The sequence below is a fragment of the Schistocerca cancellata genome, chromosome 2 (assembly GCF_023864275.1).
Source record: "Schistocerca cancellata isolate TAMUIC-IGC-003103 chromosome 2, iqSchCanc2.1, whole genome shotgun sequence".
Taxonomy (NCBI): Eukaryota; Metazoa; Arthropoda; class Insecta; order Orthoptera; family Acrididae; genus Schistocerca; species Schistocerca cancellata.
In genome coordinates, this window is record NC_064627.1 from 1,115,925,443 (window position 1) to 1,115,997,531 (window position 72,089).

Sequence of the window (72,089 nt, forward strand, 5' to 3'; positions counted from 1 at the left end):
ATTTTTTTCTTTTGTTGCTTCTTCTGCTAGTTCCTCCGTTCCAAGATCCATTCTTTCCACCTTTACTTTCGTTGAACTCTACTCTGTAATACCAGAGTGGAGCCCTTACAGGATGCTTTCACCTGGGCTAGGTGTGCCCTGGTATTCTTACGAGGTTGTTACTCCTCCCTGTTCTTCTTCATCACAAGCCCCAGGCTTGGGACTGTCATAGCGGAGTTAAAATACTGTAATATAATAAGAGAATCATTGAAATACATACAGAAATTAAAAATATAGATAATAATTTAAAACTGTGTGGGAAGTTGCCTAATAGGAGACACGACAACCATCCAGTATACAAAATGCTGTTACAGTTAAACTAAACGATAATGTTGTGACTCATAATTTACAAGTTGTGAGTGCTGTTAACATTCAATTTCTATATGTAGCATCAAAAATAAGATTAAAAGGTTCAATTTGAAATAGCAAAAGACTACATAAAAATGTCATTTCACAAAACTTGAAACAAGTAAAAGTGGTACCAACACCATTCACTAAAATTAAAAGACCTATAAATATTCTGAAAAACAGAAGCTCATAATTATGATGTTGATGGAATTTCAGACGTAATTCTGAAAAGTTTTTCTAACTAGTGAGTAACTTCCTTAGTGACATATGTAATACATCACTGGCACATGGAATTTGTCCATACATTAAAATATGCAATTATTAAACTTCTTTATAAGAAAGTCTTAAATACTTATTATCCAGTTTACTTATTGATATCGTTTTGCAAAATAATAGAAAAAGTAGTGTACCCAAGAGCAGTTTCATATTCCAGTAGAAACAATTTACATAGCACTTCGCAGTTTGGCTTCCAGAAGGACTGCTTGACTGAAAATGTTATTTAAACTTTCACTCACCAAATGTTACAAGCTTTAAATAACAAAATATCGTCAATTGGTATTTTACCTGACCTGTCCAAGGTGTCTGCTTATGTGCACCATGTTAGTTTCCAAGAAAAAATTAAGTTCTATAGAATTGCCGGCTTTACACACAACTTAAGAAACAGGATGCAAAAAGTTGTGCTGAATATGACATGTAGAGAAAATTTTAGTGGCTGGGGAGAAATGACAAAGTAAGTCCCTCAGGGTTCAGTTTTGAGACCATTCCTATTCCTTATGTATACGAATGACCTTCCACTTAACATTCAACAAGTAGAATTGGTACTTCTTGCAAACAATGCTAGTTGTATAATAAATCCCATTAGAGAGAAAGCAACAGAAGAGAACGTTAATAATATTTTTCAAAGAATTATGAAATGGTTCTCTGAAAATAATAGCTCCATAAATTTTGAGAAAAGCGATATATGCTTTCCATACAACAGTTGGAGTCATACCTAAACCTAATGTAGTACAAGAACAGGAGTCAGCGAACAGTGTAGAATTCTCGAAATTTCTGTGTGTGCATATTGATGAAAGACTGAACTGGAAGAAGCATGTTAGTGAGCTTCCCAAACAAGTTCAGTTACTTTCGCTCTTCATATAATTGCTATTCTTGGAATCGATCAAATCAGCCTCAAACATATCTTCCACTCAAGAACGTTTTATGGAATATTTTTTGGGGTAGCGCTCTACTTAAAAACAAAATATTGATAGCACGAAAGTGAGCAGTAAAAATACTCTGTAGTGTTCATGCAGAGTCATCTCATAGGTACCTCTTCAAAGGATTCTGTATTTTAATTGCACCATCACAATACATATACTCATTAATGAATTTCATCAAAAATAAAACATAACACTTTGAGAACAGAGATGCCCATGTCTACATCACTGGACGAAAAAGTGACTTTATTACCCTTGATTAAAGCTATCAGTAGCTCATAAATGAGTTCAGTATTCAGAAACAAAAAATTTTGATTGTTTGCTCAGTAACTCAAAATGTCGGACAGGTATCAAAGCAAGTTTTAAAACCAAGTGTAGTTGCATGAGAAATACTAGAAAAGAATATATATATTAATGTATTTATTAAGACAATATTATAAATAAATACGTTTGTTTCTAGTGTTCCTCATGCAACTACAATAAAAACAAGGGTTTTAAAACTTTGCTTTGCTACCTGTCGGGATTTATATATACAGGATGAGACAGTTAAGTCGTAACACCCCTTGCATCTCCCCAACCGTAATAGATACAAAGATGCCGTTTGAACAGTGAATTGTAGGGACATGGGCTACTTGAATACATCACATTTCATGTCTGTGCTATTTTTTATTACAGAGATATGAGGCCATCTTCGTTTTTTTTTAAATGGGACCCTATGTTAAATTTTAGCGTAACATGATGGGCTTAAGAAGACGGTTTCAAATTACCATGTACTCTACACAACAGGAAAGGTCGCATTGGAGAACGTCGCTTCGAAGGACGAATACGATACCAGAACATATCTGTGTCTCAAAAACTTTTCGCCTAAATATTATGATATACACATATTTGAAGCCGCCTTTTTAAGCCCATCATGTTACGCTAAAATTTAACATACGGTTCCATTTTAAAAAACCAAGGATGGCCTCATATCTCTGTGATAAAAAATAGCACAAACATGAAATGTGATGTATTCAATTGTTTGGAAGCTGTTTTTCTGAAGTCCAGCTGATCATCTTAGTGGTACATTAAACTATCCATCTTCTACTCTTTGGATCTTCTGCTTCTTAACAATTTTGAAATATCCAGTCGTCCTTTGCATTGTCCACTTCTTTCTTAAGAAGGTTATTTTACCTTCCATCCATCCATTGATCGATAACCTCTTTCTTCTGTTCTTAACTTTCAAACTAACTGTTTCTTTTGCTGTTTTTATATGTAGTTTTTAAAGTTAACCCATCTGTCGTTAGACTAGTTTCATGAAATGTAATTTGGCCTGTTTTGGTTCAGAATGGTTCAAATGTCTCTCAGGACTATGGGACTTAACATATGAGGTCATCAGTCCCCTAGAGCTTAGAACTACTTAAACCTAACTAATCTAAGGACATCACACACAACCATGCCCGAGGCAGGATTCGAACCTGCGACCGTAGCAGTCACGCGGTTCCGGACTGAAGCGCCTAGAATCGCACGGCCACCGCCGCCGGTCCGGCCTGTTTTGCCTGGAAATTTACTTGGTAGACTTGCTGGTTTTTATGTTTTAAATTTTTTTGCATTAAATATTTTTATTACCTACATTGTGAATATGTTTGTAAGTTTTTTCATCTCTTACAGTGCTCGTACACTGTACTCCAAATTATAACACTAAAATGAATCAAAATCGTTGAATATCTTGATATCTAGTGCTCTTTCTGAGATAAAGGAAATACGGCGATTCATAATACGTCTCCATAAACGCCATTCTTGAGGTGTTCGATACGCATAACATTGTATCAAGGGGAACGACACACAGACAATAGTTCCACTAGAGTACTTTTGTAATGAATATTTGGCAAGTTACTCAGAAGAGTCCAACAGTAGACCAACATCGCTGCACTGGATCGTCTCTGGCAGCTTTACTCCTTCATCGAGACGTCCTGATGAAAACTTTCACCAATTCATCACTAACTGAACCTAGGTTCTCAAGGAAGAACGAATTTTGGGAGATCTGTTGCACCCTAACTGTCTGTATAGAGTAATACACTTATGCACAACTTTTATGTAGTCAACGGATTTGCAATTTCCGAGAAAGTTACGATTGTCATGAATGCCACGTATGCATGTCTTTCATCACCACTCACTTACTGTAAGTCATGGAAATGGAGAGCAGCAGAGATTTTCTTGTAGACAAAAGAACACACCTTGTTTCATTTCCTCATCACTCAATAATCGTGGGTGTGTGCCAATTCTAGCCTAAAGGGGGGCGTTGTTCTCTCTTAGGCAAACAAACCAGCCAGTGCCCTAGCTCCTCTTATGTAAACAAACCTCTCAGTTGTGCCCATGTTTTGTTGATTTAGGACGCAATAAATTGGCAATAACTGACATAATTACAATTAATGGTCAATAACTGTCATGATAATTACCATAATTTATGGTCAAGATGGCGTCTGAGTAGCGCAATTGCTTTGATGTTTTCGCAGGTGTCAGTTAATGGTCATTTGCTTGGTCAAGATGGCGTCTGAGTAGCGCAATTGCTTTGATGTTTTCGCAGGTGTCAGTTAATGGTCATTTGCTTTTAGCATAAAGTGATAACTGTCAGTTTAATGATGGTAATTTATGACCCAAAAATGGCGTCTCCCCAACTCCATGGTTTCAGTGTGCACCTTCCCCCGCAATCGGTCACATCCATCATGATGTAACTGGCATTCGTAGTATGGCCCAGCCCTCACTCAAGTAAAGCAGCAGCATCAGTAAACTCAGGTGGTATTGAAAATTTCCTGCGTAGTATAGCACTCAGCAGTACTGGCTTAGATTTCACAAATGTTCAGCAGAATATCGCGATCACGCTATTTTCTGCAACATACGTCATTATTTACAATTTTGTGGCGAATTATTCTATTTTTTAAAAGGAGATGCTCATTTCTTAGCTATTTTATTGACTTCCCCCACATTAATAAGACACACATGAATACGGGCTTCGTTGCCGTTTTATTAATTTTCAAGAAACAATGTAAGATAGGTGGGTTTAAGTATTTAATAACTGTCACCGCCAACATATGAGAGTATTTACAGTTTTTAGGCAATTCGTTAAAATTTTATGGTTTTTTACTCCAGTATTCTGGACATAGCTGCTTTTTCAAAAAGATGCAGTTAAATACAGAGCTTCAATTGTATAACAACTAACATCACAGTTTATTTAGAATCTTTAAGTAATTCGTTAAAATTTTATTGTTTTTCTCCAGCATTCCGCAAATAGTCACTTTTCTGAAGAAGACGCACCACAACAAGAAATACGCAGCATGCCTACGTTTTACTTAAAACGAACTTATCACCCGCACCTTTAGTGTTATATAATATCAGCCTCCCGAATATTATATGATTATACTGCACTTGTAGAATATAATGATGGGAATGTTTCTACACAGAAGGTTGTACGGTTATACTTCTCTAATTGGTCCACACATGTGCCGCTACCACCGCAATAAGAATAGGACAAAGAGACCACTACGCACATTATTGAAGAACAAACAAAACAAACATAGCTTATGCACTCCGAGCAGTGCATTCCTATTGCACCGTATTACACGTTCGAGAGTGGTTTTGTTGACAGCAAGGAGGCCATGGAAGGAGAAAGTTGGCTAGTTCTTCATTTAAAACTGAAAAAAGGTGACAGGACCTCTCTAGCGACGTGTTCAAAGTGTATTCATCCATACTGTTCCTGCTACAGCTGATGACTGGAGCTCCCGCTGTTGCAGCGATCTGGTTGGCCAGCTCCAGCATGCACTGGGGGCTGTATAGTGAACGCGGTAGGTCTAGCACTGCCCTGACCGGTGGTGGGGCTCTCCACCCCCCTCACCTATCCCACCATCACCTGCCCAGTGCCCACGGGGCAGATAAGCGAGGTGTCTGACTCTAAAGCCAGCATCTGTGGGCCAGGTCTCTTCATACACATCTCGACTGAGAAACCAGTAATGATGGATTCAATCACCTTCTTTCACGAGCCCAACATGTTTGAGCAGACAGCATCTGAGAATTTGCATTCCTTGTGTACTAGTGCGATTCTTACCAAGGGTAAAGATTTTGTGAATAATACTTGTCAGAAAAGAGATGCGATAATTACTTCAAAGGATGCAGCAAATATTAAACACACATCAAATCTTCTGAAAGCAGTATAGAACACCATGTGACTGTGAGAACTTCTGACAATACTTGCCTGTGAAAATATGATTCCAGGAATAAATGGGAGTACTATTTCTTCCATGCAGACATACTGCTGCTTATGTGAAATGTGAACCTCCCCTTTCCTCGTGTGGTGTATGTCAGAGACATGTTTCAGCTACAGTAAGGGTAATTTTTATGAAAATAGCGATTTTGTAGAAAATACTGTTCTTTTTGTATTATTTTTTATACATTGTTAATATGTATTGTGAAAAACAACGCATTATCTTTAAAAACATTATTTTCTTGTTTTTCTGTACATCAATCACACTTAGGTATGTTCTTCATATGACAGCTATGATTACACTGTGATCTTAACACCTCCTGATCTGTGTTGAAGAATCGTGATTTTTACTGTTTAAACATAGAATTGACAGATGATACCACTCTGTCGAAGTATGAAATCTTCCATGGGGTTAAAGGAACTTCATTTTGTCCCCCAACAGGGTACTATTGTTAAGATCTATGCTTCACAGTTTCATATGATCTGATAACAAGTGCTTTGCCACATGTACACACCACTAAGCTTGTAGTGACTAGATTTTATATTGGGGTGTATTGCATAAAGAAAAAGAAAATCTTGTTCTGTCACCACACAAAACCATCTATAACGTATAAAATGCTGCCTACAGTCATACATCATATTACATTAGTTTGGATGATGTCACATATCAGCACTTTAATAGGGGAGGAATTCTATACATTCTAGGGACATTGTACCACTTCCCATATATGGAAGCGTTGGTGAGGTATTGAGAGGTTTATTAGGATAAATTGGAGTGGTGCAGCAAAAATACAAGAATCCCTATAAAGCAGAACTGACTGACTTTAAAATGGACCATCAGCTTGGACAACTGCAAAGCTTTGTGTGTAGATGACTCTTAATTTATGGATTCGGATAAAATGTATTTTTTAACAGAATGGATATGTGTGATTATATAACATCTGGCAGAACCCAAGATGGACATTATCCTAGCTGTAGACAGGCAGGACTACATACACACTTAATTTGACATATATAAAAACAATTATTTGATAAATATTTTCATGTGGCTAACAGTTTTGGGGGATGAAAAATGAGCCTGTATTAGAACTCAAATGAAAAAATGTAATAAATTGTTATTGTTTTTAAAGTTGCAATACGTGTATAATTCCTCATCATGGGGAATGGACGTTGGTGCTGCATATGCCATAGAAGTTTGTAGTTTTAACAGAACATTTGTTAACGGCAGGAGTGAGTGGATAACTGACTATTCTTCACAAACAAATTACATTTCATAAATCAGCATGTGACATATATTGCATGTATATGTTGTGGAAAACTGTAGTTTTAATGGAATGTCTGTTAGTGATGTCAGGGAGCACCCTACGCAGCATCACTAACAAACATTTGCAACATCTGCAAAATTGTGTTGTACACAAACATGTGATTCCCTTTCTCTGCTTTATCAGTGAGTATTACCTTTGTAAGAAAATTAAGTTTCAAAATCAAGAGGGAGTCTATACACCTCAGAAGACTGGGAGTGAGTGGATAACTGATTAGCCGCCACAAGCAAATTAAATTTCAGAAATCACTATGGGTTGTATATGGTGTGATGGAGTACAAACATACACACACACAGTACTGCTGTACTGAAATAGGACTGACAGAGATTGGAAATCGTTACACACAAATGATTCCATTGCTCTTCTGGATGACTGAGTATTTCTAAGTCACAGATAATCCAGCTTTTTAAAAAATTTAAAAATATCAAATTATTACACTTTTTTAGTTCCTCTACTGTATTACGTACAAAATGCTCTGACATAGCTACAAAACTGATCGTACATATAGCAATTCAAAAAAATCATAGTCTTCATCTTCATTTCACTTCAACCACCCATTCATAATGAGACAATATTTCGCAAATAACTGTTTTCCGTATGCTTTGAATTCCACATGTATTGCATCCAAAACCTGTTGTAGTAGGTATACCAACTTGCACTGAACTTTTGATGCATGCACTTACACAGTTACCTAATGCAATATCATCATCATCATGAACTTTACATTCCAATAAACATGTTACAATATCATCAGAAAGTGGTTTAACACCGGCTTGGAAATGACTTAATGAATTAACTGTGGCACGTAGCACATCCTGCAAACCATATTCATGACACTTTGATGCTTTAGAAATACACTTTGCGATGATTCTTGAGCTGTTAATTTTAATGTAGCAACACTAAACACAATGAGCACTGATGCCCTGACACAGTTGCTGCTGAAGGAAGGAGTGTTGAGACACAGTGTGCTGTGATGAACTGTCAACTGATACTCGATATAAATATCAGTTTTCTGCACAGCTTCTCCCACGCTATTTGAACAAGTGTCACCTTCATACCTTGCCATAAATTCTCAGTTTCCACTATAACTTTGAGGTCATTGTCAGGTGCTGTCCCAATATTAACTGGCGAAGACAAGTTTGTGGTTAAATGGTACATACAGGTGAACAGTAGCATCGATTCGGCAGCTCAATACTAAGTACATGGATGGACTGCTGAGTTTAGTTATACACCCCACCGAAGAGAGTTGCTGTCTACCAACCATGAGAGCCCACATCTGTTCGTGCTACATGGGCAATGGGCACACCATGTGGGTGGTGCTACGATTGTATAGCTTGCTATACTACATTCAAATACGCAACAGAAAAAAAACCTCTGGGAAAGACGTATTTCTGCCAAAAACATAAGGGTGGATTATAAAATGAATGGAGGTATACAGGCAATCATTTTTCACTTGATCAGTGTGTAAGGGTGTGATGGATGAGTAATCGATAATACACGTACATTAACGGGACTCTTTTCGAGACACAACGGATTGCAAAGTTATAATTCCAATGTTTCGATAGCCTCTTACGGTGAAGTAACATACCATAGAGAAATACGAGAACAGTGGTTGTAAAAAGACAGGAGTACCCAGCGACTGATTTCAATATTGAACTACGTGCCATAGACAAAAACTATGACGTTCGAACAACAGTTGCAAGCGCTCATTACATGCAATGACGTGGTCCAGTACGAATTACATTTTGTTCTGCGTCGTCAGCCGCCAGCGCGTCGACGAGGCAAGGAGAAGGTACACAGTTTTACTGTGTCTTCAAACATTAACTTCCAGGAGTAAAGCTACAGCGGTATTATTTAACAAGGCTTGCAACTACTGTGATATGTTTGTAGGACGGCTCACCGGTTCTCACAGCTGTTTCTTTCGCCGAATATTACAATTGTTAGGGAACTCTTAGGTGTGTCTGTATTGCATGGATTGTTCTACTTATTATTCACTTCACATACTTGACTACCTGTAAAGATATGAATTATTCCATTTTTGGTTCCAATGCACATTAAAAAGGAAATGTCCTCACTGATTCACTGACTCATCATCGCCTAGCCTAGGACGGAAACTTCAAATTCGGAGAGGGTGTTGATGTTATACTGTAGGCTTCGTTTAAGAACGGATTTTTCGAAATTCCACCCCTAATAGGGTGAAGTAGGGGATGAAGCGTTTTTTTGAAAATATGTCGCTATTAAGATAATTTTGAAGTTAGAATTACGAGGAAAATTGGTATTTGGTTTCTCGGCCAGAAATAAAAAAAAGGTGTTTTAGAAGTTTTTGAAATTCGACGCTTAATCACGGCGAGTATCGACTGCATTTCGGTATGCTGGTGTGAGAAACACTCGAAAAATCAGACCTTTACTTATGTTTTCAATGGATCACTTAGAAACGACCGCACTATTATAATTCTACAACATGAAAAGAGGACAGATAGGCGCTACTGCGCAGACAGATGGAAGAATACAAGATCCCGCAAAAATATAGCTATATTTCAAAAAACCACGAGTTTAGTCATCTCCTACGATTATACACGATTGATTGATAAACACAAGAGAGCATTCTATCTCACCATTGATACCACGGATGCCTGCATATTGTGTGAAAGACACTTGGCCGTTCTTTTCACTATCACAAAGAAACCGACTACAGTTTCGATGCAAAATGTGTAATAAATCATAGTGTATGCATAACGTGAATAACCGAATTCTCTAGTAATAATTTATCCTCACTCAGTACAATTCGCACTGCAGCACACATTAGCAAGTGATCGTAGAAAGGTGCAAAGACACTTAACTTCAGAAGGGAATTTGAATTGAGAACAAGTGTGAAGGATTTTAGTTCATATTAATTATTCCCAGGAACTGAGAGTGGATTTCTTATGATAAACGTTAAACAAGTATCCACTTCTTTTGTGTGTTCGCTACACGTTGTCAATGGTCCAACATACAAAGTAATCTCACAAAAAAAAGTTTATGATGAGTTATTGATAGCTGAGCATTGAAACCTCGGCTATTATTTTAACACTGATGGCAAAATGATTTGGTAATGTAATCTGTGATGTATATAAAGCAGAGTGTATGTGTGTATGTTCGAGATCTCCTGCCAAACCCCTGGATGGATTTCAACCAGGCCAGAAATAGCAGGCCTCGCGATTAACACCACTATGGGATTTATAACCTCTTAGCTCCAAGAGGAGGAAATATACAGATAAAACGTGTTTTTCCCAGCTCCTGGCATATACATTGCCTTGCATGGCGCATATGTTGTGTGGGAATGTTATTAGCCTTTTAGATCAACCTGCCTGGAAGGCTAGCATACATGTCAGGTGCAAGATACTGCTTTCTGGGCCCTGACATGTAGGCTGCTCTGCATCACACGCATGTTGTGTTGGAAAAGTACCGGGCTGCATAATGGCCAGTACATCATATGCAAATAAATAATTTTCATAGCGAGGAAGAGTTGGACACACAGACGGGGAGGAAGAGGTGTGTTCAGTATATGTGTCAAAGGCATACACAGGCAAAGCTGTCGAGAAAAGACTAGTAACACACTAAAGTAAACATTCGAATATCTTCATCATACCAAATACAGAGTGAAGCATATCTGTGTCTGTCTTACTCAATCCCCAAGCCGCAAGTGCTATTTTAAATAATTTCCATTTCCTGCTTGTGAACGACCATGGAGTGGGAATAGCTCTTCAGAGAAGTTGAGCTCGCCCTGACTAATGCAGCAGAAACACCAACAGACTGCTACACATAAGGAGTTGCGCAGTTACTCTCTCTCTCCATGCACTAGTATCCTAAGATTTTCAAATGACATGCTTCCTTTCATCAAAAGAAAACACACTCAAACACATTCTACCTCCACAGACACACAGGAGGTGGAAAACAGGAATGAAGATACATTCATTCACTCTTTCGTACACTTGTATTCACATATGCACAGGATAGGGAGAGTAGGAACAGTGCTGATACTTTTTATATGAGTGGAATGAACAAACAGACACGCTCCTCCTTTGTCTGCTACTGCCACAGCTGAGAAGCGAGGGGCTGAAACGACAACACAGTCTGGTTAAATGTTATGAAAGATGTCTAAGGGATTTCTTCCAGGTTATCCTGTTGGAAGGTGCAGTCACAGTCAGGGAAGTTATCAAGCTTGAAGGGATGCATGTGGTCCGCAATAGTGTTCACCAAGTCCAAAGATGTTAGAGTGCCTTCAGTTATCACAACAGGTACCATGGAAGCTCAAGTAAATGTCTCGTACAGCATAATACTGCCCCCATTGGCCTGCGTCCTGTTTCGAGTAGCCGTTCGCCTAGATGAAAGCATATCGGGACACGACCATCAACCTGATGTAACAAGAAACTTGATTCATCCAGTGAGGTGAGATGCTTCCATCGATCAACTGACAAACTTCGATAATCTCCCTTCCACTAAAATCGTAATTGACTATGTCGTTGGATCAACATAGGAATACGCAGAGGTCTTCTGCTTCAGAGCCCCAAGGTCAACAACATGCACTCAACAGTGTCTTCCGAAACACTTGTGCCTGCCTTGGCTGTTAGATCTGCCATAGATCGCCACCTATCCCACTTTACAGAGCGGGTCACCCTCCAACCTCTACGTTCCGTGATGAGGTGTGGATGTCCACTGGCCTACTCGCAGTTTAAGCGTTCTTCAGCCACTTTCTACAGACGATCGCGACAGTAACACGCGACCAACTGACCAGCTTAGCTTTTCCATGTGCCGGGCCCTAAAATTAAGCGTTTTGTCAGCGTCTCTTACGTCAGCAAATATCCCCATTTGCGTGCCGAATCAGAGGAATGATTTCCCACTCGTTCGTACTCTGGTTATACACTTCAATTATAGCATCACGTGCCGGAACTCCAACTTGCGCCATACAGTCTCGCGAAGGGCACTGATCATAATGTTTTGACTCATCCGTGTATACTTGGCACTTACCTTCATACTTACACTTTGTTTCACGGTCCTTCATTCCCTGACCTTGGCGCAGAACTGACATTCCTAGTTACATCAGAGAAGGGGCTGCTAGATTCTCGTGTAGGCCATTTCCTTACAGTCTTAATCGTTAACCTGAGATTTAATTCATATTTGCCATTTTTCCAGTCTTTTGTAATATTTCACAAACGTTAGTAGATTCAGGTAATAAACAAAAAAAATATGGTCTGACTTTCAGGATGCATTCATTTACATCTAAATCTACATGACTAATCTGCAATTCACTCTTAGCGCATGGCGAAGGTTCTGTCCCACCGTCAGACTATTTCTCTACCGTCCCATTCTCGAACAGCGTGTGGGCAAAACGAGCACTTAAATCTTTCCGTACGAGCATCTGATTTTTCTTATTTTATTATGGTGTTCATTTCTTGCTATACGAGTTGGTGTCAATAAAATATTTTCACATTCAGAGGAGAAAGTTGGTGACTGAAGTTTCGTGAGATCTCGCCGCAATGAGGAACGCCTTTGTTTTATTGATTGCTATTCCAACTCGGCAACCACATCCGTGACCCTTTCTTCCGTATTTCCCGATAATGCAAAATGAGCTCACCTTTTTGGGACGTTTTCTATGTTCTCCGTCAATCCAGTCTGATAATTTCCCAAACAGCACAACAGCACTCTAGCAGAGGACAGGTAAGCGTAGTGTAGGCAATCTCCTTACTAGATCTGTTGCACCTACTAAGTGTCCTCTCAATAAAACGCAATTTTTGGTACGCTTTTCCCCACAACACTATCTATGTGATCGATTGAATTTAAACTGTTCGTAATTACTATCCTTAGGTATTTTGTTGAACTGACAACCTTTAGATTCGTGTGTATTATCACAAAACCGAAGTTTGACGGATTTATTTTAGTACCTATCTGGATGGCCTCACGTTTCATTTTTTAGGGTATTTTCGCACCATTCTTCACACACTGAACAAGAAAATATATGTAAAATTCAGCGTTACCACGCCAGAGCTCGTCGGCGCACTCAGTCCAGAGTATTTTGCTGCATCGCAGGAGTACCGTGTATAGTTTCAAACCGTTCCACTGTAGGGCAAGAAGTCTGTCTCAGTTTTGCACTGCGGTTCTATGCACAGATGCTTCACAAAAAAGGTCTAGTGCGTTCATGTCCTGAGAACGTGGAGCGCAGGAAACTGGTCCTTCTCTTCCTGTCCATAACTCGTGGAATTTGTTATTTCGAAGCTGACAGGTCTTCAAAATCATATGAGGAGCTCCGTCGTGCATGAAGAACAAGTTTTATCGCTCTGTTAACGACACATCTACTACAGTGGGTAGAGTATTCTCTAAGGCCCGTTGCACACTTAGGCGGATGTTCCGCGCTCCGCGTTCCGCAAGCGGTTGCCGAACCCGCGTGATGGTTCACACAGTCGGGCGGACGCGCGCGGTTCCGTGCAGCCGAGTGAACGCGGTCTTCCCTGCACTGTGCTGGGTCTCATCTGTGGTGTAGCACATCGTTCTGTTTGGTCGCATGTATAGAGATGAGCTCGCTGCAAGTAAAAGTCATTTCAGCCTATATGATATACGAAGAGAGAAATACCACGCGCGAGAGGCGGTTTTGGGTGCATCCTATGGTGGAACAAAGATGTACGAAAGGAGCGTTCGTTACACTTATACCGAATTGCGCAAAGACGAAGACAAATTTAATATATACACTCCTGGAAATGGAAAAAAGAACACATTGACACCGGTGTGTCAGACCCACCATACTTGCTCCGGACACTGCGAGAGGGCTGTACAAGCAATGATCACACGCACGGCACAGCGGACACACCAGGATCCGCGGTGTTGGCCGTCGAATGGCGCTAGCTGCGCAGCATTTGTGCACCGCCGCCGTCAGTGTCAGCCAGTTTGCCGTGGCATACGGAGCTCCATTGCAGTCTTTAACACTGGTAGCATGCCGCGACAGCGTGGACGTGAACCGTATGTGCAGTTGACGGACTTTGAGCGAGGGCGTATAGTGGGCATGCGGGAGGCCGGGTGGACGTACCGCCGAATTGCTCAACACGTGGGGCGTGAGGTCTCCACAGTACATCGATGTTGTCGCCAGTGGTCGGCGGAAGGTGCACGTGCCCGTCGACCTGGGACCGGACCGCAGCGACGCACGGATGCACGCCAAGACCGTAGGATCCTACGCAGTGCCGTAGGGGACCGCACCGCCACTTCCCAGCAAATTAGGGACACTGTTGCTCCTGGGGTATCGGCGAGGACCATTCGCAACCGTCTCCATGAAGCTGGGCTACGGTCCCGCACACCGTTAGGCCGTCTTCCGCTCACGCCCCAACATCGTGCAGCCCGCCTCCAGTGGTGTCGCGACAGGCGTGAATGGAGGGACGAATGGAGACGTCTCGTCTTCGGCGATGAGAGTCGCTTCTGCCTTGGTGCCAATGATGGTGGTATGCGTGTTTGGCGCCGTGCAGGTGAGCGCCACAATCAGGACTGCATACGACCGAGGCACACAGGGCCAACACCCGGCATCATGGTGTGGGGAGCGATCTCCTACACTGGCCGTACACCACTGGTGATCGTCGAGGGGACACTGAATAGTGCACGGTACATCCAAACCGTCATCGAACCCATCGTTCTACCATTCCTAGACCGGCAAGGGAACTTGCTGTTCCAACAGGACAATGCACGTCCGCATGTATCCCGTGCCACCCAACGTGCTCTAGAAGGTGTAAGTCAACTACCCTGGCCAGCAAGATCTCCGGATCTGTCCCCCATTGAGCATGTTTGGGACTGGATGAAGCGTCGTCTCACGCGGTCTGCACGTCCAGCACGAACGCTGGTCCAACTGAGGCGCCAGTGGAAATGGCATGGCAAGCCGTTCCACAGGACTACATCCAGCATCTCTACGATCGTCTCCATGGGAGAATAGCAGCCTGCATTGCTGCGAAAGGTGGATATACACTGTACTAGTGCCGACATTGTGCATGCTCTGTTGCCTGTGTCTATGTGCCTGTGGTTCTGTCAGTGTGATCATGTGACGTATCTGACCCCAGGAATGTGTCAATAAAGTTTCCCCTTCCTGGGACAATGAATTCACGGTGTTCTTATTTCAATTTCCAGGAGTGTATTTTCGTATGTCTATTCGTTGCTTTGACGAGCTTGTCGGTAAAATACAAGACAACCTCTTGAAAATCTCAAAAGGATACCTATTACTCTGACAGAACGAGCAGCAGTAACCTTAAGGTAAGAATATGAATATGTGTACGGATGGCGATTAATTGTAATAATATATTTAATCATTAAATGCTTTGCTACAACTATGTATTACATTCGTTTGGCAATAGACAGTTTTACATTTTTATTGTATTACTACTGAATTCCTATAATTTTTATAACATCTCCCAAGATGACGATGACGTTGATTGGGCTGCAGAGGGATGGGGAGTCGCAACTTGTGTCTGTGCGGACGGATCCTCGCGGTACTGCATTGATTGGCTAGGATGCTGTTGGGATATTGAAGGTGGAGCGTAGGTAAAAGAGGTCGGTGGATAGTGGAAAGAGCTGATGGGAGCTGGGGGGTGTACGTTTAAATTAGCCTGATTTGTTTGCTTAATCGAAATAAGCAGTTGAAGTACGAAATAATAGCTTCTGATCAACATTTAATGTCTTAACAGAGGGCAACAGCGAAACAAAGAATCCTCGGTCATCGTCTTCCTCCTTTTCCTTACCATCTTTTAATATTGTAAGTAAGTTATCTTCAAATGTCGTGCTCTTGATAGGCCTCTTCCTCTTGAAGGACTGTTTTTCGGTGTTGACATTCAGTCGGACATCATCTGTTTGTTCTTCAGAGGGTTCGTCTCGACTGCTTTGCATTGTTGTTATACAGATTATCTTGCACGACCGATACTGAGTCAAAGTTATTCTCTGTTGGTGCATCTCGGAGACGGTCAAGAAAGTGTAACTGCTCATGGTAGATGTGTTTTGGTCTCTCAGCTGTTGCTGATCCGGACCTCGTTTGATTTATTCTAGTGAGGTTTTTAAAATAGGCATCCCGTGCACTTTTACATCTCGTCTGGACCTTGTCAACTGAAATAACAAGGCCGACAAGTCTTTTATTGCTGAGGACGCGTACATATATTATTTTAAGAAGGAATACATCTAAGGTTTTATTGCAGCGTAGCCGACTTAATACCTAGAATTAAGTCTACTTTCCTCTGTGAATGTACATAAGTATCAAATATATGCTTTACACGTTACAGGTATCTTGGAAGCCGACTTAATACCTAGAATTAAGTCTACTTTCCTCTGTGAATGTACATAAGTATCAAATATATGCTTTACACGTTACAGGTATCTTGGAAGCGGAAACACATTTACAAATCTGCATTACTCTTATTTAATGGGTGCATCAACAATTGGACAGATTACGAGGCAGGTGAGCTCCACTATTTGGACTATGTTAAGAGAAGAATGCATGCCTGAGCCCTCAACAGGCAAATGAAACGAAATTAGGTATGGTTTCCAAAATGTCGCTAATTTTCCTCGTTGCATCAGAGCCCTGGACGGAAAACATATTCGTCTAGTAAAACCTATCAAAAGTGAATCACTTTTCTTCAGTTACAAGAATTATTTCTCCATTATTCTTATCGCCATCTGTGACACTAACTATTGTTTCACGCTCATTGAAGTCGGAGGATACGGAAGGAACTGCGATTCAAATATATTTAAAAACTGCGTCTTTTGGGGGAAAATGGAAAAAGGAAAATTAGCGTTACCCCCACCAAAGACACTGCCAGGTACACACGACTCTCCAGTGCCATATGTTCTTGTGGCAGACGAAGGCTTCGCATTAACACAACATGTGTTAAGGCCGTATGCGCGAAAAAACATGACTCACAAAAAGAAGATTTTCAATTACCGACTTACCCGAGCCCGAAGATTTATTGAATGTACTTTCAGAATATTAAGTCACAAGTGGAGGGTTTTTCACCGGCCCTTGAATGTCAGTCTTGATCTAGCAGTATCTGTAGTCAAAACGTGCTGCATTTTATATAATTTTGTTCGAGTAAGAGACGGATACAACTTTGAAGACACCCTGTATGTTACCGGCTTCGAAGATGTGGCAAAAACTACGCCTGTCAGTAAATCAGGTAAGGCCGGCCGGAGTGGCCGTGCGGTTCTGGGCACTACAGTCTGGAGCCGAGCGACCGCTACGGTCGCAGGTTCGAATCCTGCCTCGGGCATGGATGTGTGTGATGTCCTTAGGTTAGTTAGGTTTCATTAGTTCTAAGTTCTAGGCGACTGATGACCTCAGAAGTTAAGTCGCATAGTGCTCAGAGCCATTTGAACCACTTTTTTAGTAAATCAGGTAATGCTGTACGAGATAAATTTGCGGAATATTTTGTCGGTAGTGGACCTGTGGCCTCGCTGGTATCAAAAATTCACTGAACACAGGTCACTTATCTCAATGACAGAAATTTGCGGTTGTGTACAATTTTTCTAAAAATGGTTCAAATGGCTCTGAGCACTATGGGACTTAACATCTATGGTCATCAGTCCCCTAGAACTTAGAACTACTTAAACCTAACTAAACTAAGGACATCACACAATTTTTCTACATAATCAGTGATTGTACTGTGCATAAACTGAACTTGTGAATGTCTATAATTGTATAATTGTAAATCATTCAAAAATGGTTCAAATGGCTCTGAGCAATATGGGACTCAACTGCTGTGGTCATAAGTCCCCTAGAACTTAGAACTACTTAAAAGCTAACTAACCTAAGGACATCACACACATCCATGCTCGAGGCAGGATTCGAACCTGCGACCATAGCGGTCGTGCGGTTCCAGACTGTAGCGCCTTTAACCGCTCGGCCACTCCGGCCGGCGATGTAAATCATTGTATTTTGTATAGAACTACAATAAAAACATAAGGAAAATATGCGTCTACTTACCACACTTTTTCTGATTTGCCTCGTTCAAACCTTCAAAGCAGAGTATTATATTTGCACAGACGTCTAGCCACGCCTTCAATCGCATTTCACGGTTCTTGTAGTCCCCATGCGATGGATCCCGTATGTGAGGCCTTCCTTCAGCTTCGGCTATTAATATGTCTGTAGCGATTTCACAAGATGTTGTGGAAACTTCTTAAATCACACCCATATTTACCACACTCGTCGAATGCTACGGCTGAAATGAGGTACACTGCTTCTACCGCGCGCGCTGTATCCGCAGGACTGTGCACGCACCAACTTGTTTCTAGACACAAGGATTCAAGTCTCTAACAAATGCACACCATGCCAATGTCCTTATTACATAATATTGCCCATTCTGCACTCGCCTCAACTGCAATGCAGTCGGCATTAAACATAATGCGATCGTGATATTAAAGTGGTAGTTAATCGTTGCGCGTTTTTCGCAAGTTGGTGAGAGCTTCCGTTGTTCGTAATGAAGAGTGGCCCATTCTACACTTGAAATTTACGGAGATCTTTGCGGACCGGTAACACGTGTTTGGTGTCCTGCGCTAGTCTGCAGTTTTTCTCGAAGATACTCTTCCTAGGCGCAAGAGAGCACTCATGGAATCGATACACACCAGGATTCTGTCGACTTGTAGCTCTGTCGCATACAGTATAGTATGGCCTGTGAGACAGAAAATATCTCTGGTGTGTGGGTATATCAGTCATGTCCAGTTACCTGATTGCATAATGTACACTCATGCTCGTAAATTAAGGATAATTGCAGAATGTGGTGCCACACAACGTGGTACTACACAAAACTGGCGCTAATAGCATAGGCACATAGGGAACACACACGACACAGATCTGTAAGTCCACAGTATTGGTGAGAAGTTGAGAAAACCGTCCCGAAACGCATGTGCTACAAATCGCACTGTTTCCTGCGCATGTACCCCGACATCAGTATGGGATATGATCACCATGCACACGTACACAGACCGCACAACGGCTTGGCAAAATCACAGGTGGTCGAGCAGCTGCTGAGTTATAGCCTCCCATTCTTGCACCAGCGCCTGTCGGACCTCCTGAAGTGTCAAAGGGGTTTGAAGACGTGCAGCGACACGTCGACCGAGAGCATCCCACACGTGCTCGATGGGGTTTAGATCTGGAGAACATGGAGGCCACTCTATTCGCCTGACACCATCCGTTTCAAGGTACTCCTCCACGATGGCAGCTCGGTGGGGCCGTGCTTTATCATCCATCAAGAGTAAGGTGGGACCCACTGCATCTCTGAAAAGGCAGACATACTGGCGCAAAATAACGTCCCGATACACCTGACCTGTTACAGATCCTCTGCCAAAGACATGTAGGGGTGTACGTGCAGTAATCATAATCCTACTCCACACCATCAAACAACGACCTCCATACAGGTCCCTTTCAAGGACATTAAGGGGTTGGTATCTGGTTCCTGGTTCACGCCAGATGAAAAGCCAGCGAGAATCACTGTTCAGACTATACCTGCACTTGTCCGTGAACATAACCTGGAACCACTGTTCCAGTGACCATGTACTGTGTTCTTGACACTGCCGGCCTGTGTGGTCGAGAGGCTCTAGGCGCTTCAGTCTGGAACTGCGCGACCGCTACGGTCGCAGGTTTGGATCCTGCCTCGGGCATCATGGATGTATGTGATGTCCCTAGGTTAGTTAGGTTTAAGTAGTTCTATGTTCTACGGGACTAATGACCTCAGATTAAGTCCCATAGTGCTCAGAGCCATTTGAACCATTTTTTTTTTTTGACACCAGGCTTTACGGGCTCTCCCGTGACCAGGGGTCAGTGGAATGCACCTTGCAGGTCTCCAGGCGAATAAGCCATGTCTGTTCAGTCGCCTGTAGACTGTGTGTCTGGAGACAACTGCTCCAGTGGCTGCGGTAAGGTCCGAGCAAGGCTACCTGCAGTACTCCGTCGCCGTCTGCGGGCACCGATGGTGAGATATCGGTCTTCTTGTGGTGTTGTACACTTTGGACGTTACGTACTGTAGCGCCTGGACACGTTTCGTGTCTGCTAGAATCGTTGCCATAATCTTGAGATGACACTTTGTGGCACACGGAGGGCCCATGCTACGACCTGCTGTGTTTGACCAGCCTCCAGTCGCCCTAGTATTCTACCCCTCATAACGTCATCAATATGTGTTCATTGAGCCATTTTCAACACACAGTCACCATTGGCATGTCTGAAAACGGCTGCACACTTACTCGCTGCACCGTACTCCGACATGCACTGTCACACCTCTGCGTATGTGGACTGCTGCCAGCGCCACCGTGCGACGACCGCAGGTCAAATACACCGCATGGTGATACCCCAAGGTGATTTAAATCGCAAACAGCCCACCAGAGTGTTGTTTCACGATGTATCAGCATTATCCATAATTTATGACCATGAGTGTAGTTTCCTAAAAGATGTCATCTGTAAAAACTTTGTAGCAGCCGTTCCGAAAGCACGATTTGGGCAGTAAAACAATGGCGGCCCAAAAAACGGCAGAAAATCTTTTTGACTGCGAATGAGTATTCACGCACCTCATAAGTGCAGATCACGAGAATTTACATTACCATCTCGTTAAACAGTTGCGCAAAAATAACAGTTGATGCGTTGTTGAATAAACCATTCGCACGAGTGTACCTGTTCAGGAAAATCAGCTGCTTATGGTCCCTATACACGCTATAAATGGCACGAATACAGAATATTGTCACGTAACACTGGTTACATTAATTGTTGCAGTTACTTGTTACACTGACGCTAGGGTCTATGTCAATCGCAGAACGTACGTATCTGAAAAACAAGGCGCGGTTCCTCGATGTTTGTTTCAGTGCGAAAGCGCACACACACACACACACACACACACACACACACACACACACACACACACATCGTCCGAGCTGCTATGGGAATCAGGATTTGCGAGTGGTGCGTTTAATGGAGGAGGGACGCTGCATTGCAGCGTGCGCTAAGCTGGAAATCTGACCAGGGAAACTGCACGTCGCACCCCTCTCACATTTGGTGGTAAGAGTGCCCGTCAAAAATTGAACACAAAAAAATGGTTCAAATGGCTCTGAGCACTATGGGACTTAACATCTGATGTCATCAGTCCCCTAGAACTTAGAACTACTTAAACCTAACTAACCTAAGCACATCACACACATCCATGCCCGAGGCAGGATTCGAACCTGCGACCGTAGCAGTCGCGCGGTTCCCGACTGCGCGCCTAGAACCGCTAGACAAACTGAACACAGATCAAGCACGAAAACAAGAAGAAGATGTACTGGACTGTGAAAAAAAGTAGCAAAACAGAACTAGTGAAGGGTCCAAAACAAGAAGTGCGATATAGAGGGGTGAGGTACACGTTCGACGGGCGTTTCATAGGACGTGGAGGACGTATAAATTGGCAAGCCCGTTCTCCTGATCTTACACCTCTGGACGTCTTTCTGTGAGGAACGTTGATGGAGAATGTGTACCGTGATGTGCCTACAACCCCAGAGGATATGAAACAACGTATTGTGGCAGCCTTCGGCGACATTACACCAGATGTACTGCGGCGTGTACGACATTCATTACGCCAGAGATTGCAATTGTGTGCAGCAAATGATGGCCACCACATTGAACATCTATTGGCCTGACATGTCGGGACACACTCTATTCCACCCCGTAATTGGAAACGGAAACCACGTGTGTACGTGTACCTCGCCCCTCATGGTAATGTACATGTGCGTCAGTGAAAAAGACCAATAAAAAGGTGTTAGCATGTGGACGTAATGTGCTGTTCCAGTCTCTTCTGTACCTAAGGTCCATCACCGTTCCCTTTGGATCCCTACGTAATTCGGTGCTCTCCGATATACACGATCGAACAGCGGAGGAGTGGTACTCAAGCGTCAACTTTAGGTTACAATATCTCCAGATGTAATTAACATTTTACATTGCAACAAACGGCACTGATTACGAATTTGTTTATATGCTCAGATGTGCTAACAAAACTAACGGGGTTCGATTTAAAAAAACGTAGGTCTGTGTTAAAAAACATACTTCCGTGCATTTTTTTATGCTTTCTATTAACCACTTGCACTAGCCCCTCTCCTCACGTTCGGTCTGTGGAATCGATTCGTCAGTATTTGATGTGGTTTACGTAATATATCCAGCGGTAACGTTAGATGTCTCACCCTATATATATATATATATATATATATATATATATATATATATATATATATAGGGTGAGACTTGTCAAGCCAATGGCAGCACGGCATCTCTTGCCGCAATTGCCACAAGCGTATCTGGCTGCTGAGGCAGGAGCAGTGGTAGCATTGCGAAGCTTTTTCTGTCTTAATCTGTCTAACAAGCCTTCATCATGCTTCGACATTCCAGATGAGACATCATCACGCCACTCTAGTCTCATGCTAGCCCGTGCCTCCCATCTGTTTGTGTCGATTCCAAAGCTCTCCATATCTCGTTTACAGGAGTCCTCGAACCTCAATACAGGACGTCCTACAGGTCTTTTGGCTAGAGAGATCTGTCCAAGCATCACCTCACGTGGTAATCTGTCAGGATCCAAACGGTGGACGTGACCCAGCCAGCGGAGTCGTCTCTGCTTCAAGATAGCTGAGATACTGTTGCAGTTAGTTTTAGATGGCACCGCTTCGTTGGTGACTCGTTGCTTCCACGTTACTCCGAGGATGCACATCAGGCACCGCATGTGGAAAGCATTAGGGCGACGTTCTTGTTTGGCATGTTTCCGATGCATACAAAAGGATGCTGAGGACGCAAGTTTGATATACAAGAATTTTGGTGGTCAAAGAGAGTTTGTTGTTTTTCCAAACACGTGTAGAGAGTTTGCCAAAAGTTGTCGTAGCTCTTGCAGTGCGTGCATCAATTTGCATGTCAACAGACATGTTTGATTCTATAGTAGATCCAAGATAGCAGAAGTTATCTACGACTTGCAGAGTAGTGCCATCTAGTGTGATATTCGGCTTTGTGGGTCGCAGAGGGCAAGTACTTATTGTTATTTTCCGCCATAATGGCTGTGTTTGTGAACCGTGACTTGTAGCAGAAACTAGAAATAAGTAAGTACTTATTGCATTCGACGACACATTGGGCGACTTGCGTGTCGGAGATGGGGATGAAATGATGGTGAGGACAACGTAACACCCAGTCCCTGAGCAGAGAAACTCTCCTACCCCAGCCGGGAATCGAACCCGGGCCCCCTGCAGTGGCATTCCGCCGCGCTGACCAAACAGCTAACGGGGACGGACAGAACTACTCTGTTAGCAGCCGAAAGAAAGTGGCTTTCGAATGAGAACCGCAAATGTTTGATGACAAGGCGACAAGTCAACCGAATCCTCCACCGGAAGAAACGTCTGTTGGTGTCATACACAGGATTAGTGACAGTATGTGTGTCATATGATAGGAATCTCTTACCGATGCACCTAATTTGTAGTACTGGTAAATCCGTGACATTTCCCTCCTTGCCCGATATAGGTGTTAGTATGGATGTGAATGTGATCACTCCCAAGGAAATGATGAAAACATAACGGTTTGTCACATAAGCTGCAGCAAATGAATGCAACAGTTTCACAATCACACAGTTTCTCTGTGCTCTGTCAAAACATATGTTTTTGATCTTTTTTAAGTTCCGTTCCGTTTTGGAAGCCATGGCTCTTGAATTCCTTTTTTGTAACATAGTTCACACGAGTTTATTTGTTGTTTTCATTTCTGTGAGATGTTTATGTGATATCTCGTCTGCTCTCACTATTCATTACATTTACTTGCGAAGGTAACGTTTTCCTACGAAATGACTCATATTCTGTAACAAATGTATAGTACGACAGCTACCATGACTACAGACAGAGAACAAACATGTCATTGACACGACGAACAATTCATAATTTTGTGAAATAAATAAATAAATAATTGGTATAAGGGACATTTGAACACAATTCGCCCGATTGGCTGTCCAACAGCATAATCACATACCCGAGCCTCCATTGTTGATTTTGAATACTGTTTTTCGCACTTCGTGTTCTTTGCCTTTTTTCCACGGTTCAGTACACGTTCTTCCTGTTTTCATGTTGATCTGTGTTCAGTTTTTGACGGGATATCCACTGGCCATCTTACCACTAAATCTGAGGGGGTTGCGATGGGAGTTTCCTTTGTGAGTCGGTCAGAGATCGTGTCCGGATAGCCGAAGTTGTTAAGGCAACCGCTCATGAGAAGCAATCAACCCGGGTTCGAGTCCCCGCGGGGCACAAATTTTCAACTTAGACCCCACTTTATTACCATGATGCCCTATTACGTCATTGCATTACCACAATGGCTTCTGTGGCTAACCGTTGCGATTTCCTACCTTTCATGATTACACGTAATTCCACGAACAACTGCGCGCTCCAGGTGCGATGTCACTCTAGACGTCACTCAGTCGCAAATAGCGGATTTAAACAACCCAGGTTCGCTAAGACAGTGATCAGTTGTTTCAAACGTCCCCCTGTCAAGGTACGTTCGTTCTGGAAATCTCTCCCGATACAAATATTGAGCGGTACGGCAGTCTGTATTAGCGTACAATTGCTTTGCGGCGTACCAGAAACCGAATTCGTCATGAACACTAGTACACGGTTATTAGTCGACCACAGTATTATTGCGCCTTGGAGTGAGAAGCGCTTTGGTCGGCTTATCATGAGTTCTTATCGTGATACTTCACGAAGACACGCTAAACCACTTGATGGTATACGCACAAGTGTCTTGCAATCATTCACAGTGCGATGAGTTTTCCTTAGTCATCGCTGTACTCGCTTATTATAACCTCACTGTTTCTGATAACAGCCACGGGAAGTCGAGTGCAGTAATATCTTTGCCGGTAATATGTGCTCCTCAAGCCCGTAATGCTAGCATAAACATTTAATGCTTGAATGTAACTAAGGCGACGAAGTGAGTTGCATGTCAACACAAGCAATCACGTGAGTCACATGGTATTATTACCCTCGAAATTTCACGTAAGAAAGTGTTTCATATTATATTCTAGTATGTTCCGCTCTTGTTTGCTTCCCTTGATCAATTTATAATGAAAATATGTAGTAAATTAGCTTTAACATTCAAACAAAGCCTTTTCGGACTCACGCCCATATAATTTCTATATGGTTCTTGCCTTGACGTACGTGGCTGAAGAGCTGGTTGTGGCTTTTTATTATGTCCTGTATAGTGGACACAGTAACGGCTCTGGAAGGCAGTTTTTTTAGCACCAGTTGATAAATGTAATGAGGGGCATCAAAATCCAATGATTATTGCAACTCAGTAACACTACTTTTTTTTCATGAAATGCGTTCCGTGAAACTACGTGGTCATCCAGTGTATAAAACCAACACCTTTCTAATTCTTGACTGATGTTGAATTTCCTGTTAAGTATTCAAAAGCTAAATCTTCAACGTCAAGATGGTTATTACTAAACAGATTTGGAACCGAGTGTTGTCCACTAGCCCGGGGGGGGGGGGGGGGGAGGAGTATGTGCTGCATTGGAAAACGACGCACGAAATTTAGTTTTCTTTCACTTTTCATTCTCTGCTGCTCGCTTGAGCAAGTCCCTTTATATCACAGTGTATTTACATTGGCTGTGAGAGGTACATTCGAACTCCTGGTGTTGCAGAGTCAGTTAAAGTCACTGACGGAAAGAAATCCCTAATACAATAAACAATTCACGTAGAGTATTGAAATTTCCGGAATACAATTGTCTGGGTAACATATCACTCGCGTTGTTATGAGTCTCATTACTTTTCTCACACCCCTCGTACAGCATCAGCACACTGTAAAAGGAAACTAATTGAATGGGAATATTGAGAAACACCACATGCCCATTTTTTGACAAAACTGAGTTACCTATGCGTCTGCACTTTAAACATATAGGACGATCATGATGCAAAGAAACCCTATATGTTCTTACATTTTCGGTGTTGTAGCCATCGTATCACCTAAAAGAAAGGGAAACCCCCACGAGTAAAAAAGATGCATTACCGAAGGCGATTTCTACCGTTCTTACCAAAAGAAGAAATCATCCAGAACTTCTGCATTGACGTACACAGTTTATCAGCACGTGTAAAAGAATGGACCACTTGTGGAATATAACTTCAAAGAGAATGGAGTATATACACAGTTTGTTTGATTTTTGTCCTTATTAGCAATAAAGTGTGACTTAAGTAATGATTAATGCTTATTTATTACAAAATACTGAGAAAACCCACACGTTCACTAAATCAATTTTCACTTAAAGCCAAGGAAACGTATCACGATTTTTTACAGTGCATGGCATTCCTCTCTCATTCATTTTAATAAAAAATGAGAAAACCGGAATTTTAGCATAATTTTAAGACCCCCAATGTTTTTTATTTCCTGAAAAGTTTAGTTTTTGGAGCATGTAGAATTTCCCAATATTCCCACTCAATTGGTATGCAGTCTGGGGCCGGCCGAAGTGGCCGTGCGGTTAAAGGCGCTGCAGTCTGGAACCGCAAGACCGCTACGGTCGCAGGTTCGAATCCTGCCTCGGGCATGGATGTTTGTGATGTCCTTAGGTTAGTTAGGTTTAACTAGTTCTAAGTTCTAGGGGACTAATGACCTCAGAAGTTGAGTCCCATAGTGCTCAGAGCCATTCTGCAGTCTGGACTGGAGGACTTTTTTTTCTTTGCTACATCGAGGATCTTACTTCTAAGTAACTTATGTTGGCATCAGTCCTTGATTCTAATTCTGGAATATTTACTTCGTCTTTTTTATGAACTCTGCCTTAGTGTCACGGTCACTGTACGAGCATATGGGATTGGTTCCCAAGCATGTGAGTGGCTCGAAGACTTCTTACGTAATAGAACCCAGTACGTTGTCCTCGATGGTGAGTGTTCATCAGAGGTGAGGGTATCATCTGGAGTGCCCCAGGGAAGTGTAGTAGGTCCGCTGTTGTTTTCTATCTACATAAATGATCTTTTGGATAGGGTGGATAGCAGTGTGCGGCTGTTTGCTGATGATGCTGTGATGCACGGGAAGGTGTCGTCGTTGAGTGACCGTAGGAGGATACAAGATGACTTGGACAGGTTTTGTGATTGGTGTAAAGAATGGCAGCTGACTCTAAATATAGATGAATGTAAATTAATGCAGATGAATAGGAAAAAGAATACTGTAATGTCTGAATACTCCATTAGTAGTATAGCGCCTGACACAGTCACGTCGATTAAATATTTGGGCGTAACATTGCAGAGGGAAATGAAGTGGGCCAAGCATATAATGGCAGTTGTGGGGAAGGCGGTTCATTGGTAGAATTTTGGGAAGATGTGGTTCATCTGTAAAGGAGACCGCTTATAAAACACTAATACGACCTATTCTTGAGTACTGTTCGAGCGTTTGGGATCCCTATCGGGTCGGATTGAGGGAGGACATAGAAGCAATTCAGAGGCGGGTTGCTATATTTATTACTGGTAGGTAGGATCATCACGCGAGTGTTACGGAAATGCTTCAGGAATTCGGGTGGGTGTCTCTAGAGGAAAGGAGACGTTCTTTTCGTGAATCGCTACTGAGGAAATTTAGAGAACCATCATTTGAGGCTGACTGCAGTACAATTTTACTGCCGGCAACTTACATTTCGCCGAAAGACCACAAAAATAAGATAAGACAGATTAGGGCTCGTACAGAGGTATAAAGGCAGTCATTTTTCCCTCGTTCTGTTTGGAAGTTGAACAGGGAGAGAATATGCTAGTTGTGGTACGAGGTACCCTCCGCCACGCACCGTATGGTGGATTGTGGAGTATGTATGCAGATGTAGATTACGATCGCTGTCGTGGAGTGACGATATTGACTGTCTCTAGTCACTGTTGTACTTCACATACAACCAAAATCTCTTTGCGTTTTCTCCCAGATTTCGAGACAGTTCTTTTTTTTGTGGAAACTATTAAAAGCATCTCGCACTAAAGGCATTTCCAATATGTTTTTACTAACTAGGGAAATATTTCATACTGAAATCAGTGGCGGCTCATAGCTGTAGTTCCATAATTAATGCAAACAGTTCATTTACAGAACCATGTTTACCAGGACATTTGTGCTTCTGTTATTGTACACGTTCATCCGTGCCAGCTTTGGCTATTAATAAAGATAGATCCCGTGTATTTATTTGAGTCAGGTCGTAGTCATCTTCTGAGTTACAAGCTGACTGTGGGTGTTGAAAATCAAACTATGCAAAACAATAGCTACGTCCCACAGGGCGACTTCTGTCTTCCCTGGTCCGGATGGGTCACGCCACGGCTGCCTACTTCAGGCGCCGAATCGAGACTACCGAATTTTCACGTATGGAATCTCATTTACTCCCTTTGACACCCGTCCTTTCACAGGTAATACTGCAGGTAAAATAGGTAGTGGACCTCGGTTTTGTCTCCGACGGATTCTCCTGCAAGCGTTCAGTTTATGTGACTTTCCAGGCTTGAGGGCCAATATGACGTCCAACGGCATCAGCATACCTGATACGGTGTTTGTGCGTCTACAGAGTGTAAGAATTTTTTATAGGTTGGCCCGCAAAATGGCTACCTTTTTGCTCGAAGACGTATCATGTAATCTGTTTCCCAATAAATTACAGCTCCTTCATATTGTCAGACTATTAGTCCCTCTAGACCACCCCTCTCAAAATCGCTGCAAACGTTTTTTTCACCTGAAATACTATCTCATTACCCGTCGTTTATTTTTTAAAAAGCGTATGTCCCTGCTTATTCGGCCAACATTGACGTGTAACAGAGCTCCCAACAATCATAGTTCCTTTTGGGCATGAACGCCTTTAGCCAAAATTCAACAGTTGTTATTTCGAAAACTAGTATTTCTTTTTCTTTTGGTTGCCTTAACAATAGCAAAACGGTAAGAAGAATAAAATGTCTGGTATAGAAGACCTTTTGCTGAATACTTACAAACGAACGCTCAGTTTTGTAGCTACTTTGGGCGTACTCTACGTCTACGACGGAAGGTAAGGATTCAGCGTCCCATCGGAATCGAGGTGGCTAGAGAAGGATCAATAGTTGGCACACAGAACAGGCTTTCGGGAGTTTGGTGGTTCTAATCCTCTTCTGGCCGTCCACAGTTACGTTTTTCGGAAATTCTTTGAATGAATAAAACAAATTCTGCGATGGTTCTTTTCAAAAGGTGACGCCCGAATCCCTTCTCAAGCCTGCCCCCAGTCTATTTTAGCGCTCCATCTCTAAGGGTCTCGTCGTCTACGGGAGCTCAAACCCCCTTCCTTCCTACAGAGCACATATTAAGATGGATAAGTGTGAGGCAGGAATAAGATGACCCCCTTTTGAAGGCGCCGTCTCGGCATTCGCTTTGCACGGTTTAGGGAAAGCTAAACCAGTCCGCACAGATGAGGATTTGAACCCGGGTCCTCCTGGATACGATTCTAATCCCTCAGCCTCCAAGCCACTTCGTGACGTCATATTTTTGACGTCTGTCTGGCTTAGGGCGCTGAGAAGCCTCCATGAATGCTTGCTCCAATAAAAAGTAAGAATGTTGTATCTGCTGGCGCGAGTGATAAGGAGTATAAAAAAAGATGCGATTTGTCAATGTGCATTTCGAAATAAGTCGAACAAAATGCATTATCTTTTCCAAGATACCGGCACAGCAACTACATTGTATGAATCCCTTACGAAATGTTTCCTATAAAAGACACAAGCGTACACATAAGACAAATGACAGTGCATACTATACGTCGCGGGGAACAAAAGCTGCGAGGGAGTTACCGGAACACGAGATACAAGAGCAAGTACCAGAAAGAGGTCAAAGATAAGATCTGCTCGGCTAAGCGCGGACTGTAGAAGACATAGAGTTCACTAGGTCCAGAGCTGTAACGACATATCGAGAGTAAAGAGAGACAAGAACTGTCTAATGGTACAGTATCAGTTACCAGTCGCCATTAATTCAGATCGCTATGCCAACTACAGTTTATAATTAAAACAGCAAATGTAGTGATATGTATAGTACATTACGAATATATTACTCTATGCACTCCTGAACAGAATTAAACATACATGTCTGCTAGGTTATAGCACCTCATTCCGCCCTCATTACGACGGCGATGCGTACCACATGAAATCCAAGAGATTCCGAAACAATTAGATAACCATCTGACCCATGACCGCTCTCAAACGTTATTCACAATTCTCACAGATTGGTCTACGTCTACATCTACATCTAAATCCATACTCCGCAAGCCACCTGACGGTGTGTGGCGGAGGGTACCTTGAGTACCTCTATCGTTTCTCCCTTCTATTCCAGTCTCGTATTGTTCGTGGAAAGAAGGATTGTCGGTATGCCTCTGTGTGGGCTCTAATCTCTCTGATTTTATCCTCATGGTCTCTTCGCGAGATATACGTAGGAGGGAGCAATATACTGCTTGACTCCCCAGTGAAGGTATGTTCTCGAAACTTCAACGAAAGCCTGTACCGAGCTACTGAGCGTCTCTCCTGCAGAGTCTTCCACAGGAGTTTATCTATCATCTCCGTAACGCTTTCGCGATTACTAAATGATCCTGTGACGAAGCGCGCTGCTCTCCATTGGATCTTCTCTATCTCTTCTATCAACCCTTTCTGGTACGGGTCCCATACTGCTGAGCAGTATTTAAGCAGTGGGCGAACAAGCATACTGCAACCTACTTCCTTTGTTTTCGGATTTCATTTCCTTAGGTTTCTTCCAATGAATCTCAGTCTGGCATCTGCTTTACCGACGATCAACTTTATGTGATCATTCCATTTTAAATCACTCCTAATGCGTACTCCCAGATAATTTATGGAATTAACTGCTTCCAGTTGCTGACCTGCTATTTTGTAGCTAAATGATAAAGGATCTATCTTTCTGTGTATTTCGCCCTCTGCCACACCTTGAGACAAACTCCCACTCTACCACAGGTGAGGGATCAGCCTCAATGCAGGCAGTATCCCGGGCAACCACAGTCGTAGTCCGATCGGGGGATGCGTGGGACGAGCTGGCCGTCCCCGACAAACCCCCATCCGGACCCTCACAGTGATGCCCATTGGCAACAGCCTCAAGCTGTGTGACCGAAGCCAACACTGCCTGAAGCTGGGAGCGAAGGTATGCCAACTCAGCCTGCATCCGAACACAGCAGTTGCAGTCCCTACCCATGCTAAAAACTGTTGTGCAAAGAACGTCTGAACTAATCTACAGAGAACGCAAACAAATCGACACAAAATTTAAACGGTTATTAAAATACAAGATTGCCTAGTAAATGCAACTTGCGCACTGCTGACACACTGCTCGGCGGCGGAAGAAGACCACACTGTTTTACACTCTTCAGGTACTAAAACGCGATGCTACAACTCTCAAATACTATAATACGCCCGAAATTTGTGAATTAAACAATGCAAGTACCAAAAACACGCAAAGAAATTAAGAATTAAACTATGTAACAAATGAGTGAGCTAGGAGTATACGACTAGCTGCTGCAGCTGCTTATCCAACGGCAGCAGTGTTTCACGACAACTATCAAGGATCCCCATGCGAGTTCCTCAGGTGGTCCTGTTACACTTTCTTGTGTGTTTTACGGACCTGTGACAGTCATAGCAGCGAGCCTCTGCTTGCATTGCAGGACTGTTGTCATGTCTGCTTGATAAGGACTCCAGAGCCCCGAACAGTAGTCTAGAAGTGGTCTCAATAGCGTCTTGTATACTTTACAAACGCGTTACATTGTCCAAGAACCTTTCCAAACCATCCAAGTCTTCCATTCACCTGCACTAATATGGATTCTATGTGATCGTCCCTTTTTTCATATCGTTCGTGCTCAAGACGTCCACCACTAATTGTAGTGGGACGAAATTGAAGCGTCACCCAGCCACCAGTGTCAGCCCAGTTTGCAGGTGAATATAAGTTTAATTTAGTTTTTGTTTATGTATTTTTGTAATATTTTGTAATGGTTGTGAATTGCCTAAAGTTTTTGTATTTTTTTTATGTTTCATGTACGGAGAGGGCGGCGCAACGAACGGAGACAGCATCTTCGCTGCCGCGACCAGAGAGAAAATTGCTGGCCACTATACGTCGCGGGTCGACAGCCAAAGAGCAACAGAAGATCCTGGAACCGAGTTGTTGCGTCGTGCTTCTAAAAATTGTTAAATGAAAAATATGTAATCTTTTTGTACAACAATGATATCATAGGAAGTTTAATCTTATTGAAAAGGTAGTTTTGTCTCGTCAAGGCTCAGGTTCACGTCTGTATGTAGGAAGATAATAAACTAGTGGATGCTACTAAAGTTGAAATACGTGTTCTGAGGATTTATTTATGAAGAATTATGTGAATGAATTAATAATATATTTGACAAGATTATTGAATTTTGACAGCGTTCATCGCGACTTTGAATCTCAAAAGTTTATTCAATGTGGTCCTAATATCGATTAAATCCGATAACGTCTATCAGTATAATTTCTGAGGAGAAACAAACGACATCTTAAAAAAAAAAATTGAAAAAGATTTACGCATACCAATTGGCCCGAGTGACGTAATTCTGCGCATACGACTCAAATGATGTTTTACAGTTTCGTTCAAGAACCATTCTGAGACAATTTAAAAAGAATATAAATAATTTTGAAGTGGGTTGTAACTGACGTAGGTGACGAAGTCTACACATGGTCATATGTCAAACGAAAATCATTTATAAGAAACTTACGTCGTTACACTACATAATCTTGTAATCACATACTACTGGGGTCTTTCTCTTTGTTATAGGCAGTAGTGTACAATTTAAAGAGGGCTACCATTACACCAAGTACTAATTTTGCCCAAGTCATTTTCCAGTTTCTTGCAATCGGCCAACCACTACACTTTCGTGTACGAAATAACATCGGCAGTGATCAATCTTACGGTATTACTGATTCCATCTGATAAAATCCGTTTTCAAATGTTTCTTTTACAAAGTAACACCCAGGAGAATAGACCCAATTTTAGCCTCGTACCACTGAAATGATGAAGTGCTGGTGTCAGTGGCGTTGAGAAACAGCTGAAACCGTTAATGTTGCACAAAGCTCCAAGATCCGATCGACTCCACATCAGATTCCACGCTGATCTGCCAGGTGGGTTGGCCCATTTGTAACTATAATCTAACGTAGATGACTCGCACAAAATACAGTGACATGTAGTTGGGAGAGAGCATAGGTCCCAGTCGTTTAGAAAACTACCGTCCCATATTCTTGACATCGATTTGCTGTAGAATCTTATAACGTATTTTGTGCTCAAACATGAGACAAGGCGAGCAGAATCAGCTTCTGCATGCCAACCAACATGGCTTCCAAAAACATCGACGATGTAAGATCCAACAAGCACTTTTCTCACATAACATGACTTGGATCCAAGCATTCAGGAAGATGCAGTATTTCATGATTTCAGAAAAGCTTTTGACTCGGTACCACATGTACGCTAATTGTCAAAATAACGATCGTATGGGGTGTCAAGCAAAAATCTCGATTGGATTGAGGATTTTTGGGTAGGGAGAACACAGCTTGTCATCTTGGATCTTGGATGGAGACTCATAGTCAGATGAAGAAATAACTTCAGGTGTGCCCCGGGGAAGTGAGTTGGGACCCTTGTTATTCATGTTGTAAATTAATGACCTTGCGGACAATATTGATAGTACGCTCAAACTCTTTGCAGATGACGCAGCTAACTATGATGAACTGTCTGAAAGAAGGTGCATGAATATTCAGTTTTTGATAAGATTTCAAAACAATGCAAACATTATCAACTTGCTTTATATGTTCAGAAATGTAGATCTGTGCAATTCACAAAACGAAAAAACCTAGTAGTCTATAATATCAATGAGTCACAGATGGAGAGGTTGAAAAAATCAGCCAGCCAGTTGTAGGACAAAGATTCATTAGCCATTGGCCCAGGTTTCGATATTTATAACAATATCTTCTTCAGAAGGAGTGGACCTTGTTACATCACATGATGGTACATTACATTAACTGAAGCCGAGAAGCTCTTGCCATACATAAAATTGACTCCTTCTGAAGAAGATATTTTTAGAAATATCGAAACCTAGGTCAAGGTCTAATAAACCTTTGTTTTGCAACTTTCATGTCTATAGAACATTCGTCGTGGAGCACAGCATACCGGATTCTATTAGTCAAACATTCCTCAACCCATTGCATTTTGTGTAAGATACTCCGTGCGGTCGTATCTTCGTTGTCAGTCGACGATGCGAGGTACAGTAGCCAACGGTTCCCGCTTGATGACGTAACACAGATGCCAAATGCAATTGTGGTCAGATAATTTTAGAAGATGGGTGGAGGGGAGGGAGAGGACAAATGGCCATAGAGGTACTCCCACGTTAATGGAGTAGACCTCAATCCATTTTGATACAATTTGGAAGCGATGTGGTGATTATGTTGTCTTCTGAGTCGTTACCTGTGGGATATAACGAAAGCCTAAGTTTTAAATTTCGCGTTTAATCAGTTGCTGACGCAGCAGAATCGTACACGCATACGGTCCTCTGAGCATCAGACAGACTCCCTTATGGACGACATAGTAATAAGCGTCCCTAGTGTAGAGAAACAGCTGAAAGCGTTGGCAACAAATGAGTCACCATGTTTCGATGCATTCCCAATTCGTTTTGACAAAGAGCACTCAGCGGAACTGCCCTCGTACTTAGTTTGCATTTATCGCAAATCTCTGTCGCAGCACAAAGTCCCAAGCGGCTGGAAAAAAAGCACAGGTGACTTCTGTATATGAGAAGGCTAAAAGAACTGGTTCAAATGGTTCAAATGGCTCTAAGCACTATGGGACTCAACTGCTGTGCTCACCAGTCCCATAGAACTTGGAACTACTCAAACCTAACTAACCTAAGGACATCACACACATCCATGCCCGAGGCAGGATTCGAACCTGCGACCGTAGCAGCAGCGCGGCTCCGGACTGCAGCGCCTAGAACCGCACGACCACCCCGGCCGGCGCTAAAAGAACTGACCCGCAAAATTGGGGACCAATATCTCTAACATCGGTTTGCTGCAGGATCCTTGAACATAATTCTTAGTTTAAATATAACAAATTTTCTTGACACCGAGAAACGTATGTCCACGAATCAGCATGGTTTTAGAAAGCATCGCGCATGCGAAACTTAGCTTGTCCTTTTCTCACATGATATACTGCTACCTTTGGATGAAGGGAGTATTGTCAGGAGAGACCGAGGGAAGTGTCGTAGCACCGTTATTATTTTCCATGTACAGTCGTGCTCAAAAGTATCCGAACGACCTGAATTGCATTTCGCCTGATTTGCATGCAACCCACATAACGCAGCTGTCTAGCAGGTCCTCTAATCGCTCCTTGGTACAGTCGTTTGACTATTGAAAATGGTTCCAACAAGTCACTATTAGAAAACATTGCTCTGTATCGCAATAACTGAAGATGTAAAGTAATACCATGATACTAGAAATATCAGGGAACACCTTATCACAGATAAGACTGTCCTTAAGGTTTGTAAGCTCTCATTTATTGAAATGAATGACATACCTGAAATGTTACCCCACTCATTAATACGTCAGATAGGTAATGCACGTAGTAAGTTCGTCGTATTCATAATTTCCTCTTCAATGTAACATACCGCACTTGTTATTTAACACAAAACGACATTAATAATTTAAGTTATTCACGAGCAGCTAGTTGAGAATATGTATGAACTTCAAATGACACGACGAACCGTCTCGTTCTGCGTATGGATGCAAACCCAGGTGATGCAGACTAAGATTTCGTGACTGACGGAAAGCAACAGTCATTCCTGACTAGGCATACAAACACTGATATACCTCAATTTTAGACAGTATCAGTTAGCAAATATCAACTTTAAATTACATAACGTAGACATTTTTAACGGACGCGAATTCCTACCCAGCATCTATTGTCCCTGTTAACGGACTACGAGAGATGTTAAAGATTGCTTCTTCACAAGTAACCTACTTGAAATGCCGAGAGGTAAACTTTGTGTTGGACAGGGATTCGAACCCAGAACCTAATCGGATTGTTATCGAAGCACAATCAACTGTGACATACCGGATTCTCTCGGCGGTAGCTAGAAATGACGAGACGATAGATTAATTTTTTCGTTCCGAGGACTCCAACCCGGCACCTATCACTGTTATATTCTAGAGAAAACGACGTTAAATGTGGGTTTGTTGCACCAGCAGCGACATGTGAGCATGTTTTAACTAGAAATAATATGACGAAGAGTTCAGTGCTGACTGGGAATCGAACCCCACACACATCGTGTCTACACACAAACAGACGTCAGCTACCGAATTTTTGTCCGCCAGTACCTCGGAATAACATCCTTGAACTTACAGTGATCTCTCAAATAGTTATATGGTCACTGGGACTCAAAAAATGTTCAAATGTGTGTGAAATCTTATGGGACTTAACTGGTAAGGTCATCAGTCCCTAAGCTTACACAATACTTAACCTAAATCATCCTAAGGACAAACACACACACCCAATCCCGAGGGTGGACTCGAACCTCCGCCGGGACCAACCGCACAGACACTGGGATTCAAAAACGTGAAATACCGTTAGTGTCGACAACAAATGAAAATGTATTAAAAATCAAAATTATTATCCACCAGCAGATAGGTGTTCTCATGCTACAGCTTGATAATTCATAATGAAATCCCTAGTGCTGGAACACGATTCGAACCCATTCACGCGCAATATGTGGAGATGTTGAGGAATCTGCAGTTTTGAACAAACAATTATAGTCGAGCTGTACTGTCACGAAGGGATCAAATTCAGTGTTAAGGGCGGTCTGAGTTGCATTCCCAGTTCAGAACCAATTTTATCGGCATACACAAGCTCAAATAAAAGATGGAATAAGTGTCCTGTGACCCTACATAGCGTTTCTATGGTCACTAGAAATAAATAACTGTGGTTCAACCGAACGTCTACTTGGTAGAGAAGAAATATCATGTTTAATGTGAATTTCGGACCACAATGCTACTACACCTTCTTCACTTGCCGTAGCCAGAAGAGAATAGAATCTGTCTCTCCTTATCAAAAATCATGGGCAAAAGATGGAATCGAACCAAGACTATAAGGATATGAACCTATCATCAAACCAACATACCACCGAAATAAATTCCTCTTCTCTGTGACTCATTTTTCTATCATAACGCCGCTGCGCCACACTGGATGAGACTTCTGACACACAGGCTCACTGTAGTGTTTTGCTGCATGTTCAATACATTCATTTACTTGGTTGTCCGAATCGCCATGAACTAGCTGCCTCGCCTATCCAGTGCAAACATTCGACTCTGTTTTGTAATCACCGAAATAAAATCACGTAACTGCCACCTACACAGAACTGCCGACAGTGAAGGATGCATAAATTTAAATTGGAAGTTTTCCTGTCCACTTGAGCTATTCTACTGCCCTGTCTGTTTGTTGAAAACGTCGTGCAGTGCAAAAGAAAAGCTGTAACTGTCTGTCTCTAAGAAGTATAGATCCGGCTGTATGCATTATCTCACAGCACTGTGGAATTTCTAGAGGAATTGTTGTTTACTTCTGCAGGTGGTGTAATTGTGTGTTAGCTGGTAACGTGATGGAAAGCGTTGCGCGCTGTAGATAAGATGTCGTGAGTTCGTGTACATTCACTGCTACATTTTAATTTACGCAATTCTACTGTCTGCTGAAGTTATCACTCTAATGGAACTTTGAACATAATTCCCTTCACTTCTCAACCCAAAATGGTAGCATGTGGGAAAAGGGCTAACTTCTGCGACATTTTGTTCATTTCAGGTTTAATAGACGGACAGGCAGCAGATGCATCTCGAAGCTTTTGTATTATGTATGGGGAGAGTGCATCGTGCCAAAATAGTCAGAAAAGTAGCTTCTACATTAGCTGTCGTCTGGTAGTGGCATTTTATTCTTCTTCAAACCTTGTTTGACAGCTTTAACTCAGAACAAATATTCCACATGCATGTAATCAATAAACTGCATGTGCATTGTTAGACTGTTATAGATAACATCAGAGAATTCGCATACATCGTAAATGATTAATTTCTCTCTTATATTTAGTATTGTTTTAGCAACATTAAAAGAAACCTTACGAAAATTGTGCACTGTATTAAAAGAAATGAAATAAAACTACCCACGATAACCTTATGACGAAAGTCTGTTTTAATAAATCTGAGCATCTGTACACAGGCGTGCCTCTATCGGCACGAATTAGTAAAATACTAATCACTCAGATTTCGATTGGATCTGTGTTTAATTGGTATGCTGTGTCATGCTCAACAGGTATGCAAATGTGGCGTTTTATAAATAAAGTTATGTATTCCTAGAAACCCAAAATTTGCTTGTCAGTAGCGGAAAGAGGCGTGACCTGTTCTGCACCATTGTAAGTTTTTCACCATTGCACTATGAGTTGAAAGTATTTTCTTGCGATTTGCTTATCAGTTCATTTCCTGCATACTTATCACCGTGGCATGTGAGTTTTAAGTGAAGAATAACATTGAATTTCATACCGTTGACGGTCGATTCGAATTTCTTCAGAGACGCTTGTATTATGAAGCAGCTTGACAGTCATAAAGCCGAGATCTATGACTATTAATACAACTTACTGAGTCGAACTGCCAAGAGCATCTGATGTGTGAAGGTTACTTCTGATTTCGTTACAGAATTTTTTATGGAAATTCGCAGCTCCATAAAATGAACCACAAAGGAAAAGCTCGCACAGGCGATCCCCTACCACGGTTAGAACTGACAACTCCTTGAACCGTTGCAATACTAGACACGGGCAGCACCACGGGACTGCGTACGCACTGCTGCCGTCAACGTACTCTCATCTTGGTATTGGTCGCTCAGCCTCATAACGCATCGTGAACGATAACAAAAGTTGTCACTAATGTGAAGAATAGTATTTCTTTACCCAAAAAATTGAATTTTTTGTCTCAGTGTCGTAGTTTACATGAGGATTATATAGCACGAGTCATTCAAATGGAAAGGGAATATCGAGTGAATTTTTCGAGTCAGTTCAGTACCATGTGTGGAAGTGATTGCACTGTCACAGTGTTGCCAAATGTTTGCGACGATGTTGCGAATTCTCAGCTGTGCTAGGAACAGCTCTGTAGCGTTGTAGGAGGAGAATCTCGTGCTCGTATCATAGGAGGATACGGACAGGAGGCGCGGAGTTTGGTTAATATGCAGCGTTTTCTCCTACCAGTTGTGTCAAACAGGTGTGTAATCTTCCATCATGATTACAGGTTCCTACAAAATATATACGAATAAAACACTTACCTTGTTACTTTGTGACAAAAGATTATTTCAGTACAATAAAAAGTCTTTGGAAATCAACTTTGCCCACCTGTCACGAAAAGTAGGATAACAAACACTTTGCACCTCGAAATCGATTACATGTATGTGCAGTCTTGTGATCATACAAGTAGAATTTCATGAACTGCACGAGAATGTAGAAAAAGTTTGGTGCGAATGGAAGCTGTAAGAAATACAGTTAACTAATTATTCTGTACCACGTAATAATCAATTCATTTGAAAATTCAGAAGAGAAGGAACTAAAAATTATGCCAATTAAGACAGAAACTTTAGTGCAGATGTGGGCACTGTGCAGATCTGCGCTTTTTCGTCTTCAGATCTATACAAATAATGTATACTAACCAGCGTATTCATTGCTTTCGTAATGTTTCCCTCTTGTTTAGTCTTCTAATGATGAACTGCATCCACACCCATGACTTTGATTGTTTCTTTGTATCCTTCCATCTACTACCTTTGTGGTTTATTGTTCGGTGTTCAAAAAGCAAAATATTATGTCTGCTCCCACGAGGTATTTAAACGAGGTCGCAAGAAGGCTAACGAATTATAATCAAAATAGAGTGAGACGCCAATTTGTCAGTCGTCATGGTGTTAAGTCGACAGAAATAGTTGGGTGTTATTGCCTGCATCACCGGCACCCCGTTGTCGTCTTCTCTTATTGAGATTTTCATATTACCCTGAACACGAGACGCCGAGATAAATGTGTATATTCTCCGTGACGAAACATCCCACATCCATTCATCCTGATCCATTAGTTACGTGCATCGGCGGCAATGAATGATAGGAAAGCTGTTGTGAGGTGACGAATAACAATGTGTTTAATTGGCGCACTGCACAGGTGTTCTTACCACTTTGTTACTGAATTCTGTTCTGTTGTTTGCAGAGAGAAAAGAAAGAACCCTGTAGCCATACATATCGCTAGTACAACGATATAATACCTTTCAACTATCCTTGCTTCACACCACGAGACGAACATGGCGTCACTGTGCTGATATTTGAAATACATTTCTGTTTTCTCTCTCTCTGCCTATCTCTCTCTTTTTCTGTTTCTTTTTCTTTTTTGAGGAAAGCATCGAGAAGCGCGAATAATAAGCAAGTAGGTATATAACCTGTTTACAGTTAGTTTCATTGGGATACGTAATGCAAAAATACAACTTTTAAGTGTATTATTGCATAATTCCAGTTATTGACAGACTATTCGTGAGCTTGCTCGCATTCAGTGGGATGAAACCTATCACAAAAGCAAGCAAAACACAAATATTTCTTGCACCGTGAGCAGCACACAAACGAAATCTCGCTGCAATGACGTGTTGTCCGATATATTGCACGGAAAACATATCTGAGTCATGTTGCTAAATACAGCTCTACCAGATATCAATTTGGTTGCGTACCAAGTGTATAAAAGTATATCTTGAAATACACAGAAAGGCACATAGAGGTATTCGACTGAAACATAGCCATGACCAAGATTGTAGCTGGGGTCGACAGCATCGTCGTCTACCACCTTGACAACTCGAACGGTGACAGTGATCGGCCGGTTACTTACGTTTATTGGTGTCAAAGCTACAGCATGAAAGCACAAAAATGTTAATAACCCGGAGATCATTAATTTTGGAACCCATAGAAAGTAAAGCAGTCATCAGTCAGAAGAGTGGTTTGAACACCACAGTGCTGTAATAGGCACGGTCCTGTTGGACGTGGTATGCCGTTGCTTTCCTCCGACCTTTGAGCTGACTTACCTAGCCAGTTAATAGGGGGACTTACAGTTTAACGTGGCTTTCGGACCGCAGTGCTACTCGACATTTTTCACAGCAAAAACCACTGCCCGATGGGAAATACGTATAAAATGGCACATAAACATCGCGAGACTGACGAGGGATCGAACCTGAGACCTTCGTATCCGTAGTTTTGCTGTTTATCACCATGCCACCATGCAGCAAACACAGTGGTTTCTATTTGGCATTGAAATGAGGACCCCTTGTTTGTGCATGCGTTGGCACTTGCGTGTCCTTTGGGATTACCCTCGTATATGTGCGTGTAAACCCCTTCTAGTGCCCACTCAAGGAAGACGAGGATACACAGTCTAGCTTCAATATTACAAATACGCCTCAGTTTGTGGATGAACGCAGACTTAGGTTGATAATCATTCTGAGTATTTAGCAGTACTGTACCCATTGGTGTTAAACTCGATTTCAACCAATGATTCTCACAGCTACAGGAACACTACTTGTGATACCTCTTAGACAAAATACTTACGCAGTACTATCAGACGAAAAGATCAACCTGACACAAACTGTGGGAAGTTTGTTTTACAACCTTCGTACTTGGATAAAGAGCTTTTCCTATGTGAGATATATGTGAACGTTGCTGCATAAGACGATTTAAGAAGAAACGAAATTCCTTCAGCTTTGCCAGTGTTTAAAGATATCGTCTTAACGGCACTAAATTGTGGTTTGTGAATCGTTTGCAATACTCTGCCGCGTTTCGCTGGTTGGAAGGCAAAAAGCTTACTGACAAATTTCACAGAAGGAAAAGAGGGACGAAATGTCTCCCGCTAGAAGGTCATGTTGTTTTATTTAAATGATTACAAAATCAGGTAAAACGAACTCAATATCATGTTGCACCGCCCAGGGACTGTAATGATAAAGGGCCCGTTTAGGTCAGGCATATTGTATACAGAAGTGGAAGAGAGAGCACCACTAAATTCTACAGTCCGTATGCATTGCATACACACAGAAATTACTGTTGCAGTGTACTAATGGATCCCAATGAGTGAATTGCATATTTTCCGGTGCGAAAGAGCACTGGCAAACAGTCTTCGCTACATTAGGTTACTTAAACTGGTGTCACTCTGAGCTAGAATTTATGGTTAGCGGCTAAGTGTAAAGACAATGAGTCGGATGCTGTTTTTGCAACTGTGAAATACTTTCCTTACATTATGGAAGCGACTATTAAATTTGAACTAATATTGCGAAAATTATGGACTTGGATAGCATAGAATGAAAATCTTTCTGTTTATTGCAAAGGAAAACAATTGATTTTCTAAAACATTCTCTGTCATACACAACCTGAAACAGGTCGCGTCGACCAAATCATATGAAAGAACTGACAGCGACGTATATCGGAAGGCAGTAAGATCCCTTGGCTTTTCGTTTGGCAGTACTCGACAGCCATTTCTAGGCGCAAGTAAATGAAGAAATGCAGCGCGTTTTTGTTATCAAGTAACGTCTTCATCAATTACTTTAGTTTTAATGCCATCTACGAGTAATTGCTGATGTTTGATATTAACATGAAAAGGATTCCGTAGACAGGGAAAGAACCTGTTCTTGGGCAACTACTTCTATAATGACCAAAAGGATTTAATGATCTTCAAGCACATGTGTTCCAGCAGCGGTATGAAGAAAATGATAGTAATAATCGAATTATCGGGCACTTCACACTTCACAGTCTATTTTCTCGAACTAAGAAATTTCCTGAATTAGTACAAATTTCAAAATGGCTTCACATCGAGGCTATGGGGCCTAGAAGTATCTTTACATCCTGCTGACATGAGAATAGCATAATCTCCACTCTCTGGTAACCTCAAGAGAAAGATGTTATAATCCAGAATCCGCATTAAACATCACGTTCCTTCATTCTCAACTGGGCAGTGCCGGTTTACGTTGGGAAATGACACAGGTGGAGGTCATGGTAAACTGAAATACTGTCGCCAATAAACTTACTTACATTAGAAAATTTTATTTTATTTGATGAACCGATAGCCATTTAAAGGAACAGGACTCTTATTTTACTTGTACGATTGAACTAGAGACGCTGAAACATTTGGTGCTGGACTGTGATTCGTATCTCTCGGAACAGTATAGTTCAATCATTTCGTTCCTTTTCCGAAAACTGCAATCTTCTCTAGGTCTTCTCCAAAGGTTAAGTATGTCGGTCTGAATCCAGATCCAGTAAAAAAATATTCGTAATTTCATTTCAAGCCCTACCACGTGCACACCGGCCTGCTAGTGAAAATTAACGTGTATTTTTAATATCTGTTCATCTGTTGCCAACAATTTCTGGTCAAACATGCACACATCTTACTGTTGGTGAGTAAGCAATCGATACTTAAGCTATATTCGTGGACGATAAAGAAGAACGATAGGAGAGCGGTTCGATTATCGCTCAGGCACAAAAATTTGTATCCTTAATTTAGATTCAAAGACCTAGCAGCTGGTAAGAAAACCCGATACGTATCATTTGATTTTATATAGTTAACAATCCGATTATGTGTTGGGTTCGTGTCTCCGTCACAGAGCTTCACATCATGCGCTTCATCTTTAAATGGATACACACTTGTTAGTTCTGGATTGAGGTATGTCAGATATCTTTCGTGGTCAGTTAACAGGGGTGAAAGGGCCTTGATACGAGTCCCGGTTTATTACAAAAACTGTCGTCTTTTATTTTCAAGTTTAGATTTGGTTACTGATATTGCCGAAAATTTCGGTACTTCATGACTCTTCATGGATAGTCAGCAATATGATTAGATTAGATTAGATTAGATTAATACTTGTTCCATAGATCATAAATACGACATTTCGTAATGATGTGCAACGAGTCATTTTAATGAAAGATTTCTTTACATACCAGTATTCACTTTCTTTACAACAATTATTTACCCTCTCTCTCTCTCTCTCTCTCTCTCTCTCTCTCTCACACACACACACATACTCTTTTTATTTTTATTTGTTTGTTGTGCTCGACTATCGGCGAGGCACGAAAAAGTACGTGAACGAGTTTCTTAATTCTGACTACAGTTACGAAAGAAATATAAAAACAACTATGAGAGTTACTGATTTATGATGCCTAGTTAGCAGTCAGTTCTGAGTATTATCAGCAACTACGCTCCAGTCCCTAAACCTAGTTACAGAAATGCGAATCAGGCGCATTACGTATTCCAGGCCGTAGCAGCCGCGTCTTTGAACCGCCAGCTATGGTCACTTCCCAACCCGCTGTCAGATCACATCGGTTCGTCTTCTTCCTGCTGGTACTGTAACTGAGATTTGCCAACAAGGCAACGTATGTTTGGCAACACTGTGATCGACGAGTTACTTCCTGGCGTGCACGGAAATAAGCCTCAAAGTTCACTTGATTTTTCCTGTCATTCCCACTGAATAATCTGAGTTATTATCGCTCGAGGTGTAACAGAAGATTTTAAATTTACGGTTTTCAGCCCAGGAAAGTAGTTGCATGTGGAAATCGCAACTATTCTCGTCCTTTAAATAGCAGTTTACGAGTTCTAGCTACTATTAGCCTTGTAAGAGAATAACACAGCACGTACCTCTTCGCTAGCTCTGTGGTTATGTACTGACCTGTGGAAAAGCGATTTTTACGGTTCGCGGTTCCAGTCTCGCTGACTGTAACGTTTTTATCCCTTCTCTGATAGAGCTGCAAGCAGTCAGATCAAACATCGATAAGCAAATCGCAAGGAATACTTTCAGTTCATAGTGCAATGGTGAAAAACTTACAATGCTGCACAACAGGTAACGCCTCTCTCCGCTACTGACAAGCAAATTTTGGGTTTCTAGGAATACAGAACTTTATTCATGAAATGCCTCATTTCCATACCTTTTGAGCATGACACAGCATACCAATTAAACACAGATACAATCGAAATCTAAGTGAGTAGTATTTTACAAATTCGTGCCGATAGAGGCACACTTGTGTACAGATACTCAGTTTTATTAAAACAGGCTTTCGTCATAAGGTTATCGTGGGTAGTTTTATTTCATTTCTTATAATACGGTGCACAATTTTCGTAAGGTTTCTTTTAATGTTGCTAAAACAATACTAAATATAAGAGACATATTAATCATTTACGATGTATGCGAATTCTCTGATGTTATCTATAACAGTCTGACAATTCACATGCAGTTTATTGATTACATGCATGTAGAATACTTGTTCTGAGTTAAAGCTGTCAAACGAGGTTTGAAGAAGAATAAAATGCCACTACCAGACGACAGCTAATGTAGAAACTACTTTTCTGACTATTTTGGCACGATGCACTCTCCCCATACGTAATACAAAAGCTTCGAGATGCATCTGCTGCCTGTCCGTCTATTAAACCTGAAAAGAACAAAATGTCGCAGAAGTTAGCCCTTTTTCCGCATGTTACTATTTTGGGTTGAGAAGTGAAGGGAATTATGCTCAAAGTTCCATTAAATTGCTAAGTTCAGCAGACTGCAGAACTGCGTTTAAAAAAAAATTTAGCAGCGAAGGTAATAGAACTCTCAGCGTCTATCTACAGTGCGCCACGCTTACCGTTACACTACTAGCTGTCACGTAGCTACAGCTGCTCCAGAAGTCAGGAACAAGTCCTCCAGAACTTCCGCACTCCACAGTGCTGTGTGAGAATACATATGGCCGGATCTAGACTTCTCAGAGACAGACAGTTACAGCTTTTCTTTTGCACTGCACGACGGTTTCAACAAACTGATAGCGGAATAGAGTAGCTCAAATGGAAAGGAACACTTCCTATTTAAATTTCTGCATCCTACACTGTTGGCAATTCTGTGTAGGTGGTAGTTACGCTATTTTATTTCGATGATTACAAAATAAAGTCGAATGTTTGCACTGGAGAGCCGAGGCAGCTAGTTCACGGCGATTCGGTCAACCAAGTAAATGAATGTACTGAACATGCTGCAAACCACTACAGGAAGCCTGTGTGTCAGAATTCTCATCGAGTATGCCGCATCGGTGTTATGACAAAAAAGTACGAGGTGCATTCAAGTTCTAAGGCCTCCGATTTTTTTTCTCCGGACTGGAAAGAGATAGAAACATGGGCATTGTTTTAAAATGAGGCCGTGTTCATTGTCAATACGTCCCAGAGATGGCAGCACCGTACGGCAGATGGAATTTTACCGCCAGCGGCGAGAATGAGAACTGTTTTAAATACTTAAAATGGCGACGTTTTCCTTACTTGAACAGCGTGCAATCATTCGTTTTCTGAATTTGCGTGGTGTGAAACCAATTGAAATTCATCGACAGTTGAAGGAGACATGTGGTGATGGAGTTATGGATGTGTCAAAAGTGCGTTCGTGGGTGCGACAGTTTAATGAAAGCAGAACATCGTGTGACAACAAACCGAAACAACCTCGGGCTCGCACAAGCCGGTCTGACGACATGATCGAGAAAGTGGAGAGAATTGTTTTGGGGGATCGCCGAATGACTGTTGAACAGATCGCTTCCAGAGTTGGCATTTCTGTGGGTTCTGTGCACACAATCCTGCATGACAACCTGAAAATGCGAAAAGTGTCATCCAGTTGGGTGCCACGAATGCTGGCGGACGACCACACGGCTGCCCGTGTGGCATGTTGCCAAGCAATGTTGACGCACAATGACAGCATGAATGGGACTTTCTTTTCGTCGGTTGTGACAATGGATGAGACGTGGATGATATTTTTCAATCCAGAAACAAAGCGCCAGTCAGCTCAATGGAAGCACACAGATTCACCGCCACCAAAAAAATTTCGGGTTACCGCCAGTGCTGAAAAAATGATGGTGTCCTTGTTCTGGGACAGCATGGGCGTAATCCTTTCCCATTGCGTTCCAAAGGGCACAACGGTAACAGGTGCATCCTACGAAAATGTTTTGAAGAACAAATTCCTTCCTGCACTGCAACAAAAACGTCCGGGAAGGGCTGCGCGTGTGCTGTTTCACCAAGACAATGCACCCACACATCGAGGTAACGTTACGCAACAGTTTCTTCGTGATAACAACTTTGAAGTGATTCCTCATGCTCCCTACTCACCTGACCTGGCTCCTAGTGACTTTTGGCTTTTTCCAACAATGAAAGACACTCTCCGTGGCCTCACATTCACCAGCTGTGCTGCTATTGCCTCAGCGATTTTCCAGTGGTCAAAACAGACTCCTAAAGAAGCCTTCGCCGCTGCTATGGAATCATGGCGTCAGCGTTGTGAAAAATGTGTACGTCTGCAGGGCGATTACGTCGAGAAGTAACGCCAGTTTCATCGATTTCTGGCGAGTAGTTAATTAGAAAAAAAATCGGAGGCCTTAGAACTTGAATGCACCTCGTAATTGCGAGGGAACAGGATTTGGTGGTCTGTTGGTTTGGTGATAGGTTCATATACTTATGTTCTGGGTTCGATTCAATCTTCTGCTTATGGTTTTTGATAGACAGAGACAGAATCTATTCTCTTCTGGCTACGCCAAGTGAAGAAGGTAAACGCTATGTAGGGTCACAGGACACTTATTCCATATTTTATTTGAGCCTCTGTATGTCGATAAAATTGGTTCTGAACTGGGAATGCAACTCTGACCGCCCTTAACGCGGAATTTGATCCCTTCGTGACAGTACAACTCGACTACAATTTGTTGTTTGTTAAAAACTGCAGATGTTATTCCGAGCTGCTGGTGGAGAAAAATTCGGTAGCTGACGTTTGTTTGTGTGTAGAAACGATGTGTATGGGTTTCGATTCCCAGTCAGCACTGAACTCTTCGTCACATTATTTCTAATTAAAACATGCTCACATGTCGCTGCTGGTGTAACAAACCCACATTTAACGTCGTTTTCTCTACAATATAACAGTGATAGGTGCCGGGTTGGTGTCCTAGGAACGAAAAAATTAATCTATCGTCTCGTCATTTCTGGCTACCGCCGAGAGAATCCGGTACGTCACAGTTGATTGTGCTTCGATAACAATCCGATTAGGTTCTGGGTTCGAATCCCTGTCCAACACAAAGCTTTACCTCACGGGATTTCAAGTAGGTTACTTGTGAAGAAGCAATCTTTAACATCTCTCGTAGTTCGTTAACAGGGACAATAGATGCTGGGTAGGAATTCGCGTCCGTTAAAAATGTCTACGTTATGTAATTTAAAGTTGATATTTGCTAACTGATACTGTCTAAAATTGAGGTATATCAGTGTTTGTATGCCTAGTCAGGAATGACTGTTACTTTCCGTCAGTCACGAAATCTTAGTCTGCATCACCTGGGTTTGAATTCATATGCAGAACGAGACGGTTCGTCGTGTCATTTGAAGTTCATACCTATTCTCAACTAACTGCTCGTGAATAACTTAAATTTTTAATGTCGTTTTGTGTTAAATAACAAGTACGGTATGTTACATTGAAGAGGAAATCATGAATACGACGAACTTACCACGTGCATTACCTATCTGTCGTAATAATGAGAGTGGTAACATTTCAGGTATGCCATTTATTGCAATAAATGAGAGCTTACAAACCTTAAGGACAGTCTTATCTGTGATAAGGTGTTCCCTGATATTTCTAGTATCATGGTATTACTTTACATCTTCAGTTATTGCAATACAGAGCAGTGTTTTCTAATGGTGACTTGTTGGAACCATTTTGAATAGTGAAACGACTGTACCAAGAAGCGATTAGAGGACCTGCTAGACAGCTGCGTTATGTGGGTTGCATGCGAATCAGGCGAAATGCAATTCAGGTCGTTCGGATACTTTTGAGCATGACTGTACATAAATGATCTGGCGAACAAGGCGGATGTTTGATGAGGATACAGTGTTCGGGTAGGTGTCAAAGTCGAGTGACTATAGGAGAGTACAAGCTGACTTAGACAAAACTTCTATTTGATGTGATGAATGTTAGCTATCTCTAAATACATAAAATGTAAGTTAATGCCAATGAGCTGGAAAAAGAAACTCCTAATGTTCATATTCAGCATAAGTAGTGTCCTACTTGACGCAGTTACGTCATTTAAATATCTCTGCGTAAAGCTGCAAAGCAATATGAAATGAAACGAGCATGTGATAATTGTGGTAGGGAAGGCGAATAGCTCGGTTTATTGGGAGAATTTAAGGAATGTGTGCTTCATCGGTACAGGAGACTGCACATATGATGCTAGTGTGCACAACTCTTGCTAGAGGGAAGGTGACGTTCTCTTCGCGACACACTATTGAGAAAATTTAGAGAAGTAGCATTTGAAGATGGGCGTAGAATTATTGTACTGCTGCCAACATACACTTCGCGTAAGGGTAGCGAAGAAAAGATACGAGTTATTAGGAGTCATACTGAAGCATATAGGCAGTCGTTTTTCTCTCGCTCTATTTCCGAGTGAACTGGAAAGAGAATGACTAGTAGTAACACAGGGTATACACTGCGACGCACTGTCCAGTGGCTTGCGGAGTATGTACACTATATGATCAAAAGTATCCGGACACCCCCAAAAACATACGTTTTTCATACTAGGTGCATTGTGCTGCCACCTTCCGCCAGGTGCTCCATATCAGCAACCACAGTAGTCATAAGGCTTCGTGAGAGAGCAGAATGGAGCGCTCCGTGGAACTCACGCACTTCGAACGTGGTCAGGTGATTGGGTGTCACTTGTGTCATACGTCTGTACACGAGATTTCCACGCTCCTAAACATCCCTAGGACCACTGTTTCCTATGTGATAATGAAGTGGAAACGTGAATGGGCATGTACAACACAAAAGCGTACAGGCCGACCTCGTATGTTGACTGACAAAGACCGCCAACAGCTGAAGAGAGTCGCAATATGTAATTGGAAACATCTATCCAGATCGTCCCACACGAATTCCAAAATGCGTCAGGATCCACTGAAAGTACTATGACAGTTAGATGGGAGGTGAAAATACTTTGATTTCATGGTCGAGCGGCTGCTCATAAGCCACACACCAAGACGGTAAATGACAAACGACGCCTCGCTTAGTGTAAGGAGCGTAAACATTGGACGATTGAACAATAGAAAAACGTTATGTAGGCTGACGAATTTCGGTACACAATGTGCCGATCCGATGGCAGGGTACGGGTATGGCGAATGCCCAGTGAACGTCATCTGCCAGCGTGTGTAGTGCAAACAGTAAAATTCGGAGGCGGTGGTGTTATGGTGTGGTCGTGTTTTTCAAGGAGGGGGCTTGCACTCCATGTTGTTTTGCGTGGCACAATCACAGAACAGGCCTACATTGATGTTTTAAGCACTTTCTTGATTCCCACTGTTGAAGAGCAATTCGGGGATGGTAACTGCATCTTCCAACACGATCGAGCACCTGTTCATAGCGCACGGCCTGTGCGGAGTGGTTCAAATGGTTCAAATGGCTCTGAGCACTATGGGACTTAACATCTATGGTCATCAGTCCCCTAGAACTTAAAACTACTTAAACCTAACTAATCTAAGGACAGCACACAACACCCAGCCATCACGAGGCAGAGAAAATCCCTGACCCCGCCGGGAATCGAACCCGGGAACCCGTGCGTGGGAAGCGAGAACGCTACCGCACGACCACGAGATGCGGGCTGTGGCGGAGTGGTTACACGACAATAACATCCCTGAAGTGGAGTGGCCTGCACAGAGTCCTGACCTGAATCCTGTAGAATACCTTTGGGGTGTTTTGGAACGCCGACTCCGGGCCTGGCATCACCGACCAACGTCGATACCTCTCCTCAGTGCAGCACTCAGTGAAGAATGGGCCGCCATTCCCCAAGAAACTTTTCAGCACCTGACTGAACGAATGCCTGCGAGAGTGGAAGCTGTCATCAAGGCTAAGGATGGGCCAACTCCATATTGAATTCCAGCATTACCCATAAAGGGCGCCACGAACTTGTAAGTCATTTTCAGCCAGGTGTCCGGATACTTTTGATAACTTGTGTATGTGGATGTAGAGTAGATGTACATAGTTGGATGAGAGGCACTTGCGTCGCTCACCGGTGACAGACGATGATAAACGTAACACGAGCCCCATGTAAGCACTCCGTACATGACAATAACTGCGCCTTGTGCCTGAAAGGTGCACTGTCAACAAAACAGATGCACTGACACATCTGGTCTTCGTAATACACGCACCCATAGGCGCGTGTCCGTATATATGGCAACGCATAACGGTAGGTGACTTTTTTTCATGTTTCGATTGTTCGATGACGAAGTTTCGTTCCCTTGAAAATTACCTGTCCGCTGTTACGTGAAGTGAGCAGACGTACTGCGACTTAGGGGGGGGGGGGGGGGGGCTGTATCGCGCAGAGAGGAGATGCGTCTGGATGTCTGGATGGTATGATTGCTCTGCAGTTGTTGTAGTCCAGCATCACGCATGCAAAACTCAGCTTGTCCTTTTCTGACATTATATACCGCTAACTTTGTCTGCTGTTACACCCTCGATGGTAGGTGGCAATCCATCGCATCGACACGTTGCTGCACAAAGCAGTTGATTTGGCGATGGCCGTTACCCCACTTTGAGGTACTCATAATACATCCTGCAATACGATGGCAAGTATGCAGCCCAATGCGTGCAGGACGTCACAGACGGGGTGTCTCTTCAGTTGGGCAACCATGAAATGAAGACGATAAAAAGCACCGAAATAGCGTTTTGCCCGTACTTCGCTCGACCTCCACGTGGACGGCGAGTGCAATATCTGACGCGGTAGGTACCTGTCGTGTGGCACGCCCAACTGCTGTTCGTTTCGGCGTAGCGACAGAAACGCTCTTGCTTCACGCAGAGCACCTATATCTACCGTAAGTTCAGAAAATAGTTCGTGGGGCAGAATTGTTAAACTATGAGCTCAAAAATTTCGTTCTCTTTCTAACACACTGCCAAGCACTAATTAGCATAGAAAATTCAACTACTTGAAGTCTTACATGCAATGTAAATTTATTAACCAATTAAAATCACTGTTCTCGTTCGTTCACTGCATATAAATTTTAGTATCTTCTGTTACATATTGTTTGGTTTGTGTTAATTTTCAATAGCTTAGTCTCGTCATCTTAACAGCTGTAACTAACATTTGTGTTATGTTTCAAATAGTTGTTGTTGTATAAGGTTTCACGTATAATTGCAATATGTATTTACATTGGTAACATAGTATTTTCACTTCGTATCTCATTTATCTACTCGTGAGGCAAAAGCACACTTACATTCTCGACAAGTGTATTTGTAAATCGGACATTCCGTGAAACTACATTCCTTTAATTGGTGGTAAATGGTCCCGTTAAAAAATACATCTTCTCCACATCTATACCCTGAAAAACCCCTAATGGTATGTGGTGGAGAGTACTTCTTCATTGCATGACCCAGGAACCGGCACCTACTTAGGCAGCCTCTAAACAGCACATAGCACATGAACTAATAGCTGGACAAGCAGGATCCGTATGGCACAAGGCACTACAGTACCTACTTTGGCATGCTCTGAACCGAGTGTGACACAGGAACCAGTACCTACATTGGCAGGTTCCGTACGGTACATGACACAGGACACAGTACCAGTTTAATCAGGCTTGAAAGGCACATGTCAAATGAACCAGCAACTGCATCGGCAGATTATACTATATGGCACATGATGGAGAATCCAGTAACTATGTAGGCAGGCTTGAACGTTGCATGACACAGGAACCAGTACCTGTATAGTCAGGAACTTCATGATGCAAGATGCAGCACCCACTACCTGCGAAGGCAGGCTCTGATCAGGGCATGAACCAGGAACCAGTACACATGTAGGCAGGCTCTGATCAGGGCATGAACCAGGAACCGGTACACATGTAGGCAGGCTCTGATCAGGGCATGAACCAGGAACCGGTACACATGTAGGCAGGCTCTGATCAGGGCATGAACCAGGAACCAGTACACATGTAGGCAGGCTCTGATCAGGGCATGAACCAGGAACCAGTACACATGTAGGCAGGCTCTGATCAGGGCATGAACCAGGAACCAGTACACATGTAGGCAGGCTCTGATCAGGGCATGAACCAGGAACCAGTACACATGTAGGCAGGCTCTGATCAGGGCATGAACCAGGAACCAGTACACATGTAGGCAGGCTCTGATCAGGGCATGAACCAGGAACCAGTACACATGTAGGCAGGCTCTGATCAGGGCATGAACCAGGAACCAGTACACATGTAGGCAGGCTCTGAACAGGGCATGAACCAGGAACCAATACATATGTAGGCAGGCTCTGATCAGGGCATGAACCAGGAACCAGTACACATGTAGGCAGGCTCTGAACAGGGCATGAACCAGGAACCAATACATATGTAGGCAGGCTCTGATCAGGGCATGAACCAGGAACCAGTACACATGTAGGCAGGCTCTGAACAGGGCATGAACCAGGAAAAAGTACACATGTAGGCAGGCTCTGAACCGTGATCGACCCTCCTGCCTCTTGCTTGGTCAATCTGACACGTGGCGTATCATTTTTAATCGATACAAACATGGCGAGTTAGGAGTTGTCTTGGGAAGAATTCCCAGAAAGCTGTTGCGCCATTTAATATTTCAGGCTTGTGCATTAGTAGCATCTGGCCACAGAGCTGAACCATGCATTGACCCTTGCACACCTTTCATTTATTTTTTATATCTTGTTGTTGGTTTTTGTCCTAAAGACCATTCAGATGTCTCATAGTGCTTTATCAATTATTATGGCTAAAAAGAGTAAAGTCACATTTATTCAAAGCTTTTAAAATTACTTTTAAATTTAAAACATCTTCTGATGAGCGAGAGTTGCCATATTAGTGAGCAATGATTGTAAGATGGTTGGCATACAACCTACATGCAAAAAAATATTATTATATCTCCATTGTTTCTCCATGAGATTCACAGTAAGGATTATTTCGTTTTTGTACTTTCTGCTGATAATATCTCATGCATATTCTGTAATTTACAAATTTTTTACGCTCTTTATCTGTGTGCGACGATGGTTTCGAGGGAACGTTTGGTTGTATTTGTGTATAATACTTTATAATACTTCCCTTTACTTCGTTTCCATACTTGATATTCGTCTCCCCATCTTACCAATTAATGTAGTTTTCACGTATAATGACAATTTCATATTTTCAATGTGATCTTCTGAACGTCTTTCTGCCATTACCTGTGGTTTTGGGGCAGTCTGTATATACAAACCAAATCAGTCACTCATAACAGACGAGATTTATAAATCTGGAATACGCTGTCAACCCCCCCCTCCCCCCCCCCCCCTCAAAAAAAATCTGTCAATGAGATTTTTAGCTTAAACGCGTATCCAGCAGTATTTATATAGTCAGTTATATACTGTTGTTACGGGACAACATTTACAGCTTTAAAAAAATTTCTTTCACATATTTCTTCAATACCCTTTCTTGATTCTATTCAATGACTGAAAATGCTGTTTCGAGCTGTTCTATTTTTTTTCCTTTGATGAAGGTAAGTGCTGACTCGTCCTTCTTACATAATCAGCGGGTGAGCCGTTCATTCAATAACTAAGAGTGCCATGAAGTGGTGTCCAAGCGTCCCCGAAATTCGAATTTTACGTGTAAATGCTTACAAGTACAGTGAAATAATACTAGATGTCTCCTCACTCACTCTTCGTGAATGAGTGTGGCAAGTGGTTGCGAGCTTGTTGATGTGGTTAGTTGCGCTGAGCGTATTTCTGTTTTTGTGTTTCCACGAGTTTGCAGTTTTGCAATGGCTGACCTGAAAGAGCAGCGTTCTGTATAAAATTTTGTTTTAAACTTGTAGAAACGCACTAAATTCTGAAATAAGCTATTGGTGTTAACGGTTTAGGTCAGATACAGACTTAGGTCTAGTTTATATGTCTTAAAAAATCCGTGAACGTCGACGTTGACGACGCTTTCTGTCCGCTGTCCACTGACATCAAACAAGGAAATGTCCAGAAAGTGAGGGACATGGGTCTGCAAGATCTAGACAGTCCATCTGTAACCTCCCCCTCACTTATCGACCTTAATGACAGTGAAAAATAGAACCGCGTGTACCTAATGGAAATTTGGGAAAAGCAATGGTCACCGAAGTTAATTTGTCGGTAAAGAGGGAGGAAAGGGTTACATCTAAATCAAAGGAAAAATGCTAATGAAACTGGTGGAAATTAATTTTGAAAACGGGTAAAGTTAATAAAGAAAGTAAATGTGCGGCCGTTACGTTAGCAAATAAATAGCGGTAATTAGATATTTGAGATTTGGGGGAAGTTACGGTCGCCAGTCCTAAGGACAATTACTATAGTAACTGAAAAAGAAAGGTTATTACACATATAATTAGCACTAGAAGTGTGGCAACTGAAGGTTGACACGTGTAGTGTGAAAACTGAAAGTTTGTCAGAAGTAATAAATTTCGCTCCACTCTGACTTAATTTAGCAAAAGAATTAATAAAACCGGAAAATCGAAAATCGGAAGTTAATTTAGTGACTGAAGTTAATAGTGAGCTTTCTCTCTGAAGCACATCGAAATTCAGTAAAATACGGTTAGTCTTGGACTACCTCAACAATCATTTCAAAAGCTACTTGAATCCAAGCAATTTAGAAATAAGAGATTTAACTTTGAACTTGAATTAAATGATTCTAACAATTAACAATAGTAAAATTTAGTACGTACCAAGCTGAGCTGTAGTCACAGGTAAGCTAAAATATGGTAACAAAACTCGCACTCTTAATTCGTGCTTGCGCAATCTAAATATTGTGGCCAGCTATGAATACTTTAACTGAACTTTGAAATTAAAGCATTGGAATAGAATAATATTGCTTTAATGCTGGCGTTTGAATTTCAACGACACTCGGGTTCATTCCGGAAAAGGAAGGGACCCTGCTTGGTAATGCAATTGGGACAATGAGCAACAAACGTTCATGCTAAGTTGCTGTAATTTTGTGATGCAACAATTTTAAAAGTTTGAAAAGCTGAGGTCTGCCATACAGTTCTAAAACTTTACGTGCTTCCAGTCTTCCTTGTTGGTTGATTGAAGGTTTGAAGCCGCCGATCGAGGAGGTGTCGACAGTCACTCATTGTCGGCCGTCGCTGTTGCAGAAGCTGGATGTTGGCGCGCCTTCTTCTCGACACGATCACCAGACGAAACGGGCTCTTGATGTGCGCCAGCTAATGCTTCCCGTCCGCGACACCATGTCAGGAACTATCATCGTAAGTCGAGCGCAATTACACGCTGCCAAACACCGAAAGCGCGGCAACTCGCGGGAGCTTCACACAACACACCTGCTCCACTCGCTACTCCAGCCAGACTCTCCCCCTCTTCCCGCGCTCCACGCGACAAGAGTTAACACTACCGAAGATCCTACATGTGCACGTTTTCTGTCGAACGAATTGAACATAAGAACGATTGCGGCGAAGTCTGTGCCTCAACTGCTTCTAGATTATGAGCAGCAATATCGTATGTTAAGCTGCAGGAAACTTAATTAGCTACTTCAGGACGATTAAAACTTTCTTTCAATGGCTGTCGCTGGTGACGAAAGTTCGGTTTACAGCCATCATCCTGAAACGAAGCAGCAACCGTCGCAATGGAAAAGTCCTTTTCCAACTCAGCCATAACAGCTTGACAAGCAAGAGTAACATTAAGTCCTCCTTGATACTTGTTTCATTTATTTATTGACGGGTTTGTTCATAAAGAATTGTTCATTCCTTGTTAGACGGCCAACAAAACGTACTGTCGCAGTGTTCCAAGAAGTTTGAGGGGGGACGTTGAGGAGTGAAATTACAATGAAATCCAGACCATTAGCTGCTTACAGGCGTTGGTAAATATCAACAGTGACAGTTGAAAATGTGTTCCCCGATCGGAACTCGAATCCGGGCTCTCCTGCTTACACAGCAAACGCTCTATCTGACTGAGCCATTGAGGACTAAAGGGACTTATATCTGGCACGCTCCCCGTGAGACACACATTTTCAACTTACTGTCCACACACTACATTTGTAGTGCCCCTATCCCACTATACCCATTACTCGCGATAGTCAATCTACCGATTCCCGTAACAATTTGAGCAATGTGGGTGCATCAGCACTGAAGAAAATCATTGGTCGGTAAGCCTTATCTGTATGAAGATGGTATATGTTGTTTCGGACATGTAGTGTGTGGACAGCAAGTTGCAAATGTGGGTCTCACGGGGAGTGTGTTGGAGATAAGTCCCTGCCGTCGCACTATCCTCTGTGTCCTCCATGGCTCAGTCGGATAGAGCGTCTGTCTTGTAAGTAGGTGATCCCCGGTTCGAGTCCCGGTTGAGCAACGCATTTTCAACTGACCCTGGTGATATTTATCGACGCCTGGAATCAGCTTATGGTCTGGGTTTCATTGTAATTTCATTCTTCGAGAGCTGCAAGATCACCGATAGTATCTGCTCTGTCGGACATATTGTCCGAAAGAAAATATATACCATCTTCATATTGAGGAGTGAACGTCAACAGAAGTGGGCTACGAACAGCTGGGTACTCCAATATGACAATGCACGCTTGAATACAGCTTATATTTTTCGTGACTTGTTGACCCAAAACAAGATGACAGTGTTTCTCACCCACCACATGCCATGTGACTTCTTTTTCTTCCCCACGACGAATATCAAACTGAAGGGCAAAGATTTGATACAGATGAGGTTCAAGTGGAATTGCAAAGAGCATAAACGTTGAGGCCTGCGTATTTCCTTCAAAGAGGACTACTTAGAGGGTAATAGTGTAATATAATATGTACTGTATAGTAATACATTTGGGGTATGCGCAGATTTCTGGGTATACTCACATGGGAGTCCCAATTTATTGAAAACATCCTTGCAATGAAACTGATAACTGTTTTCTTACGGTCAGTTTGCATAGACTGGTAATTGTATCCATTTTCCGTACTACTTATATCCTAGTTATTCGTTTCACTAAAGTATTAGAATTCGCCACAACGGTAGCGTGTCGTTCTCAGCAAGGGGGCTGCCCAGGCGGTGAAGAGACCGGACAACTGCCAAGTCATGTCTGTGGTTCGCATGCAAATACATCTCGCTCAAACTAACAAAAGACTGTGCCGCGGAGAATATAGAGGCTGATTTCATTAGAGTTGTCGGTGATGCAGTCTGCGTGGGCGACCAGGGAAGGACGTTGCTTCCACATTTGTGGTCGACACGCGTACAGGGCCGCCGGCGATTTACATAGGAGTGCTAGCACCGCAGCCAGCACCGGCCTTCCGTTTCCACACGTTTTTCTCGTTGTACCCTAATTACGGGCTTTTGAAGCGAAGGAGAAAGAATTCAAGAATTAAACTTTGCATTACCAGTTTTTGCTGCGATTTTTCTCAGCCACTCAAACTTGTGCTTCATTTTCCAGCGAAGTATTTACACTGATAAGTTTGAATATCATCCCCCGCCATCTAATAGCATGCCGGTCAATCTTTTCACACAAAATAATACTAATTTCTCAATGCCGATTTTCTGTATGTCCTTGCTATGTAACTGGGTCTAGACGGTATGCTTTCGTATGGCATCATATTCTGGGGTAATTCATCGTTGAGTAGAAAAGTATTCATTGTTCAAAAACGTGTAATCAGAATAAATGCTGGAGCCCACCCACGCTCATCCTGCAGACGTCTATTTAAGGATCTAGGGATTCTCACAGTAACCTCACAGTATATATATTCACTTATGAAATTTGTTGTTAATAATCCAACCCAGTTCAAAAGTTATAGCAGTGTGCATAGCTATAACACCAGGAGAAAGGATTATCTTCACTATGCAGGGTTAAATCAGACTTTGGCACAGAAAGGGGTAAATTACGCTGCCACAAAAGTCTTTAGCCACCTACCAAACAGCATCAAAAGCCTGACAGATAGCCAACTAACATTTAAAAATAAATTACAAGAATTTCTAGATGACAACTCCTTCTACTCATTGGCTGAATTTTTAGATATAAATTAAGGGAAAAAAAAACTTAAAAATTAGTGTCATGCAATATTTTGTGTAATGTAATATCTTGTACAGACATCTTTTATTAACCTGACACGTTCCACATCATTACGAAGTGTCGTATTCATGATCTATGGAACAAGTATTAATCTAATCGGACATGTTCACTTATGAGTCACGTGATTCATGTAAATTGCGAGGAAATACTCGTAGACTATGAGTTCCAATCGAGCGCTGTGTGATCCCAGTTGTGTTCTGTGGAGATAGTATGCATTGAAAATGGGAACTTAGACACCCAATGGAATTCATCATCTTGCTAGTCAACCCTACAACAAAGACTATCGAGTTGATGTAAAATGTCATGCCCAGAAGAGGAGAAGATGTAGGTGGTCAGTAATTGCAGATACTGTCGTGGTATCTTCAGTTCCCAACGAAGCCAAAGTTAATGCTCCATTCGTGCGACGTCCACCGCAGTGATGTAACACGCAGCATGTTTCAGTCAGACAACATCTTGTCATTCTTCCAAGGTCTAATTGTAAATGATATGGGTTCAGTGCAGTCGTTACAGGGTCCACACCAGCAGGTGAACGGGGTATCGGGGCGAGACGTCTTTGTCTGTTCTGCACTGGGTCTCCGGCGTCCACACCGTTTCAAGAGACTTTAATGTCCAGCACCTATGTACAGGGCTATTGCAAATGATTGAAGCGATTTCATAAATTCACTGTAGCTCCATTCATTGACATATGGTCACGACACACTACAGATACGTAGAAAAACTCATAAAGTTTTGTTCGGCTGAAGCCGCACTTCAGGTTTCTGCCGCCAGAGCGCTCGAGAGCGCAGTGAGACAAAATGGCGACAGGAGCCGAGAAAGCGAATGTCGTGCTTGAAATGCACTCACATCAGTCAGTCATAACAGTGCAACGACACTTCAGGACGAAGTTCAACAAAGATCCACCAACTGCTAACTCCATTCGGCGATGGTATGCGCAGTTTAAAGCTTCTGGATGCCTCTGTAAGGGGAAATCAACGGGTCGGCCTGCAGTGAGCGAACAAACGGTTGAACGCGTGCGGGCAAGTTTCACGCGTAGCCCGCGGAAGTCGACGAATAAAGCAAGCAGGGAGCTAAACGTACCACAGCCGACGGTTTGGAAAATCTTACGGAAAAGGCTAAAGCAGAAGCCTTACCGTTTACAATTGCTACACTTCTATCATGATGTTAGGCGTTTCTTAAACAGGAAATTGGAAAACCGATGGATTGGTCGTGGTGGAGATCGTGATCAGCAATTCATGTCATGGCCTCCACACTCTCCCGACTTAACCGCATGCGATTTCTTTCTGTGGGGTTATGTGAAAGATTCAGTGTTTAAACCTCCTCTACCAAGAAACGTGCCAGAACTGCGAGCTCGCATCAACGATGCTTTCGAACTCATTGATGGGGACATGCTGCGCCGAGTGTGGGAGGAACTTGATAATCGGCTTGATGTCTGCCGAATCACTAAAGGGACACGTATTGAACATTTGTGAATGCCTAAAAAAACTTTTTGAGTTTTTGTATGTGTGTGCAAAACATTGTGAAAATATCTCAAATAATAAAGTTATTGTAGAGCTGTGAAATCACTTCAATCATTTGTAATAACCCTGTATTTTATTAGTGAGTTCATCATCATTTATTATAATCTCTCCTTATCAAAATTGCTTGAATTAACAGCTTTCCCCTTTATTTTCGCACAGAATCGAACGAATTTTTTTCTCTTAATTACCATCACTTCTTATTTTCTCTGCACGTCACTGTTATCCATGCGACCAACTCTTGATGATAATTGATCTTAACGTTATGACTAATTAATAGGAAGTGAAATGTAGACCCACACAGATTAATACTAGCGTTTCCGTCATATTAATGTTCCAGGAGTTGATGAAATCATTACACATTTTTCTTCGACCACTAAATCCCTAACTGCACATAGTCAAAGGTACTTCGTCAATGGTAAGCAAAATATGGACACCGTGAAGCAATCGTCCTAAAATAATTAATCTTTATTCACATTTTGCCCAGACTGTATGACCTGCATATACATCTTTGCTCCACAGGACAGCTTACTTTGCGTGGCGGAGGGAACTCCGTGTATCAATTTCGTCAGCTGTCTTCCTGTTCCAGTCCTGAATGGTGCGAAGGCCATCTCTGTGGCGCTTTCGCGCTCACCAAGCAAACCTGTGACATGAAGCGCTGCTCTTCTTTGGATCTTCTCTGTTTCCTGAGCCAAATCTGTCTGGTAATGAACGTAATCTGAACAGTAACCCTCATCTATCGGCCGAACGAGGGTTTTCTAAGCCGCCTCCTGTGTAGGTGGAATAGGCTTTATCTGAATTATTCCTATGAATCTGAATCTGCCATCTGCCTTTCCTACCATTAGTTTTAGGAGCTCGATCAGTTTAAATCGCTCACTGCGCTTATTCCCAGATATTTAATAGACGTGATTGTATCCAGTGATTGTTTGGAAGTAGTGTAATCGCAAAATAACGAATCTTTCCGGCAGTTTATGAGTAATATATTACATTTGTTAATGTTGAGGATCAACTGCCAATTCCTCTACCTAGCGTCAGCTCCATACATCCTTCCCTGATTTCGCTATAATTTTATAGCTTTTTGTGTTCACTATGTACACTGACTAACTGAGATATCCTTAAGATGCAGAGAAAACAAAATGAAACTCTGTGGGTTGAGCGGGTATGTAATGTTATTCCAGTGACTACAAAACTGAGCTAAATTTACAAAAAAACTTCGCAGCGTGAGTGTACTTATCACTGTGACGTTGCACCCCCTCTGTCTTGGACGCATTCACTGATTCGATTGGGTAGCGCGTCATAAAGAAGGTGGCCTGCCACTGTTGCTACCTCGTCTCTGAAATCCTGAATACTGTCACTGGGGTGGAGTCGATGTCCAAGGTATCAGCGACAGATCTGCGGTTCCAACTAGCGACGGTGATACCTCAGTATCACGCAGACCGTTCATAGAAACACGTGACATGTCTAGTCGAGCATTATCCTGTTGAAAATTGCACCACGATACCGTCGCATGGAGAACAGCGCGCGAGGACGTAGTATGGCCGTGTGGAACCGTTGTGCCGTCAGAATTAACTGAATCAGTACCATCCGTTGTTTTCCACTAAATGCTTTAACACTACAGTGAATACAGATATGAGTCGTTAATAACACAAGCGCAAACGATGGACAGATTCTACTTAAATCTGTGCACGCTATTCTACACTGGTAGAGAGGAAACTGATTCTTAGTCATCCTGTGCAGCAGCAGCGGCGTTATTCCGGGAAAGGCATCTTCCACCAGCTTGATTTCCACTTTACAGGCAGACTATATCTCCGCAGTATTTGCTGTCCCATTCTCTTATGTAAATACTCAGGTTATTTCACTGAGAACGTGTTTATTTTCAGTTTGGACTTATTTTTATTTTGTTAAGTGAGTAATTAAGACAGATTTTATGTAAAATATGTTATTAGTTGCGAAGTGCTTAATCTGTAAGTGTAATGTTGTCAGTGACCTATGTAGTGTTCGTGGGAAATGGACTGGTAAAATATGGCATCTTGTTGCTGCCTGTCGTTGACAGAGCATTGTAAAGTTGTGTAACGGTGTTGTACTTACTTGCTAGTGAATTAGTGAATGATCAGAAAGTTACTGCACTTCTCTCACTGCTAGTTATGTTACTGGTAGACTACGCAAATCTCTTCTATTCAGGAAATGCTGGCAATTGTAAAGTTGGCTGCCCTGATTGGAGTCACTTACAGCACATCCACAGTACATCTCGCTAGGCGGATGTCAATATAACTTATGGAATAGGACTGATCGTGTTTAATTATAGAATAATAATCTGTTCTACTGCATTTCTTGACTTGTGTTGAAATATATCAAATTTTGTTACAGAGAGAGAGCCGAAATAAGCCTCTGGACCTCTTGAGAAGTTGGAAGAGCTGGGTGCGGGATTGTACATTAGATACCCCTCATGCTGCGAAACTTATCCCAGCCATTGATAGTGGAGACAATGAAATCTTCGTTGTCGAATACATTTTGCCAGCATGTTACACCTGGAGCAGGTTCTTCTATGTGGTGGGCCGTTGATAGCTCTTTTAACAACTGAAACTAAATACTCACTTAATAAACCTAAAATAAGTGCAAACTGAAAATAAACCCGAGCTCGGTGAAGTTATTTTCTCTGCGTGCACAAGAGAACTGGACAGGAAAAGCTGGGGACACAGAGTCAGCCTGTGAACTGGAAAGCGAGAAGGAACTCCCTTTTCTCGGAAGAGCACTACACCTGCCCAACAGGATGACTGAGAATCAATTTTCCCTGTAACAGTGTAGAATAGTGTGTAGAGATATACGTAAAATCTGAGCGTATGCTCTTTTGCGTTTGTATTATTAGTAATTAACAAGACGAGAATATAGCAATGTAAATCTCTTAGGAATGAAATAAATAGCAAGCTATGGGACGCAAGGCGAGATGGCTGCACGACAGATGTGGAGACGATAGAAAAGAAATGATCGTCAGGAGAGCCGATTCAGCATACAGAAAAGTGAAATTAAAATTAAGAGTGTTAATCCTAAGAATACAGTGAGAATTCCACTGTTAAACGCACAAGAGAGAGTGGATAAAAAAAAATGGCTCTGAGCACTATGGGACTCAACATCTTAGGTCATAAATCCCGTAGAACTTAGAACTACTTAAACCTAACTAACCTAAGGACATCACACACACCCATGCCCGAGGCAGGATACGAACCTGCGACCGTAGCAGTCCCGCGGTTCCGGACTGCAGCGCCAGAACCGCACGGCCACCGCGGCCGGCGGAGAGTGGATAGATAGAGTGCATTTTAGGCCTATATAAGGAAAGTACCTCTTTGACACAGGAATTTCTAAAATCATGGGTGGAAGTGTCAACCAAACGACTATTCAAATGCGTGTGTACAATCTACGAGACAGGCGACGTACCATCATACACACAATTCCGAAGACAGCAAGGGCAGATTAAGTGCGAAAACTACCGCACGGTCAGCTTAACTGCTCACACATCAGAACTGCTGACAAGAATAATGCACAGGAGAATGGAAAACAAAGTGAGGATCGGCTGGATGACGGTCAGTACGGTTTTACAAAAGGTAAAGGCACTAGAGAGGCAGTTCTGACGTTGTGCTTGATGATGGGTGCAAGGCTGAAGAAAAATCAAGATACGCTCATAGCATTCGTCGACCTAGAAAAAGCATTCGTCAATGTAAAATGGTGTAAGATGTTGGAATACAGGAACCAAGTGGCAACAGTAAGATCTGAAGACAAAGAAAGACGTTCTCGAATTAAAAAGGGTGTAAGACAGGGATGCAGTCTTTCGTCGCTACTGTTCAATGTATATATCGAAGAAGCAATGATGCTAATAACAGATAGGTTCAAGAGTAGGATTAAAATTCAGGGTGAAAGTATATCAATGGTAAGATTCGCTGATGACATTGCTATCCTCAGTGTATGTGAAGAAGAAAGCTCTCACAACCGGATGACATTGCTACTGGCAAACGTCTTAGGGTATAACATCGTGATCTTGTTCCTAACGTTTAGTCCAGAACTGCGTTGAGCATCTTCAGAGGCGTTGTTCATCCGTTGAGTCTTGCCGAGTGACGGATCGCACGTCTGAGAGCGACATATCCAATGCAGGTAAAGGGGCTTGGCAGGAGTTACACGTGATAAGCAGGGACCAGTGATCTTTATACCATCTGGATGTTGAACTTCAGTTGTCTGATAGTGCCAACCATAGATGCTCATATTGCGTTTCTTGCCAAACTTCAACATGGGTGCTGGGAAATGTCACTAGAGCACGAAAATAAAATTCTTTTCTATTCCGCTACGACTCCTGCTACAACTCATGTTGACACAAAATTCAAAACAAAACATCAGTATGCAATTCTTTGCCACGTAGAGACCGATGGAAATCTGTTTGCCAAACTACAACATGGCGGACGATGCAAAGCACATGAATCTGCAACACGCTGCAGTTCTATGCTCAGAGACCGGACTTCTACATCCAGGCCGAATAGAGATGACTGTCAAACATAAAAAAAAACTGTTTAGTGATTCTGCAGGGCAACTGTCCATATGTCGCTAAGTTTCATCGTCTCTTCTTTCTTACTAAAATTATCCCTATGTTTAATACTGAAAGGCAAAGAAATTGGTACACATTCCTAAGATCGTGTAGGGCCCCCGCGAGCACGCAGAAGTGACGCTACACCACGTGGCATGGACTCGAATAATGTCTGAAGTAGTGCTGGAGGGAAATGACACCATGAATCCTGCAGGACTCTCCATAAATCCGTAAGAGTATGAGGAGGTGGAGGTCTCTTCTGAATAGCACGTTGTAAGGCATTCCAGATATGTTCAATAATGAAACTTCCTGGCAGATTATAACTGTGTGCCCGACCGAGACTCGAACCCGGGACCTTTGCCTTTCGCGGGCAAGTGCTCTACCATCTGAGCTACCGAAGCACGGCTGACGTCCGGTCCTCACAGCTCTACTTCTGCCAGTATCTCGTCTCCTACCTTCCAAACTTTACAGAAGCTCTCCTGCAAACCTTGCAGAACTAGCACTCCTGAAAGAAAGGATATTGCGGAGACATGGCTTAGCCACAGCCTGAGGCATGTTTCCAGAATGAGATTCCCACTCCGCAGCGAAGTGCGCACCGACATGAAACCTCCTGGCAGACCAAAACTGTGTGCCCGACCGAGACTCGAACTCGGGCCCCCCGCGAGCGAGCGCTCCACCATCCGAGCTACCGAAGCACGCCGTGAGGACCGGACGTGAGTCGCGCTTCGGCAGCTCAGATGGCAGAGCACCCGCCCGCGAAAGGCAAAGGTCCCGAGTTCGAGTCTCGGTCGGGCACACAGTCCCAATCCGCCAGGAAGCCCCACATCAGCGCACACTCAGCCGCAGAGCGAAAATCTCACTCTGGCTTTTCAACAAATGTTTCGTATATCCTATTTTCACTGTTTTTCATAGCGTGTAGATATATGCAGCACGCTGCAAGTTCGTAAACTTGGCCCCATACAATCTTCATCTATTTGCAAAGCTTAACGAACATCTTCGAGTACTTCATTTTCAAGGAAATGAAGTGGTGCAAGCAGGGGTGAGGTTGCGGCTCCGTCAACAACATCAACCATTCTCAGTGGCTATATCAACAAATTTGTCTCTCATTGGGAGAACCGTGTTAGTCGCCAGCGTAACTATGTTGAGAAATCAATATGTACACATGAAGCATAAAGATGTAGAATGTTATCATCGTTTGTTTATTTAAAAATCTTTAACGAGTTTTCACACATAAAATTCAGAGGCATTAGTTCTCAGCATGCCCTCATAAATCTCGTTGTGCAACACACAATAGACTTCTTAAGCAATAGAACCCAGTACGTTGTCCGCGATGGTGAGTGTTCATCGAAGGTGAGGGTATCATATGGAGTTCCCCAGGGAAGTGTGGTAGGTCCGCTGTTGTTTTCCATCTACATAAATCATCTTTTGGATAGGGTGGATAGCAATGTGCGGCTGTTTGCTGATGATGCTGTGGTGTACGGGAAGGTGTCGTCGTTGAGTGACTGTAGGAGGATACAAAATGACTTGGACAGGATTTGTGATAGGTGTAAAGAATCGCAGCTAACTCTAAATATAGATAAATGTTAATTAATGCAGATGAATAGGAAAAAGAATCCTGTAATGTTTGAATACTCCATTAGTAGTGTAGCGCTTGGCACAGTCACGTCGATTAAATATTTAGGCGTAACATTGCAGAGAGATATGAAGTGGGATAAGCATGTAATGGCAGTAGTGGGGAAGGCGGATAGTCGTCTTCGGTTCATTGGTAGAATTTGGGAAGATGTGCTTCATCTGTAAAGGAGACCGCTTATAAAACACTAATACGACCTATTCTTGAGTACTGCTCGAACGTTTGGGATCCCTATCACATCGGATTGAGGGAGGACATAGAAGCAATTCAGAGGTGGGTTGCTAGATTTGTTACTGGTAGGTTTGATCATCACGTGAGTGTTACGGAAATGCTTCAGGAACTCGGGTGGGAGTCTCTAGAGGAAAGGAGGCGTTCTTTTCGTGAATCGCTACTGAGGAAATTTAGAGAACCAGCATTTGAGGCAGACTGCAGTACAATTTTACTGCCGCCAACTTACATTTCGCGGAAAGACCACAAAGATAAGATAAGAGAGATTAGGGCTTGCACAGAGGCGTATAGGCAGTTCATTTTTCCCTCGTTCTGTTTGGGAGTGGAACAGGGAGAAAAGATGCTAGTTATGGTACGAGGTACCCTCCGCCACGCACCGTATGGTGGATTGCGGAGTATGTATGTAGATGTAGATGTAGAAGACACATGGCGACATATTATCATTATTATTTTTCAATGAAAATTCTGCCATTTCACTATATAGATCGTTTAATATATTTATATAGATAATATATATATAATATATGTATATAGATAATATATTTATATAGATCGTTTAATATATTTCGAAAATGACTTCGTATAAGAAGTCATGTCATGCCCAATACTGGGTACTTGAAAATAGCCAGAATCAGAAATCATAAGTGTACAGTTGATTAAACGATCTATATAGTGAAATGGCGGAATTTTCATTGAAAAATAATAATGATAATATGTCGCCATGTGTCTTGATACCGTTACCAAGTTTACGAATTTGCAGCGTGCTGCATATATCTACACGCTATGAAAAACAGTGAACAGAGGTTTCATGTCGGCGCGTACTTCGCTGCGGAGTGGAAATCTCATTCTGGAAACATCCCCCAGGCTGTGGCTAAGCCATTTCTCCGCAATATCCTTTCTTTCAGGAGTGCTAGTTCTGCAAGGTTTGCAGGAGAGCTTCTGTAAAGTTTGGAAGGTAGGAGACGAGATACTGGCAGAAGTAGAGCTGTGAGGACCGGACGTGAGTCGCCCTTCGGTAGCTCAGGTGGTAGAGCACTTTCCCGCAAAAGGCAAAGGTCCCGGGTTCGAGTCTCGGTCGGGCACACAGTTATAATCTGCCAGGAAGTTTCATATTAGTGCACACTCCGCTGCAGAGTGAAAATCTCAATATGTTCAATAATGTTCATGTCTGGGGAGTTTGGTGGCCAGCGGAAGTGTTCAACTCAGAAGTGTTCCTGAAGCCACTCTGTAGCAATACTGCCGGCCGCGGTGGTCGTGCGGTTCTAGGCGCTCCAGTCCGGAGCCGCGCTGCTGCCACGGTCGCAGGTTCGAATCCTGCCTCGGGCATGGATGTGTGTGATGTCCTTAGGTTAGTTAGGTTTAATTAGTTCTAAGTTCTAGAGGACTGATGACCACAGCAGTTGAGTCCCATAGTGCTCAGAGCCATTTTTTTTGTAGCAATACTGGACGTGTGCGGTGTCGCATTGTCCTGCTGGAATTGTCCAAGTTCGTCGGAATGTACAATGGGCATGAATGGATGAAGGTGATCAGACAGGATACGTACGTACGTGTCTCCTGTCAGAGTCGTAGTTAAGCTTATCATGGGTCCCATATCATTCCAATTGCGCGAGCCCTACAGCATTACAGAGCCTTCACCAGCTTGAACAGTCCCCCGCTGACATCCAGGGCTCATGGATTCATGAGATTGTCTCCATACTCGTACACGTCCATCCGCTCGATACAATCTGCAACGAGTCTCGTCCGACAAGGCAACATGTTTCCAGTTATCAACAGTCCAATGTCGATGTTGACGGGTTCAGGCGAGGCGTAAAGCTTTGTATTGTGCATTCACCCAGGACACACGAGTAGGCCTTCGGCTTCGAAAGCTCATATAGATGATGTTTCGTTGAATGGTTCGGACCCTGGCACTTGTTGGCCCAGCATTGAAATCTGCATCAATTTTCGGGAGGGTTACACTTCTGTCACGTTGAACGATTCTCTTCAGTCGTCGCTGGTCCCGTTCTTGCAGGATCTTTTTCCGCCCGCAGCGATGTCGGAGATTTGGTGTTTTACCGGATTCCTGATATTCACGGTACAATCGTGAAATGGTCGTACGGGAAAATCCCCACTTCATCGCTACCTCGGAGATGCTGTGTCCCATCGCTCGTGCGCCGACTATTAACACCACGTTCAAACTCACTTAAATCTTGATAACCTGCCGTTGTAGCAGCAGTAACCGATCTAACAACTGCGCCAGACACTTGTTGTCTAACACAGGCGTTGCCGAACGCAGCGCCGTATTCTGCCTCTTTAAATACACTCCTGGAAATGGAAAAAAGAACACATTGACACCGGTGTGTCAGACCCACCATACTTGCTCCGGACACTGCGAGAGGGCTGTACAAGCAATGATCACACGCACGGCACTGTGGACACACCAGGAACCGCGGTGTTGGCCGTCGAATGGCACTAGCTGCGCAGCATTTGTGCACCGCCGCCGTCAGTGTCAGCCAGTTTGCCGTGGCATACGGAGCTCCATCGCAGTCTTTAACACTGGTAGCATGCCGCGACAGCGTGGACGTGAACCGTATGTGCAGTTGACGGACTTTGAGCGAGGGCGTATAGTGGGCATGCGGGAGGCCGGGTGGACGTACCGCCGAATTGCTCAACACGTGGGGCGTGAGGTCTCCACAGTACATCGATGTTGTCGCCAGTGGTCGGCGGAAGGTGCACGTGCCCGTCGACCTGGGACCGGACCGCAGCGACGCACGGATGCACGCCAAGACCGTAGGATCCTACGCAGTGCCGTAGGGGACCGCACCGCCACTTCCCAGCAAATTAGGGACACTGTTGCTCCTGGGGTATCGGCGAGGACCATTCGCAACCGTCTCCGTGAAGCTGGGCTACGGTCCCGCACACCGTTAGGCCGTCTTCCGCTCACGCCCCAACATCGTGCAGCCCGCCTCCAGTGGTGTCGCGACAGGCGTGAATGGAGGGACGAATGGAGACGTGTCGTCTTCAGCGATGAGAGTCGCTTCTGCCTTGGTGCCAATGATGGTCGTATGCGTGTTTGGCGCCGTGCAGGTGAGCGCCACAATCAGGACTGCATACGACCGAGGCACACAGGGCCAACACCCGGCATCATGGTGTGGGGAGCGATCTCCTACACTGGCCGTACACCACTGGTGATCGTCGAGGGGACACTGAATAGTGCACGGTACATCCAAACCGTCATCGAACCCATCGTTCTACCATTCCTAGACCGGCAAGGGAACTTGCTGTTCCAACAGGACAATGCACGTCCGCATGTATCCCGTGCCACCCAACGTGCTCTAGAAGGTGTAAGTCAACTACCCTGGCCAGCAAGATCTCCGGATCTGTCCCCCATTGAGCATGTTTGGGACTGGAAGAAGCGTCGTCTCACGCGGTCTGCACGTCCAGCACGAACGCTGGTCCAACTGAGGCGCCAGGTGGAAATGGCATGGCAAGCCGTTCCACAGGACTACATCCAGCATCTCTACGATCGTCTCCATGGGAGAATAGCAGCCTGCATTGCTGCGAAAGGTGGATATACACTGTACTAATGCCGACATTGTGCATGCTCTGTTGCCTGTGTCTATGTGCCTGTGGTTCTGTCAGTGTGATCATGTGATGTATCTGACCCCAGGAATGTGTCAATAAAGTTTCCCCTTCCTGGGACAATGAATTCACGGTGTTCTTATTTCAATTTCCAGGAGTGTATCTCTGTATTTGAATACGCATGCCTATACCAGTTTCTTTTGTGCTTCAGTGTATATTTCAATGGCTTCTCTACATAGCTGTGGATAACTGTTCGTCGTCGTAGAAAAAATTTTATGTTTCAGAACACTTCATGACTTCCTGACTGAAGAGCATGCTCCGTACAGCTGATTTGTCTATGTTCCCTAGTTGGTAGAGACTTTTGTGTTCCTCTGTCCGTGTATTCTCTCTTCTCTCCAATATAAACTTTATCACACGCACATGGAATTTTATACGGTCTACATGCTGACAGAGGAGGGCATTTGTCCTTTACGGATCGGAGTGCATGACCTATTTTCTTTGTTGGTCTAAAAACCGGCCTAATGTTATGTTTCTGTGAAATCTTTCCGACCCGATTTGTTACATTTGCAATAAAGGAGACAGAAACTGAATTCTTTCATCGTTGTTTTTCATGCTTGACCTTCGGCCTTTCGTTATTTGGTCGTAGAGTCCTGTTTACTTCTTACGCAGAGTAGCCATTTTTCGCGAAAGTCTGCTTTAGATGTTTTAATCCGGCGTCCGGATATTCCGGCATGCATATTCTGTTGGCTCTATCGACAAGACTTTTAAGGACACCGTCTTTTGTCGTGGGTTGTGGTAAGAGATCTTTTTACGTAAATTCTGACGGTGTGCATTACTTTTCGAAAAACCTAATGTTTCAAACTTCCATCAGTCAGCCTGTTAACTAAAAGGACCCCGAAAGTTATTTTCTAGTCATTTTCTATTTCCATAGTGAACTGGATTTATTTTATTTAGAAAATCAAAGAAATCCCTCAAAACTTTTTTACATTGTGGCCAGACCACAAACGTGTCATCCACAAACCGATAGCAGCGAGATGCTAACGAAGCAAAATTTTGAACCTTTTAACTTCAGGACAACACAAAAAACTTAAGAAAGATGCTACAGTTGGCGTACTGAGGAAAACAAATAATCTGATAAAGTCATCCGCTTCTATTCAAAAAGAAGAAAAAAAGAACTTTATTGAAAACTGAAGTTCTGTGTCCTGGCGTTTTCGGCCTACCAAAATTCACAAAACTGATCCGCCTCTGAGACCCGCTGGTGGTGCTATCAATTCCCCCACGCATGAAACAGCAAGATGTCTGGCAACTCATTTATAACCATTTATTGCGAAAACTGACTCGTATATAAAGGACTCGCATTATTTTATAGAGAAGACTGAAGGCCTAATTGTGTTTCTTGAAGATATTTTTGTTAAGTTTCTTCTTTATGTCTCTAT